The 68,617-nt window shown below is 57.1% G+C and overlaps 3 protein-coding genes across 5 annotated transcripts; all 3 read right to left on the bottom strand.

Moving 5' to 3' along the window:
• Positions 1-11,296: 11,296 nt before the first annotated feature.
• On the bottom strand, positions 11,297-17,014 carry LOC140902096 (CD5 antigen-like). Its single transcript, XM_073321792.1, has 6 exons — positions 16,949-17,014; positions 16,500-16,529; positions 15,539-15,847; positions 12,827-13,156; positions 12,175-12,500; positions 11,297-11,814 (listed from the first exon to the last, which is right to left on the bottom strand). The coding sequence occupies exons 1-6, from the start codon at positions 16,980-16,982 to the stop codon at positions 11,806-11,808; spliced, it is 1,038 nt and encodes a 345-aa protein (XP_073177893.1). The 5' UTR covers positions 16,983-17,014; the 3' UTR covers positions 11,297-11,805.
• Positions 17,015-35,897: 18,883 nt separating this feature from the next.
• Positions 35,898-61,614, bottom strand: LOC140901841 (uncharacterized). Its single transcript, XM_078850357.1, has 11 exons — positions 61,540-61,614; positions 60,444-60,522; positions 59,099-59,413; positions 58,480-58,593; positions 49,947-50,261; positions 48,537-48,851; positions 45,108-45,311; positions 43,657-43,779; positions 39,695-39,883; positions 37,427-38,956; positions 35,898-36,487 (listed from the first exon to the last, which is right to left on the bottom strand). Exons 1-11 carry the CDS (start codon positions 61,612-61,614, stop codon positions 35,898-35,900), a joined length of 3,849 nt encoding a protein of 1,282 aa, XP_078706483.1.
• Positions 61,615-62,410: 796 nt separating this feature from the next.
• On the bottom strand, positions 62,411-67,956 carry NAT14 (N-acetyltransferase 14 (putative)). Of its 3 annotated transcripts, none has more exons than XM_073321803.1 (3): positions 67,878-67,956; positions 66,757-66,861; positions 62,411-63,942 (listed from the first exon to the last, which is right to left on the bottom strand). In XM_073321803.1, the coding sequence occupies exons 2-3, from the start codon at positions 66,838-66,840 to the stop codon at positions 63,397-63,399; spliced, it is 630 nt and encodes a 209-aa protein (XP_073177904.1). In that variant the 5' UTR covers positions 66,841-66,861; positions 67,878-67,956; the 3' UTR covers positions 62,411-63,396. The 3 variants fall into 3 exon arrangements, with proteins under 3 accessions (XP_073177904.1, XP_073177905.1, XP_073177903.1); XM_073321804.1 differs by having other exon boundaries at positions 67,851-67,910; XM_073321802.1 differs by lacking the exon at positions 67,878-67,956 and adding an exon at positions 67,478-67,579.
• Positions 67,957-68,617: the final 661 nt, after the last annotated feature.

The raw sequence follows: 68,617 nt of genomic DNA, 5'->3' as shown, positions 1-68,617 counted from the left end.
GGATCCTGGATGACCTGTGCACACAGGATAGAACTCTCGTCCATCCCTCCCCCTCTTCTTACATTACACCCAGGCCTGGCCAGCCTTGGGTAGCGTGAGTATGAGTTTGAAAGTGGGTTAACACTTTCTTCATTTCTTTGAGTAACATGGGGAATGCCCCCACCCAGCACTCTCCACTATTATTTTATCAATAAAACTTTTAAAATTCCGTCATCTCCTCCCAAATGATCCTGCGGCCTCAGCCTAATCACCTGACGCCTCAGGCAGATTGGTAACGTAAATCTGTCACACTGTGGACACATCCTCCTGCCCCACTCTGTCCGCAGCCTGGTTTGTCCCATGAACACATCCCCCTGCACCACTACATTCACAGCCCCATCTCTCTGTCTGTCCCATGCATGGGCGGCAGGTGAACCCCCACTTTAGGGAGGCTAGCCTGCTGGCCCTGCCCCTTCTGCCCGAGGCCCCACCCCCTCAGGCTGGAGCCCTGAAACCTGCCCCCCCATAACTGGAGGAGCCCAGAGCCCTCCCTCACATGACCAGAGAAATCTTGGCTCACCCACCCCAGCCACCCCGGGCCAGCTCCCCGAGCCCCAGGCTGAGTGCCAGGCCAGGCCACTCCCAGTACCAGGCCTGGCCGAGCCGCTCCCTCCCGAGTGCCAGGCCGGGCCGGGTGAGTCCCCTGCCCAGAGCGGCAGGCCGAGCCACTGCCCCCCACCTCCTGCCAGAGTACCAAGCCACTCCTCCCTGCCCCACACCTGAGCACCAGGCCGAGCCGTCCCTGCCCTAGTGCTGGGCAGCGCCAGCCCTAGGGTGACCAGGTGTCTGGCTTTCGACCAGAACACCTGGTAGAAAAGGGACCCGGCGGCTCCAGTCAGCACCATCGACTGGGCCATTAAAGGTCCGATGGGTGGTGCTGGGGAGCTAAGGCAGGCTAGTCTCTACCTGCCCTGGCTGGCACTGCACTGTGCCCTGGAAGTGGCCAGCAGGTCTTCCACAGGGCTTCATGCGCTACCCCTGCCCCGGGCATTGGCTCTGCACTCCCATTGGCTGGGAACAGGACAGGCAGGAAGCCTGCCTTAGCCCCCCAGCTGTGCCACAGACCAGGAACCACCTGAGGTAGGCCTGCACCCCAACCCCAAGCCCCTACCCCAACCCTGAGCCCTCTCCCACACCCTGAACTCCTCTGTCTCACTGCCCAGCCTGGAGCCCCCTCTTACACCCCAAACCCATCATAGACTCATAGAATATCAGGGTTGGAAGGGACCTCAGGAGGTATCTAGTCCAACTCCCTGCAGGACCAATCCCCAGTTTTTACCCAGATCCCTAAATGGCCCCCTCAAGGATTGAACTCACAACCCTGGGTTTAGCAGGCCAATGGTCAAACCACTGAGCTATCCCTCCCCCCACAGGAATTTGTTTCAGCCACGGAGATGGCCCCTTTTGCGTGTGGTGAATCATTTCTGACCCCACCCCAGAGACCACTCCCCCAGCTAGAGCCCTCACCCTCTCCCGCACCCCAGCCCAGTGCAAGTGAGAGAGCGTGGGGGAAAGCGAGCCACCGAGGGAGGGGGAATGTAGTGAGCAGGGGGCAGGGCCTGTGGGAAGGGGGCATGACCTCGGGGAAGGAGCGGGGCTGGGGTGTTCGGTTTTGTGCGATTAGAAAGTTGGCAACCCTATCCGCCCTCCCCGAGTTGGCGGCCCCAGTGCCCGGCTGAGCTGCCTCACTTCCCCGCCAGACCCACGCACCCGCCGCTGGCTCGCAGCATCCCTCCTCAGTTCCCTGCCCCCAGGTGTGAGCAGTGGGGACCTGTGTGAGGAGGGGATGTGGGGTGCAGGTAGGCAGGAGGCAGCAGCAGCAGGCGGTGTATGGGGGGGCCTCGGGGAAGGGGAGGGGCCACCTCGGGGTCGGCTGCGCCAGAGAAGACTTGGCCTCCCCAGGCCTATTATACCCGTCGCCCATGGTCCCATGGACGTGTCCTTCTATCCCTCACTGCACATTTGAGCCCTCTGGTCAGCTAACAAACCTGGGCAAGAGTTGATCACCAGAGCAGGGCCAGAATCCACCCCCTCGCCTTGTAGGGTTGCCAATTTTGGTTGGACGTATTCCTGGAGGTTTGATCACATGACATAATCTTTAATTAAAGATTAACCCATAGGCGCGGACTCCATGGGTGCCGCCGGTGATCAACTCGGGGGGAGGGGGAGGAAACCAGTAAATCGGTGCCTCTGGATTAGCCTTTAATTCCTGGAGACCCCAGGACAATCCTGAAGGGTTGGCAACCCTATCGCTGCAGAGCCAGGGCCCAGAGCCCCTGAGAGCTCCCCTCAGAGGGAGGGGGGTGCTGAAAGGGTTAATCTGCCTGGGAACAGTCTAAGTTAGGATGCTGACCCTGCAACTGTTTCCTCCAGTCTTGGGCAGGCAAAGGAAGCTGGGAGCCAGGCGCAGCCTCACCCCCACCTGGCAGATGGGGGGACCCAGGCTCCCTGCAGAGCTGGGCAATCCCCATGTCCCCCTTTCCTGCAGGACATCTCCTGGGGCTGGGAGTGGGGAAAGGATCATATCAAAGGTGAGGGGCAAAAACTGACAGAGTGACGCTGCCAGCCAGAGCTAGCACTGTGCAGAGCGAACCGGCCCCACGTTCCCAGAGCCCCGCCGGTGCCTCTCAATCCCGACCCGCAGCCCCCGGCTGCCTGGGTCCCCACAGGCCCCTGCTACAGCTCACAGCTGAGCCTCTGCACGTGGAATGCTCCGGGGGTCTATTTCAGGAGGCGTCTATCCTGGCAGTGCTCTTGGCAGCACAAGGGTAGCGTGTCCTGCCAACAGAGTATGATTGTATTGACAGCCAGTGTCTAGTTGTTAGAGGAGAAGGGGCTCAGACCCTGCGCTGCAGTGGTCTTCTAAGAGCCTAGAGACAGCCTGATAAACTGGTAGCCAGGACTACTGGGCTGTATCTCTGGCTCTGGCAGGGGAGTGGTATCTAGTGGTTAGAGCAGGGGGCCTGGGAGCCTGGGTTCTATCCCTGGCTTTGGAAAGGAAGTGGGGTTTAAAGTGGGGGCTGGGGGTGGGGGAGAGAGGGTTTCACCTGCAGTAGAGACAGGGCCCACCCCACATCCGCAGAAGGGCCTGAATTCTGTGTAGCCCCAGGATGGGCCTGTGCCTGTCCAGCCAGGGGCTCCTTGTCCCATTCCCATCTGATCTATCACCACCCCTGCCAACTGCTCAGGGCTGTCCTGACCCCAGCTTCAATGGAGAGGAATTAATACTTGACAGCGCATTAGCAGCACCTGGGCTTGGCTGGCGGCTGAAGAGGAAAGGTCAGGCAGCTGTGTCCCAGCAAAGACTTCCGTGGGCTGCCCTTGTTTGCATAGCCAGCTGAAGTGTTTACTCTCTGAGAGGAGATTGATGGTTGGGGATGGAGGGGTGGGAAAGTTACCAGCCCCGTCAGGATGACAGAGCTGGAGAGACTCACTAGAATTACCCACCACCAGCCCCCCCTGCTCTAACCCTCCAGCCCCCACTCCCCCGCAGAGCTAGGATGGAACCCAGGAGTCCTAGTGCCCATATATAACCAGTCCTTTCCTTCCCAGGCCCTGGGTGGGGCAGGAGAACGTAGGTGTCTGTCCCCTGGGGAGGAGGTGGCGGCATTTGCTGACAAGCTTGCCAGGAGATGTTTGAGAGAGTGCAGTGGCCGGGGTATAAATAGCCGCGTGGAGCTGGAAATAGGTCCCGAGTGGCCAGGCTGTGTGACGAGTGTGGCTTGTGCTTCAGCGCACCAGGGCCGTGCAGCTGCTGCTCCTGGGTGACCCTCGCATGGGGTCATGAGGAGCGGCGGGGGGTGGGGCAGTGACCCCAGGGGGTTGGTACAGGCTCCCAGCCCCCCTTCTCTAACCCACCAGACCCCAATCCCATCTGGTGGAGGGGGCACAATCCAAAGAGGACTGGCACAGGAGTTCGTGGGGGTGTGGCAAAATGGGAACTTTCTATAATGTGGCCATTTAGGGATCTGGGGCAAAAATTGGGGTTTGGTCCTGCTTTGAGCAGGGGGTTGGACTAGATGACCTCCTGAGGTCCCTTCCAACCCTATGATTCTATGATCTCTTGGAAGACTTAAACCAGACAGTGCTGTCCCAGAAAGGCCAATTAAAAATCCCAACCACTATGGCCTACATTTTCAAAAGTGACTATGATCTATGTGGTCTATGTGTGCCTCAGTTTCCCCTATGTGTGACAAGGCATGGCTACCCAGTGGGGGGAAGGGGTCTGTGTGTGAGTGTGTGTGTCCCCTCCCTGTCTGGGTGGAACAAAGAGTCTTGTTGGGAACGGGTTGAAACTGACCCAGATGAGCCCGGGGGCCAGAGAGACGACGCCAGCTCCAGTGACTCCTGGCTCAACGCTATCAGCAGGGAAGCTGGGCACAGACCCCAGCAGGAGAACAAAGGACGGGGAGGTGGGGGGATAAGAGTTAGCTTCTGGGAGATCCTTGATCCTTGGAGCTCTGTCCCTTGGGAACTGACTTAGGCCTGATCTACGCTAGGAAATTAGTTCAGTACAACTACGTCTCCCAGGGGTGCGGCAACTCCACCCCTCTCAGCGACACAGGTGACCCGCCTGAACCCCGGTGTGGCCAGCGCTAGGTCGGCAGGAGAATTCTCCTCTCAGGGAGGGAGGCTGACCACACCGAGGGGAGACCTCCGCCTGTCAGCGTAGGCAGCGTCTTCACGACAGCATTACCGCACCAGCGGTTTACGTGCAGACAAACCCTAAGGAAGAAAGACCCAGAGCCTGAAAAAGGCGTTCCCCATAGGTGCCAACTCTGTGGGTGCTCCGGGGCTGGAGCACCCATGGAAAAAGATAGTGGGTCCTCAGCACCCACCAGCCACAGCTGTTTGGTGGCGCCCCCAATTGGCTGCTTGGTGGTTGTGGGAGGGACTGGGGGAGGGCGGAGAGCAGTGAGCAAGCGGGGGCATCAGGGAGGGGGGCGGGGAAGGGGCAGAAAGAAGTGGAGCGAGGGCGGGGCCTTCGGGCAGAGCAGGCATGGGGGAGGGACCTTGGGGGAGGAGTGGGGCCTCGGGCCAGAGCAGGGGTGGAGCATCCCCTGGGGAAAAGAAAAACATGGTGCCTACGGTGTTCCCTACAGCTCAGCTGGGCTCGGGGCTGACCAGAAGGGACTCAGAATCCTCTCTCACTGCCCTAAGGGCTCCACGTGCTGCGTGCCAAGGGCTAACAAACCCGACTGCTTTGAAAACGCTGCACATTGTAATCGGGGCCCGGCCAGCGACTTGGGCGCCGGATCCAGGGCTTGAGACATCTCACTTTACACAATAGACCCACCCAGTGTCCCCAGCTGAGCCCCTGCCCCACTCCCTGCAGCACATGCCCCCTAGCGCCACCCTGGGCATTGGGGCCAGCACAGACTGCTGGGGAGAGCGCCCCCTACTGAGCCCCTTCATAGAATCATAGACTATCAGGGTTGGAAGGGACCTCAGGAGGTCATCTAGTCCAACCCCCTGCGCAAAGCAGGACCAATCTCCAACTAAATCATCCCAGCCAGGGCTTTGTCAAGCCTGACCTTAAAAATATCTAAGGAAGGAGATTCCACCACCTCCCTAGGTAACGCATTCCAGTGTTTCACCACCCTCCTAGTGAAAAAGTTTTTCCTAATATCCAACCTAAACCTCCCCCACTGCAACTTGAGACCATTACTCCTTGTTCTGTCATCAGCTACCACTGAGAACAGTCTAGAGCCATCCTCTTTGGAACCCCCTTTCAGGTAGTTGAAAGCAGCTATCAAATCCCCCCTCATTCTTCTCTTCCGCAGACTAAACAATCCCAGTTCCCTCAGCCTCTCCTCGTAAGTCATGTGTTTCAGTCCCCTAATCATTTTTGTTGCCCTCCGCTGGACTCTTTCCAATTTTTCCACATCCTTCTTGTAGTGTGGGGCCCAAAACTGGACACAGTACTCCAGATGAGGCCTCACCAGTGTCAAATAGAGGGGAACGATCACGTCCCTCCATCTGCTGGCAATGCCCCTACTTATACATCCCAAAATGCCATTGGCCTTCTTGGCAACAAGGACACACTGTTGACTCATATCCAGCTTCTCGTCCACTGTCACCCCTAGGTCCTTTTCTGCAGAACTGCTGCCGAGCCATTCGGTCCCTAGTCTGTAGCGGTGCATGGGATTCTTCCATCCTAAGTGCAGGACTCTGCACTTGTCCTTGTTGAACCTCATCAGATTTCTTTTGGACCCATTCTCTAATTTGTCTAGGTCCCTCTGTATCCTATCCCTACCCTCCAAAGTATCTACCTCTCCTCCCAGTTTAGTGTCATCTGCAAACTTGCTGAGGGTGCAATCCACACCATCCTCCAGATCATTTATGAAGATATTGAACAAAACCGGCCCTAGGACCGACCCTTGGGACACTCTACTTGATACCAGCTGCCAACTAGACATGGAGCCATTGATCACTACTCGTTGAGCCCGACAATCTAGCCAACTCCCTTGCCCCACTCCCTGCAGCAGACGCCCCCTAGCACCGCCCTGGGCATTGGGGCCAGCATGGACTGCCAGGGAGAGCGCCCCCTGCTCATTGCACAGTGGGGTCAGCTGGAGCTGGCTCCCATGGGGCTCCGGGCGGGGACAGGGGGCAATTGTCCAGACCTTGGTTTTACTCCAATTCAGAACAAGCTCAAATTTCTCAATATTTTTTGCTACCCGACAAGCCCCGAAAACGCTGGTTGGTTCTGTTGCGATACAGGCTGAGGGCCACTGAACAGGGCTGTGAACCCAACACTGGTGGGGGGCCCTTTGCACCAGGCTAGTCTAAGCCCCACCAAGAGCTGCTCTGCCTGGTTCCTCCCTCCACAGTGTGACCCCTGGGGACAGTCATGGGCTAGGGGCCAGAGCCAGCGACAGGTGGCAGCTCTGGGGGCTGCGGGGGAGGGGTGGGATTAGCTGCTAACCAGCTTTCATAATAGGGTCAGAGATCAGGATGTGACAGGACTTGAGCAACGTGGGGGTGGGCAGGTTGGGCCCTGCAGCATGGGGTGGGGGAGGTTCCGGATCTGCAGCCAGGGCAGGAAGGGGTCCCTGCAGCTGGGTGGGGGGGTGTCCCTCCACCGAGGAGGGTGAGGGGGGTCCCTTCAGCTGGAGTGGTGTCCTTTCAGCATGGGGCTGGGGGAAGGGAGGGATCCCTGCTGCCAGGTCAGGGAGGGGTCCCTGCAGCTGAAGGCAGAGTGTCGGGCACCTGGCATTGGCCACTCTGAAGACAGGATAGTGGGCTAGATGCACCTTTTGGTCTGACCCAGTGTGGCTGTTCTTATGTTATGTTCTGGGCGTCCATCCTTGTAGCTGGGGGGCGATGGGTACCTGCAGCCAAGTGGGGGGATCTCAGAGTCATCGTAGATAGTTCTCTGAAAACAATATGCAGCACAGTCAAAAAAGCGAACCGAATGTTATGAACCATTAGGTAAGGACTAGATAATAAAACAGAAAATATCATATGGCCTCTGTAAATCCATGGTACACCCACATCTTGTACCCGGTGTGCAGTTCTAGTCACCCCATCTCAGAAAGGATATATTGGAAAAGGTCCAGAGAAGGGCAACAAAAAAGATTAGGGGGAGAGGATAAACAGACTGGAGCTGTTCCACTTGGGAAAGAGATGAGAAAGGGGAGAGATATGGTAGAGGCCTGATAAAATCGTGACTGGCGTGGAGAAAGGGCGTACAGAAATGTTATCTACCCCTTCACATAACACAAAAGCCAAGGGGTCACCCCATGAAGCTAATAGGCAGCAGGTATAAAACAAACAGGAGGAAATATTTCCCCATACAAAGCACAGTCAACCTGTGGAACTCTTTGCTGGGGATGTTGCAAAGGCCAGACGTAAAATGGGGTTAATAAAAGAACTGCTTTTAAGGAGGTGTTAGTACCGTTATACAAGGCACTGGTGAGACCTCATCTGGAACACCGTGTGCAGTTCTGGTCCATGTTTAAGAAGGATGAATTCAAACTGGAACAGGTACAGAGAAGGGCTTCTAGGGTGATCCCAGGAATGGAAAACCTGTCTTACAAAAGGAGACTCAAGGAGCTTGGCTTGTTTAGCCTAACCAAAAGAAGGTTGAGGGGAGATATGATTGGTCTCTATAAATATATTAGAGGGATAAATACCAGAGAGGGAGAGGAATTATTTAAGCTCAGTACCAATGTGGACACAAGAACAAATGGATATAAACTGGCCATCGGGAAGTTTAGACTTGAAATTAGATGAAGGTTTCTAACCATCATTAGAGGAGTGAAGTTCTGGAACAGCCTTCCAAGGGAAGCAGTGGGGGCAAAAGACCTATCTGGCTTCAAGATTAAACTCGATAAGTTTATGGAGGAGATGGTATGATGGGATAACATGATTTTGGCAATTAATTGATCTTCAACTATTCATGGTAAATAGGCCCAATGGCCTGTGATGGGATATTAGATGGGGTGGGATCTGAGTTACTACAGAGAATTCTTTCCTGGGTATCTGGCTGGTGACTCTTGCCCACATGCTCAGGGTTCAGCTGATCGCCATATTTGGGGTCGGGAAGGAATTTTCCTCCAGGGCAGATTGGAAGAGGCCCTGGGGGGGTTTCGCCTTCCTCTGTAACATGGGGCACAGGTCACTTGCTGGAGGATTCTTTGCACCTTGAAGTCTTTAAACCATGATTTGAGGACTCCAATAGCCCAGACATAGGTGAGAGATTTATTGCAGGAGTGGGTGGGTGAGATTCTGTGGCCTGCATTGTGCAGGAGGTCAGGCTAGATGATCATAATGGTCCCTTCTGATCTTAATATCTATGAATCTTTGAAACTAGATAAGTTCATGGAGGATAGGTCTATTAGTGGCTACTGGCCAAGATGGTTTGGGATGCAACCCCATGCTCTTGGTGTCCCTAAACCTCTGGCTGCCAGAAGCTGGGACTTGGCAACAAGGGGTGGATCACTTGATAAATTGCCCTGTTCTGTTCACTCCCTCTCAAGCACCTGGCATTGGCCACTGTCGGAAGACAGGATACTGGGCTAGATGGACCATGGGGCTGACCCAGTGTGGCCGTTCTCACGTGTCCCTGCAGCTGGAGGAGGGGTCCCTGCAGCTGGGGGAGGGGTCCCTGCAGCCGGGGGAGGGGTCCCTGCAGCTGGGGGAGGGGTCCCTGCAGCCGAAGGGGGGTCAGTGCTAGTTGGACAGAGTGTAGGTGCCAGGGAGGATGCTGCTCCAGGCCTAGTCCCGCTGCGCCTAGGCTCAGCTCTCAGGCATGCCCCCCCCAACAGTGGCCGCTTGAGGTGCACTGTCCCTTAATCAACCCACCCTAAACATAACCCCAGTTGTGTCCTGAGTGCCCGGCATGCACAATTCCCTGCCAGCATGACCCACAGCACAGACCCCTCACCTCCCCAGACCCGTGACATCGAGAACCCCCAAACCCATCCGAGAACCCACGGCAAGGAGACAAACAGCCCCACGCACCCACAGGATAGACCCCCCCCATACACATCTGGGACCCACAGCACAGAGCCTATGCACCCCAGGATCCAGAGCACAGTAATCGCCCCAGTGGAACCTCTAGCTGCATGCGACCCTGCCATTCCACAGCACCCTTCCCCACCTCGGGACACAGGGTCAGCTCCCTCCCCAGCACCCCTCCGCTCATTGGGACATAGGGACAGCTCCTTCCCCAGGGCCCCACCCCTCCACAAGGCACAGGGTCCTCTCCCTCCCCAGCGCCCCTCCGCTCCTCGGGGTGCAGGGTCCACTTGTGACGAAGTGGGAATGTTCTTAATATTTTCTCTCAATACTGTGTGTGTGCCTCAGTTTCCCCTATGCATTTCTTAAGTATCTAGGTGGTAGGATAAGGGCATATGATTGTTGCAGAGCCCTAGAGGGGAAAGGGTGTGCAGGGGTCTGCACAGAGAATGGCCGACACCCTGTCTCCTGGCAACTGATGGCCGGGGCCTCTCCCCCACAAGGTGCCAACTGAAGGTGTTGGAGAACAAAGAGATCAGGTGGCCTCCTGGCTTCGGAAAGAGACAAAGGCCAGAGGAGCAGCTGGAGGGGTTTTCAGTTTGGAGCTGGCTGGGGAAACGGAGGGAGGCCCAGCATCGGGGTCTGGGTTCTCTGCCCCCAAGATGGACCTGACTGAGGGGTTCTGTTGTCTGTACCTACAAGCTCTGTTTTGGACTGTGTTCCTGTCGCCTAATAAACCTTCTGTTTTACTGGCTGGCTGAGAGTCATGGTGAATTGCAGGAAGTACGGGGTGCAGGGCCCTGACTCCCCTACATTCCGTGACACTGCTCTCTCCCCAGCCCCCTCCCCTCCTCAGGACACAGGGTCAGCTCCCACCCCAGCCCCTCTCCCCTCCATGGGGCACAGGGTCGGTTCCCTCCCGGGTGCCTCTCCCCTACACAGGACACAGGGTCCTGTCCTTCCCCAGCTCCCCTCCTCGGGGCTCAGTGTCAGCTCCATTCCCAGCACCCCCCCTAGACATGTGGAGGTTGGGAGCTGCAGTGGGTGCCTTGAAGGGGAGGAAAGGGTTTCCAGACACATTGTCCACCCCTTCCCTGACTGTAGGGCCCCAAACACTCCCTGAGGTTGGGCAGGGGAGCTGTGCACAGGGGGCGTCTGCATGAATGGGGAACCCTCAGGAGGAGGAGCTGCCCCAACTGCACCAGACCAAAAAGAGGATGCCCCTCCAGCCCCCAACTCCAGGACAGACAGTCACAGCCCAGAGATGCTGGGAGAGGTTACACTGGCCCAGTGTCGGCAGGGACACCAGCCAGTCGTGAGGGAACGGGTGCAGCTGCTGAGAGCAGGGGTCTGGGAGCCAGGACTCCTGGGTTCTGGCTCTGGGAGTGGTGTATAGTAGTTAGAGCGGGGGGGGGGGGACTGGGAGCCAGGACTCCTGGGTTCTATCCCCAGCTCTGGGAGGGACTGACTTTGATGACAGCTGTGTGCACTGTCATGCAGACTGTTGCCATCTACTGGCCGAAGCCGGGACTCCCAAAGCCTGCAGGAGCTCGCTGTCTCTGGGCCAGTTCTGGAGGCAGCACCTTCCTTCCCTTGCAGGCACTGCTGTGCCTGGCCCCTCCGGACCCCTCTGCCCACTGCTCTCAGGAATTGGGCTGCTCCCAGTGCCTCAAGCTCTGAACCTGCTGGGGTAAGGCCCGGGCCTGCCTGTGCAGCGCCGAGCGCTTGGCAGACGCAGGCAGACACAGGGCAGTCGGTCATCCAGTGGATTCAGCTCTTTATTCGCATCTGCTCAGCCTGGGATGGCGTGCGGCACCCGGGGCTCTCCCCCTCCCGGCTCCTGCCTGTCCATGCAGCACGGACCCCTCCGGGGGAGACAGTCATGTATCCCGGCCCCCAAGGCGATGGCAGGGTTTATCAGGGACGGCTCCCTTGGCTGGAGTTGGAGTGACGGCCCTGGAGACCCGTGCTCCGAGCGGGGCCTGCCAGGGCGAGCTGCCCCATTGTTAGCGAGACACGAGCCCCAGTCTGTGCCAGCGTTGTGCGGCAGCCCACAGAGTGTGGCTCACAGTGGGAGGGGAATGCCCTGGGCGCCTGTGGTTCATCCCTGAAATGGGAATCCCCCCGGGCACTAACCAAGCCATGCCCCTGCACAGCCAACAGCCATCCCTGGGCTGGGCGGGCAGGGCCAGGGAGCCTGGCAGCAGAGAAGAAGGGCCTGGCAGCAGGGGGGATGCACTGAAAGCTCGGGGACGGGGTGGGGGGGAATCAATGGAAGGCCATGGAGGAGCTGTGGCCGGCTCAGCTGTCCTGCAGGATGAAGAGAACATGGGAGGTTAGGGAGCACTGCCCATGGCCTCGGGCGAGGGCTGCAGGGAGCGCCAGGCACCTCACCCAACTGTGTGCTTCTGTCAGCCCCATTCTCACCCCTTCACTGACACAGCCAGTGCCTACGGCCACTCCCTGCCTGGACCCAGGAGTCCTGGCTCCCAGCCCCCCTGCTAGCCACCTGGATCCCACTCCCCTCCCAGAGCTGGGATAGAACCCAAGAATCCTGGCTCCCAGCCCCCCTGCTAACCACCTGGACCCCACTCTCCTCCCAGAGCTGGGAGAGAACCCAGAAGTTGTGGGGCTCCCTGTATCTCCCTCTCCCTGGCTGTGGGCATGCACCTGGCAGACCACACTGACGTCCTCCCAGTGGGTGCAGTCGTTGTAGCTCCAGAAGCGGTGGGCACATTTCTGCAAGGTCTCCTCGGTGCCTTTGCAGCGGATGTCGTCCAGCCAGATTTTCCCCGTACCCTGGCCAAAGCGGGGCCAGTCCTGCGGCTTTGGGGCCAGTGGCTCAGCTGGGCCACAGCCCAGCTCCTGGCATACCACTTGGGCGATGGTCACTGACCAGTTGTCATCGCAAACGGTGCCCCACACCCCATCATACCGCACCTCCAGCCGCCCGGAGCACTTGCTTGGGCCGTCCACCAGCCGCAGTGCGAAGGGCTCTGCGAGGAAGCGGGGGGGTCAGCTGTGTCGGTGCCCCAATGCATGCTGGGAAGGCATGGCCTGGCTGGTGCAGGGGGCTTGCCCGGCACTGACCCCCACATCGCAGGGGCGCCAGTGCTGTGCTCTCTGTGCCCAACTAGGAGGGGCAGCTGTTGCCAGGCTCAGCTGGGGCCATGGCACACGCTGCCCCAGTGGGCAAGGAGGCCGGGGATGGCCGTGCTCCAAGGGGACCAGCTTGGCACTCAGGGGGAAAAGTGCAGCCATCCCTGTCTGACCTGGGCCTCTGGCAGGTGGTGAGGGCCTGGTACCAGCGCTGCTTTCTCACCTTGGCACATGACTCCGGTGTCCCGGTGGTGGGGGCAGTGCCGCCCCTCCCAGGCTTGGACTCGGCAGTGGGTCAGGGAGGCCTCCTGCCCGGTGCACTCCAGCTGGCCCAGCAGGATGGGTGCTGAGCTCTGACCAAACTTGCTGCAGTGGTGGGTGACGTACCGCGGGCTCCCGCAGCCCAGCTCCCGGCAGAGCACCTTGGCGTCAGTCAGGTCCCAGCCCAACCCACACACAGCACCCCAGCGGCCGTCATGGTAAATCTCCACCTGCCCACTGCAGCGCGTGCTGTTGCCCACCAACCGGACAGGTGGCTCTGGGAGCTCTGCAGCTAGAGACAGGGGGAGAGATATGAATGAGGATCAGGGAGAGATCAGGGGCTGTGGAGAGCAACTTACAGAGCTGGGAAAGACCCAGGAGTGCTGGCTCCCAGCCCCCTGCTCTAACCACTAGGCTCCACTCCCCATGTAAGGTCTGAAGCCTTTTTTCTGCAGCCATATTAGGAGAGCAGCAGCCATGAGCCAAGAAGCAGAAAGTCCCGTCCTCACATTCCATCTAAGTTACATTAAAACAATATAGTAGCGGGCTGTTAAGAAGGCTCCTGTCCTAATAGTACCCACATCACCAGATAAAGAAACAGATCTTAAGATGTTTAAATAAAATGTTGTTTGATGCATTCTGTCTGGCAAGGTACCACTTATCAACACTTGTGGGTGTGAAATCTCTATAGCTTTGCCCACTTCTCTCTTGTTTATCTGTATGGTCTCTGTCTGGTTCTTTGATTGTTTCTGTCTATTGCAGTTTCTGTCTGTTGCATAATTAATTTTACAAGATTTAAATCAGCTATGGTGGTGGGGGCTGATTGGTTAAAGAATTGTTTCATAATGGGCTAGGGTTGTGAAAAATACTGTTTTGTAGTTTCTTAGTTTAATATAATCGGTTAAGGTATAGCTAGGCAGGACTCAAGTTTCTTTATATAAACTTGCATTCATCTCCATGCAGCTGAAGAAGTGGGGTTTTTACCCACAAAAGCTTACACCCAAATAAATCTGTTAGTCTTTAAGGTGCCACCGGACTCCTGGTTGTTTTTGTGAATACAGACTATCACGGCTACCCCTCTGATACTATATAAACTGGTGTCCAAAAGGAAGTTTTTTGAAATCAACTCCAGGACACAGCCCCAAGACCAAAGCTGCCAGACCTCAACACCCTGCCAACGACACTGTGCAGAAGTTGGAGTCCCCAGATGATCTGATTTTGACTGGCCAGCAGGAAAATTTCATCTGCCTTATTGGGAGTGCTGAGCATTGTATGCTTAGCCTGTGTATTCTGTGTTGGTAACTGTTAATAAATATAGGTTAAGGGTGTGATGAAGTGGGACTGTTCTTAATGTTTCCTCTGAATACTGTAGGTGTGCCTCAGTTTCCCCATGCATTTCTTAAGTTTCTAGGTGGAGGGATAAGGGGGTGTAATTGTTGCAGAGCAAAGGGTCAGTGTACATAAATGGCCAACACGCTGTCTCCTGGCAACTGATGGCCGGGGCCCTTCCCCCCTGCAAGGTGATAGCTAAAGGTGTTGGAGAACAAAGGAATTAGGTGACCTCCTGGCCCGGGAAAGGGACAAAGCCCAGGAGAGGAGGAGGGGCTGGAGAGTGAGTGAGTTGGGGGCTGGCTGGGGAAGTGGAGTGAAGTGCAGACATGGTTGTCTGGCTCACTGTCCCTCAAAATAGACCCGGCTGAGGGGTCCTGTTCTCTGTACCTACAAGCTCTGTTTTAGACCATGTTCCTGTCATCTAATAAACCTCTGTTTTACTGGCTGGCTAAGAGTCACGTCTGACTGCGGAGTTGGGGTGCAGGACCCTCCGGCTTCCCCAGGAGCCTGACTGGGCGGACTCGCTGTGGGAAGCGCACGGAGGGGCAGAGGATGCTGAATGCTCCGAGGTCAGACCCAGGAAGGTGGAAGCTGTGTGAGCTCTTTGCCCTGCAGACAGGCTGCTCACAGAAAGGAGACTTCCCCAGAGTCCTGCCTGGCTTCGTAGGGAGCAGTTCCAGAGCATCGCCCGGGGACTCCGTGACAACTGGTATTACTGTGTAAGGCTCTTTCCCTGGAAGGCCCCACAAACCCACAGAAGGTTACACCCTGAGCCCTAGGAATTGGGTATGGGTAGCCCTGAGCCCTAGGAACTGGGTAAGGGAAGGTGTCTTTCCCCTGGAGTCCTAGGAACTGGAAAGGGTCAAGGTGCCAAAGTCAACCAGGTTACACCTTAAGCTCTAGGAAGTGGGTAAAGGTGGGTGCCCTAGAGTGTGTAGGTAACACCCTCCCAGAGCCAGGAATAGTCCTCAGGAGACCTGACTCCCAGCTCCCCAACCCACGAGAGCCCACTCCCGTCCCAGAGCTGGGGATGGAACCCAGGAGTCCTGGCTCCCAGCCCTGCTGGGAATGTATTAGTAGCAGATGGTGTGTGTGGATGCTGACCCTACTGCATGAGAGTGTTTTCCCTTCATAACCTTGCCCCATGGCACATGACAGGGAGCAGAGCCCAGGCCCTGCTTGTCCCACCCTCTGGGCCTGTCAGGTCCCCTCCCTGCTCCCTGGGCAGACTGTGCAGTGCTCACCCAGCCAGACCGCTCAGTCAGAACTGAGCACCCTACCCTGGGACTCCAGGCATCCTCCCATCCCTCCCTTAGGGCCAGGGCTCTCCAGGCCGGCTCACCTTGGCAACGAGCCCCCGCGTCCTCATCATGCTTGCAGAAGTTCCCTGGATTCGTGTACAGGCAGCTCCCCAGCGTCGCCTCTGTCCCCTCGCACTCCACGTTCAGCATCAGGACAGGGAGTGACTCAGGGCCCGGGCCGAACACTTTACCACTCAGGGCGTCCATGGCCTGCCCGCAGCCCAGCTGCCTGCACACCACGGCCACGTCGCTCAGGTCCCAGCCGTCGTCACACACGGTGCCCCAGCGCCCGTCCAGACGCACCTCCACCCGCCCGGCACAGCGGTGGTGGCCACCTACCAACCTTACCTCTGGCAAAGCAAACAGCTGCTGGGACACCTGCTCCGGGACTGCGCGGGGAGACCCCAGGGGCTGCAGGGACTGAAGGCCCAGCTCAGCGCGAGACATTGCCAGCGAGTGCAGAACAGGGCAGAATGGGCTTTCCTGCAACACTAACCCTGGGCCCTTCTCCCGCACCTCCCTTCCGCCATGTGCTGCACAGACAAGTCACTGAGCCCCAGGAAATGGTGCAGCATCAGTGCCCCTGCTTTACAGAAGGGAAACTGAGGCACAGAGACAGGAAGTGACTCCATTGCAATGAGTAACAGCTCACATAGAGGCAGCTCCTAGTGCCCTGCTCCAGTTTGCTCCCGTTGTGTGCTTGAACCCAGGCAGCTCCCTTGCTCCCATTGCATGCTGGGATCTGCACTCAGGCAGCCACCTCACTTCCATTGCATGCTGGGATCTGCGTTCGGGCAGCCTCCTCACTCCTGTTGCATTCTGTGACCTAACTTCAGGCAGCTGCCTAATGCCTTTGCACTCTGGGACCTGTGCTTGGGCAGCTGACTCTCCAAAGGGTGGCCGTGGTCACCTCTGCTCAGGCCCCAGCCGTGGTGCCGGGGGGTTGGGATCCTGGCCTGGGTTCTGGCAAAGGGCAGCCCCCTGGGGGCCAGACATACTTACCTGAGGAGGAGGAGACTCCCACGTCGGCAGCTGGGGAGAGACAAGGGGGAAACTGTCAGGAGCAGAGAGGGGCCCGTGCACCCCAAAGCTTCCCAGTCCCAAGGCACCTGAAGGAAAGTGGGGCTGGGCGGGACAGAGTCCGGAGCAGTTAGAGCCAGACACAGCAATGACACATGCTGGGACCCAGGGGAACGGGGGAGCCCCAGGCCGGCTGCCCATCGGCTGCTCTGCTCTGCTCCTCTCCATGGTGCACAGACCAGCCCCATGAGGGCACTGTCTGGCCCCACTAGCACTCAGACTCAGGCCCTTTCCCTGTGGGGGGACTCGGCAGGGCAGGGCTCAACCACATCCCCTGGTCGGGGAAGAACAGGTGAGCTCGTTGTATCCCCACCGAGCTGGCACCTCCCCGTGATGGGGCGGGTGCCTTCCACACCCGGAGGGGCCCTCACCGAAGCAGAGCAAGAGGCACAGCAGCAGATCCATGGCTCCCCCGGGGCGAGCAGCTCCGTCCTGCCGCAATCCAGTGCTCGTCTCACCCCACACCACCCAGGAAGCCCTTTTTAAGGTCTGGCACAGGACTGCCAGGTCAGCATGGGAGGAACCGGAGTGAGGGGCCGGCCCATGAACCCATCACAAGATCATTTCCGGGCACCATGGCACTGGGCTCAGCACGTGTCCCAGGGCTGGGGGAAGGAGGGCAGGGGAGTGACACTGAGGTCAATAGTGTTGCCTGCAAATAAACCTGCTGATGTGGCAATGGATGGCCAGTGCTGCAGGAAGCAGGGCAGGAACTCAGTGGGAGGCAGTCTCCCCGTACAGTCAGTGCTGGCCCCAGTGCTATCCCTGGCTCTGGCAGGGGAGTGGGGTCTGGTGGCTAGAGCAGGGGGCTGGGAGCCAGGACTCCTGGGTTCTATCCCTGGCTCTGGCAGGGGAGTGAGATCTGGTGGTTAGAGCAGGGGGGCTGGGAGTGGGGACCTCAGAGGCACCTCCCCACTCCATGACTGTCCTGAGTCCCATGGCTCTGGCCCAACTTTCTGGGAGCCAGCAGCTGGCTGAGTTCAGACAAACTGGTCTCCAGCTGTAACTCAAGGCTGATGTTGTGCTTATGCCTAGTGAAGGAGGTGTGATGAATGCAGGGATGCTATGGCCGCCCCTTCATAACCTGAGATCCAGGAGTGGGATGCAACCAGGTGACTCTTGGCCTGGAAAGCAAGACAAAGGCCGGAGGAGGAGCAACGGGCAGGGCAGGGGCCAGGCAGCTGGAAGCGAGTCAGTCTCCACTGGCTTGGGGCACAGGAGGAGGGCCAGAGCCCTGGCTCTGGGCTCCCTTCCTCCCAGGGCCAGCCCACAACATTTTGGCACATGAGGCGGGGAGCTCAAATGATGCCCCCATGCCCCCTCGTTTGGGCCAAAACTTTGAAAGATCTCAATTCTGCCTTCTTCCTGTTCTACTCCTCTCATGGTACTGCTCTGCTACCTACCTTAATAAAGGAGAACTAACAATTTAAAATGCCTTGTTCAAAAATTTTAAGTGTAACCCGTCTGCCCGTCAGAGTTGGCAGCAACAAGGGCCGGGTTCAGTATCTAGGGGTTCCGTTTCAATAATACAATGCAAAACCGGCTCGAGCCCCCACCCAGTGACCGGGGACAAATATATACCACCCCCGCTGGGTGCCTCTAAAAGGCAATACTTCCCCTCTCGCAAGCATAGAGTCTGAGTGTAGCAAAAACCTTTTAATAAAGGAGGGAAACAATGCGGGATTATATTGGGGAAACACCACAAACAGGATTCATAACACCAACCACGAGTAAAAGACCCACCCCCAATTAAGTTTGGCAGTGTCCTTTCCCCCTCAGGGTCTTAAGTCCAGCAACCCAATAGTCACCTTCCCCCCACCACAGTTGCTGTCCTTGGTCAGTGCAGCCCCCAGAGTTCATCTGCAGAGTTTACCTCCCAGCCTGGGTGGAAATGAAGGGAGGTATGGGGGGGGGGCATCTTACATGCTACGCTGCTGCTCCTCGATGGCCAAGTGCCATGCCTCCCCATGGGGTTCGCCTCCCCATGGGGTTCTGCTGTAGTCTTTACCACCACCCGCACCTCTCCGTCAGCTTCCCAGCTATTTGCTCTACTCTGCTATCCACGCCTCTTCAGCCACCCAGCTATCCACTCTGCTCGCCAGCCATCTACTCACTAACTTGTCTTCAGGCCCCCCCCCGCTACTTAACACAGCTCTCAACAGCTTCAACTCTTCAGTGATTGCAGCTCTCAGTGATTTTTAGCTGGTAGCAGGGGGAGCCTCAGGGCTGGTGCACCACTACCCCAAAAAGAAAAGGAGTACTTGTGGCACCTTAGAGACTAACCAATTTATTTAGTCTCTAAGTTGCCACAAGTACTTCTTTTCTTTTTGCGAATACAGACTAGGCTGTTACTCTGAAATCTGTCACTACCCCCAAAGTAAATCTAATGCTTAGATCTAGGCATCAGTGATTTCAACTCTACAGCACATAACAAACAAGGCTCCTAATGGAACCCATACATAGCAAGAGAAGAGATTAAAGTACTGTTAAAGACCCACACTACTAAGTACACATACCTATCCCCAACCTCTCTCAATTCCCTGGAGTTTGGAACCCATGTCCCTTTCCTGGCAAGTGCTACTTAGTTGGGGGCGACTCCCTTTGTCATAAAATGCCAAGTACAGTTCTACTGTCCTTGATTCACATAACCAAGATAACAACGCTTTATTACTCTGCCCCAATAACAGAGAGACTGGGGATCCCACAGCAGCCTAAATTACCATTTGGTCAAGCAGCCCATCATACTAGGCAGGGTGGGTGTGCCCATGCAAACGAGAGTGCCCATGCAAATGAGATCAGCCCCTGAAGTCCTTTTCCACAGCTCACCACCGGATGTCAGGGCAGAGCTCATTCTGACTCTGCTTACATAAGTAACACTTAACTTTCAAAAAAAAGAAAAGGAGGACTTGTGGCACCTTAGAGACTAACCAATTTATTTGAGCATAAGCTTTCGTGAGCTACAGCTCACTTCATCGGATGCATACCGTGGAAACTGCAGCAGACTTTATATATACACAGAGAATATGAAACAATACCTCCTCCCACCCCACTGTCCTGCTGGTAATAGCTTATCTAAAGTGATCATCATGTGGGCCATTTCCAGCACAAATCCAGGTTTTCTCACCCTCCACCCCCCCACACAAATTCACTCTCCTGCTGGTGATAGCCCATCCAAAGTGACAACTCTTTACACAATGTGCATGATAATCAAGTCTGGCTATTTCCTGCACAAATCCAGGTTTTCTCACATCCCCCCACCCCCATACACACACAAACTCACTCTCCTGCTGGTAATAGCTCATCCAAACAAGCTTGTGCCACACGCTCTCAAAGAAACTGCGGAACCACCTGATCAACATCCTCTACAGCAAACAGGGAAAGATTAAGAATGAGCTCTCAAAAATGCATACTCTCATAAAAAACCAACCTTCCACACAAACTTCCTAGTGGCTGGACTTTACTAAAACTAGACAAGCCATTTACATCACACACTTTGCTTCTCTACAAAAGAAAAAGGACACTAAACTTTCTAAACTACTACATGCCACAAGGGGCCACAGCAATGGTTCCCTCAACCCACCCAGCAACATTGTTAACCTATCCAACTATACTCTCAGCCCAGCAGAAGCAGCTGTCCTATCTCGGGGCCTCTCCTTCTGCCCCTCCACCCCCACGAACATGATACAGTTCTGTGGTGACCTAGAATCCTATTTTCGACGTCTCCGACTCAAGGAATATTTCCAAAATACCTCTGAACAGCATACTAATCCACAGAGGTCTCCCTACCAACACTACAGAAAGAGGGATTCTAGGTGGACTCCTCCTGAAGGTCGAAACAGCAGACTGGACTTCTACATAGAGTGCTTCCGCCGACGTGCACGGGCTGAAATTGTGGAAAAGCAGCATCACTTGCCCCATAACCTCAGCCATGCGGAACGCAATGCCATCTACAGCCTCAGAAACAACTCTGACATCATAATCAAAAAGGCTGACAAAGGAGGTGCTGTTGTCATCATGAATAGGTCGGAATATGAACAAGAGGCTGCTCGGCAGCTCTCCAACACAAGTTTCTACAAGCCATTACCCTATGATCCCACTGAGAGTTACCAAAAGCAACTACAGCATTTGCTCAAGAAACTTCCTGAAAAAGCACAAGATCAAATCCGCACAGACACACCTCTGGAACCCCGACCTGGGATATTCTATCTACTACCCAAGATCCATAAACCTGGAAATCCTGGGCGCCCCATCATCTCAGGCACTGGCACCCTGACAGCAGGATTGTCTGGCTATGTAGACTCCCTCCTCAGGCCTCTACCAGCACTCCCAGCACTCTACCAGCACTCTACCAGCACTCCCAGCTACCTTCGAGACACCACTGACTTCCTGAGGAAACTACAATCCATCGGTGATCTTCCTGATAACACCATCCTGGCCACTATGGATGTAGAAGCCCTCTACACCAACATTCCACACAAAGATGGACTACAAGCCGTCAAGAACACTATCCCCGATAATGTCACAGCTAACCTGGTGGCTGAACTTTGTGACTTTGTCCTTACCCATAACTATTTTACATTTGGGGACAATGTATACCTTCAGATCAGCGGCACTGCTATGGGTACCCGCATGGCCCCACAGTATGCCAACATTTTTATGGCTGATTTAGAACAACGCTTCCTCAGCTCTCGTCCCCTAAAGCCCCTACTCTACTTGCGCTATATTGATGACATCTTCATCATCTGGACCCATGGAAAAGAAGCCCTTGAGGAATTCCACCATGATTTCAACAATTTCCATCCCACCACCAACCTCAGCCTGGTCCAGTCCACACAAGAGATCCACTTCCTGGACACTACAGTGCTAATAAACAATGGTCACATAAACACCACCCTATACCGGAAACCTACTGACCGCTATTCCTACCTGCATGCCTCCAGCTTTCACCCTGACCACACCACACGATCCATCGTCTACAGCCAAGCTCTGCGATACAACCACATTTGCTCCAACCCCTCAGACAGAGACAAACACCTACAAGATCTCTGTCAAGCTTTCTTACAACTACAATACCCACCTGCAGAAGTAAAGAAACAGATTGATAGAGCCAGAAGAGTTCCCAGAAGTTATCTACTACAGGACAGGCCTAACAAAGAAAATAACAGAACGCCACTAGCCGTCACCTTCAGCCCCCAACTAAAACCCCTCCAACGCATTATTAAGGATCTACAACCTATCCTGAAGGATGACCCAACACTCTCACAAATCTTGGGAGACAGGCCAGTCCTTGCCTACAGACAGCCCTGCAACCTGAAGCAAATACTCACCAACAACCACATACCACACAACAGAACCACTAACCCAGGAACTTATCCTTGCAACAAAGCCCGTTGCCAATTGTGCCCACATATCTATTCAGGGGACACCATCACAGGGCCTAATAACATCAGCCACACTATCAGAGGCTCGTTCACCTGCACATCCACCAATGTGATATATGCCATCATGTGCCAGCAATGCCCCTCTGCCATGTACATTGGTCAAACTGGACAGTCTCTACGTAAAAGAATAAATGGACACAAATCAGATGTCAAGAATTATAACATTCATAAACCACAGTCTGGGCCAGCTCATGCTCTATTGAGATGGTTTCAAAGCTGACCAGCCTCTCCTGCGTCCTTGTGGAGCATAGATGTGTTTTTATTAACTTCAGCTTGGAAAAGCTGCGATCTCCACTGGCAACTGTTACAGGAAGTGTTAGAAGTATGCACAGAGCAACAAAAGCATTTGGAAAGAGGGTGGCAATCTTATTTGTGCACATATATTCCAGAACAGCCTATGGAGTTGATCCTGCTGAAATGTATCTTGAAAGGGCTTTCAGTTCATCACCTAAATCAGTCACATCAATATGGCGCATGTTATCATGTGTCAACACTGTCTCTAGTGCCCTGCATTGCTGGTATAGGTCTTCTTCAGGTATAGTGAGGAGTTTTGGAATATCATACAACATCCCAAATATACTGCTGTGTTCCTTGAGCTGCATGAAACGTTCTTCAACTGACTGTATTGCACAATCTAGCACCTGGTTAAAGAATTCAACTTTGAATTGTTGTTAGGGGTCTCTTATGGGATTATCCCGTGCCTCCTAATCAAAATGTCGTCTTCTTCGGTGACTCTTGTATTCTTGAATGGGTGGGAAAATCGCTTCAGTGTGAAATTCTTCTGCCAACTTCTGTGCACTCTTCAGAACGTTTTGAAATCCCTCATCTGACTGGTAAGACTGTAAGTATGACTATGCTTTGTCCAGTTGTTCCATTGCTCCAGATATATCAAGGTCAACACCTTGGAGTCTCTTGCTTACAACATTTATTTCAAACACTATGTCATGCCACAACACTAAGCCACACAGAAATTTGAAGTTATGTATGTTTCTGGTGATTCCATTTCCCTCTACCACTGTTCTCCCATGAACAGTTCCTGTCACAGCATTATCCTCCATAATGGCAACTATGGCATCATCTATCTTCCCAATTTGGTGTTTGATAGGCTTTATCGCCTCCACTCGACTTTCCCATCGTGTGGCACTCAGTGGTCTCAGTGTCAGAGAGGATGTTCCCAGATGTTGCTTCAAAATTTGCCATCGATGAGTTGATGCAGAGAAAAATACAGAGATGCTTTGAATTACATTAAAAATTCGGCAGCCTCACTAGAAGCTGATGCTGCATCGCTGACCACCAAGGTCAATGAATGAGAACTGAACGGGACAAAAAAAGCTTGAGGGGTTTAACTCTTGGATCCATGTCTGCACTGCTCTGTTCTGTCCTCTCATGTTGGCACCATTACCATAGACCTGACCTCTCCTGTCAGCTATCGCAATTGCCGTCTCTTCCAGCTTGTAAGAAGTACATTTGTCATACCAGCTCCTGTAGTATCATCAATGTCAATAAATTCTAGAAAATGCTCTGACAGTCACCATTGCAGGGACATTTTCACTAGGTTCTGTTGTTATTACAAAACGCACCATTGAAGTCATTTGTTTCATATGGCTGATGTCAGGTGTGCAGTCCAGAATAACAGGGGAATATCTTGCTGACTTCAGATCTGCCCCAATCTTCTGTTTGACTTTTGTTGCCAGTGACTGTATGATCTCATTTTGAATTGTTTTCCAAGGTAGTGGTGTGTGTACATTTCTTGGGTGGTGACTCTTCTTAGATGCTCCTGGAGTACAGCATCAAACTCAGCCATCAGCTCCACAGTGTTAAGGAAGTTTCCATTGTCTGGCACATACAGCGGATCTGAAGTGCCAAGCAGTGCTTGGTTTTGGGTAGCAAGCATTCTCACAATGTCAATAAGCCTTTTCAGAACATTTTGTCAGTAAAGAGACTCTGATGCAATCTTCTCTTGATGCTGATCATCTATGGTGGCCTTTAACCTTAGTCTCATCTCAAGCTCTTTCCACCTATGGAATGAATGCACTCTGGTGATTTGCTGCCTTCTCATGGCATGCCAGATTTCTAGCCAGATTTTTCCAGTCCTTTGTTCCTGTAGAACCCAAGGTGGCTGGAACATTAGACTGGAAGAGTTTGCAACAAAAACAGTATGCAACATTCTGGGTTTTTGAGTACAAAAGGCATGGCCTCTCCACTTTGTCACCATTGGGGATTTCACGCCAGTAATGTGTTGGATGGAAACTTCTATTTTCATTGTCTTTGGGGAACATGAAGTATTTCACTTGCTGTGGCCCATGCAGTACAAGGAACTCCCTCGGGCTACTGCTCAAGTGGGTCCACAGTCCTGGATCATCTAGACCAGGGGTCAGCAACCTATGGCACTCATGCCAAAGACGGCACGCGAGCCAGTTTTTAATGGCACGCTGCTGCCTGCTGGGTCCCAGCCACCGGCCCCGCTCAGTCCGCAGCCGAACCCAGGGGGAGGGGGAGAAGCGGAGGCAGAGCACGCTCACTGCTCGGGGAGGAGGCGAAGAAGAGGTGGAGATAGGGCCTTGGGGAAGGAAGGTGGAATCAGGGCATATCCCCTCCAGTCCCCTGCCGTGAGCCGCTCTGGGCAGGAGGCTGGGAGCACCTCCAGGACCCAAGCCCACACCCCCAGCCCTGACCCCTGCACCTCCCTCACACACCCCCAGCCCCTGGCCCTGATCCCTGCACCCCCCTCACACACACCCAGCCCCCAGCTCTGATCCCTGCACCCCCCTCACACACCCCAGCCTCCTGCCCTGACCCCTGCACCTCTCCCATGACCCCAACTCTGACTCCAGCACCCCACACACACACCCAGGCCCCCCACACCTCATGCCCTGACTCCTGCACCCCCCACATTCCCACCCTCACCCTGAGCACCAAACGGGAGCTCCTGCACACCCCCCCCCACATTCCCACCTGCACCCCTTGCACCAAATAGGAGCTGCCCTTGTAAGCACTCCACACCCAAACCTCCTGCCCCAACCCTGAGCCCCCTCCCTCATTTTAGCTCCTGGCCAGATCCTACACCCCAACCCCCACCCTGATCCTTCACCCCCAGCTCTGTGCTCAGTGCACTCCCACCCTCAACTCAGTGCAGAGAGAGAGGAAGAGAATGGGCTAGAACCAGGGAGAAGGTAGGTACCCACTCTATGTGGGCAGGGACGGGATCCCAGCCCAGCAGCAGGCTGACTGGGGCTGGAGCAGCACCTGGGCCTAGTCAGTGAGCAGAGAACCGAGGGGCTGGGCACTTCCACCCACCACCCGCTTGCAGGCACCTTAGAAGGCAACTTTGGGGGAGAGATCCAGCTGGGAGATGGGTTGCTCAGAAGGAGGTCGCTCCCCCAGCCTGGCTGTCCCCCAGCACCTGGGACCCCGAGACCCACTGGGACACACTTGGCCCGTCGTTGTCCTGAGCTTGAGAGAGACGTCCTGACAGACTAGGCCTGGGGAGGGACCCTCCAGCAGCCCCCACGTGGGAGGTGAGTCGGGTTCCTGCTGACACCCCGCTCCCTCATCATGGGTCCTATCCCTGCCTGCCGTGTTGTGTCTTTCTCCTGGCCTTCCCCGGCTGCCTTGGGTCTGTGAGTGTCTGGCTGGGCCAGCCCGGGCTGCCCCTTCTGGTGTGTGGCTCTCTCCTTGTGCAGCTCCCAGGTGCCCTGCCTAGCTCTCCAGCCCTCTCCTGCTGGCAGTTCCCGGGGCCTTTGCGCTCAGGGAAGCTGGTGTTAATGCCCAGGAGTAACGAGCTTTTGAGCAGATGGTGACCTGCTGGGGTCGCCGGCTGCTTCCCAAGCTCTGTCACGGAGGACGTGCCGTGAACCGATCTCCCCGGCGTAGCGCTGGCCAGTCCAGGGCAGAGATGCTGGAGCCCCCTGCTGCCCGGGTTGCTGGCATGGTCAGGCCGTTAGGGTGTCTGCCAGGTGGTGCAGTGCCACCCCCTGCTCGGCCCTTGGGGCCCCAGCTGCATCCAAACCAGGCCATATGGAACCTAGGCATCTCCCACCCAGCAGGGGAGCTGTTCCCCGGGAAGGGCCGCAGGGGCAGGGAGCTCCCCACCCCCACCTCCCCTGTCGGTGCTGCCCCACCCAGCTGCAGGGCGGGGCTCCTGTTCATTTATCCCTGGGGACAGCATCCCGCTGGGGCTTCTGCATGTCCTTGTCCTTGGCCAGAGCCCAGGGGTTGGGGTGGGGGGAGAGGGTGCAGTGCCCAGGGGTTGGTGGGTGTGTGTGCAGAACTCATGGGATGGGAGGCAAAAGCGCAGGAGTAATGGGGGTATGGTGCAGAGCCCAGGAGACGGGGTGGAGCGCGGAGGCCAGGGGATGGGGTCGGGTGCAGTGCCCAGGGGATGGGGCACAGAGCCCGGGGGTGGGGTGCAGAGACCAGGGGATAGGGTGGGGTGCAGAGCCCAGGGGATGGGGTACAGAGTCCAGGGGGGTGGAGCGCAGAACCCAGGGCATGGGGTGGGAGGAGCCAGGTCAGCGGTTCACCCTTCATATTGCACCCCATCACTCAACGCCTCACCCGGCCCCGGGGGAAGGGGGGTGACGAAGTGGAAATTTTCTGTATAATTTTTATGACTCCTGTGTGTGCCTCAGGGTCCCTCTGTGGTTTGTATCACTACCCAGCGGGGGCACAGGGGTTAACGCTGCTCTTGGAGCCAAGCAGAAGCGAGGCCCCTTGCTGGCGGGTGGCGTGACTGGGTCACTAAAGAACTGAAACCAACCCAACTCAGCAGAGGGTCCAGAGAGCCAAGGGAAGCCCCAGTGCTGATCACGGGACACTCGTGTCTCCCTGGCCTGCTGTGAACTCAGCACGGCCCTGCCCGGCGCCAAGGGGGTGAGTGTGGCAGGCAGTGGCTAAGAGCTGCCTTTGGGGAGAGGCTCAGGGCTCACCTGGGACTGAAAAGGACACTGAGAGCTCAAGCCTGGCCAATGGCTTAGCCCCTGCCTCTCTGTGCTAGTCCCCAGGCTGCGGGATGTGGCAGCCAGGTGACTAATTAGTCCTGCTCTCTGTGCAAAGGCTGCTAGTGTGGCTGGGAAGGCTCCCTTGGCCAGGTGCCCTGGAGGAGCCCAGTACAAGCCTCCTGCAGGTTGGCCTGGGCTCACTGCAGGGAGCCACAGGGAGAGACGGGGTTGCTGGTACCGAGGGCATGGCCCTGCCCCTGGGAACGGGCGGGGGGCCTCAGGGCCCAGCATATTAAAGGGGTCACTCGCAGGAGACTGGTGACCTAAACCAGACCCTGTGGATCTACAATGGGAAGATGGGCAAACTGGGCAGCCAGGCCGAGAGGGCCAGCCAGCTACCCAGAGCACAGACCCCGGGGGCCCTGCATTGCAGAGCACCCTGTGCTGGGGCTACCAGGGGTTACAGGCCACTGCCCTCTGCAAACAGGGCTCCCCAGAACAGACAGACAAGCAGATGCAGCAGATCCAGCTCCTTCCTCTTTACTGGGGGCCGGGCTCAGACTGACGCCTGCAGCCCGGAGCTCGGTGCCAATGAGGGGGGCAGACGGGCGTGATCTCAGGATGGATCCCACAGAGCTCTGCACTGGAGGTTGGGGGGCAGTGCAGGCAGCAGAGGTCAGTCTCTCAGCAGGGGACAGTGCAGGCTGGAGGTGAGTTCAGCCTGGGGGGAAGTCTGTCTCTCACCAAGGGGCAGTGCAGGCCAGGGGCCCAAGGGATCTATCTTTCAGCAGGGGGACAGCAGTGCAGGTTGGGGGGGTCTGTCTCTCAGCAGAGGGCAGTACAGGCAGCAGGGGTCTGTCTTTCACCGGGGGGCAGTGTGGGCTGGGGTGAGTTCAGGATAGGGGATGTCTGTCTCTCAGCGAGGGGGGGGTAGCAGTGCAGGCTAGGAGGGGGCTCTCTCTCAACAGTGGGGGGGAGTGCAAGCTGGGGGGGGGTCTGTCTCTCAGAATGGGGGCAGTGCAGGCTGGGGGGTTGTGACGCTGTGTACCTTGGGGGAACACCCAGCACCCCCATGTTCAGCCTTGTAAAATGCTCGTGTGGTATCTAATGCAAGTTTGTCACATCAGGTGTCTTCGGAAGGCTCATGAAATGATGCTGAAATGAGGCTCAAAGAAGAGGAGGCGGCCCACCGAAGGGCTATAGAAGAAAAAGAGAGCGAGACGAAAGAGAGAGAAAAAGAGAGAGAGCGAAAACACCAACTGGGCATGCTAGAGAAGCAGAATGAGAACCCCCTGACCCCAAGGACCCCCATCACTCCTAAAATCCACAAATGGGAACACTTATGCCCCGCATAGAGTGAGGACGATGATATTGCTGAAGCTCTGACTGCCTTCGAGAGGCTGTGTGTAATACAGGAAATCCCTGATGACAAGAGAGTTCCTGCCCTGATTGCGAAAGTAACTGGTAACGCTGGAAACGTCGTCAATGGAATGCCGAGTGAAGATGCTTTAGACTATTGTAAATTTAAAGATACTGTTTTGCAAAGGTTTCAGATTACCCCTGAATCAGATAGAGTGAAATTTCAGAATCTCAAGAGGGATATTGGGATAAGTAATGGGGAAGATGTGAACAAAATGAAAGATTTGTGGGGAAAATGGGTGAGGGGCAAAGAGGGGGCGAGTTTTGAGGGGATGTTGGATCTTGTTGCTCAAGAGCGTTTCCTAGGCATGTGTCAGCCTGAAGTGAAGCAGCGCCTGTGAGACAAGGATGTAAAGTCTGTGGATGGGATGGCTTTTTTGGCTGATGCCTTCAAACAGACTCAGGCGTCTATTGAGGGCAGGCCACAGAAAGTGCGGTTTAAAACTGGTGAGAAGGGAGGATCCCATTTTGCCCCTGGGAAAAGAGAAGGGGGCTGGGAGCCTAAACATTCTCTTACCCAAAACCATTCCTTTAACCCTCATCCCAAATCTCCTGTAAAAGCAGAAAGAAGAGGAGTACTGGTGGCACCTTAGAGACTAACCAATTTATTTGAGCATAAGCTTTCGTGAGCTACAGCTCACTTCATTGGATGCATTTCCTGGAAAATACAGTGAGGAGATTTATATACACACAGAACGTGAAGGGGAAAAAAAACAAACAAAAAAACCTGTAAGGAGAGCAATCACTTAAGATGAGCTATTACCAGCAGGAGAGCAGGGCGGAGGGCGGGGGGGAGGGACTTTTTGTAGTGATAATCAAGGTGGGCCATTTCCAGCAGTTAACAAGAAAGTCTGAGGAACAGTGGAGGGGGGGGGAAATAAACATGGGGAAATAGTTTTACTTTGTGTAATGACCCATCCATTCCCAGTCTCTATTCAAGCCTAAATTAACTGTATCCAGTTTGCAAATTAATTCCAATTCAGCAGTCTCTCCTTGGAGTCTGTTTTTGAAGAGAGGGTGTGGTATCATAAAGACACTTGTAAAAACACATCTGTGATAAAAATTTTGGTATTAATGTTAAGTTTTGGGGATAAGAATTTTGACAAGGATGTTAAACCTTATGATAATGCTACTTTCCAGTTAATACCTGTAAACAGGTTTAAAGCTTATCACAGCAGAGAAACCATAAAAAACCTGTGTGTGAATGGGGAAACTGAGGCATGGTGCCTCAAGGCCTTAATGGCTGGATGCCAAGAGAACTATAACACAAACTGCCTTTGAGCTAGCCAGGGACTAACCCTCTTGCAGTAAACTAAGAGGGGAGGTGTGATGCTCTGTACCTCGAGGGAGCACCCAGCACCCCCATGCTCATTCTTGTAAAATGATTGTGTGGTATCCAATGCAAAGTTTGTCGTGTCGGGTATCTTCGGAAGGCTCATGATGTACTGAGCATTGTTATTATAATGATATTATAGTAATTGTCGTTACAGTAATTTTATAGTAATGTTATAGGTTATAATTTCATGTATATAGTTATGAGGCTGAAATTGTGTCCCAGGCAAAAACTCTCTAAGAGCAGAGGCGCAGTTCACACCTCATCAAGGCATGTATGGGACAAACTCAACCCAGCCTCACAGGAACAAAGGACACTGGCCTAGAGAGCAACATAGGCTCTGTTGGACTCTCTCTTCCTTTGGTCAGTTTGGGAGTGCGATGAGGTAATGCTCACCTGAATCTGAAGTGGGGGGGAGGGCAAAGCCAAGAGGGAAGAAAGGACATGCTAAAAGGGAGAGACATTTGCCATGATCTCTCTCTTCCACCTACATCTACAGACACCACTACCAAGCAGCTGAAGCGCTGATCAAAGGGGAGAGCCTGGCTGAAGGGCAACCAGCTAGGCTGTGGTGAGACACATCTAAGTTTGTAAGGGCATTGAAAGTGTTAAGATCAGCTTAGAATGTGTTTTGCTTTTATTTCATTTGACCAAACCGACTTGTTATGCTTTGACTTATAATCAGTTAAAAATCTATCTTTTTAGTTAATAAATTTGTATGTTTATTCTACCTGAAGCAGTGTGTTTGGTTTGAAGTGTGTCAGAGACTCCACTTGGGATAACAAGCCTGGTACATATCAATTTCTTTGTTAAACTGACAAACTCATATAAGCTTGCAGCGTCCAGAGGGCATAACTGGACACTGCAAGATGGAAGTTCCTAGGGTTGTGTCTGGGATCGGCGCTATTGTCTAGTTTTGTTCAGTTGCACAATCCAAGGAGCAGCTTACATGCCAGAGGCTCTGCGTGAACAGCCCAGGAGTGCGGGTTCTCATAGCAGAGCAGGGTAAGGCTGGCTCCCAGAGTCGAGGATTGGAGTGACCTAGCAGATAACTGGTCCAGATAATACCAGAAGGGAATGTCACAGGGGTCTGTCTTTCAGTAGTGGGGCAGTGCATCTCAGTGGCAGGGTCTGTCTGTCATGGGGGGCAATGCAGGCTAGGGGATGGGGGGGTCTACTCTCAGCAGGGGGGCAGTGCAGGCGGGTGGGGTCTGTCTCTTAGCAAGGGGGGCAGTACAGGCAGTGGGGGTCTGTCTTTCACCAGGGAGGCAGTGCAGGTTGAGGGTGAGTTCAGGCTGGGGATGTCTGTCTCTCAGCAAGGGGGCAGTGCAGGCTGGGGGCCCGGAGGTCTGTCTGTCAGCGTGGGGGGGGGGGCAGTGCAGCCCGTGGCATCTGTCTTTCAGCGGCGGGGGGGGGCAGTGCAGGCCGGAGGGTCTGTCTCTCAGTGTGTGTGTAATGCAGGGGGGGGGGTCTGTCTCTCAGCAGGGGGGCAGGGGGGCAAGGGACAGTGCAGGCTGTGGGATCTGTCTCTCAGCAGAGTGGGGGGCGGGGGGGAGTGCAGGCCGTGGGATCTGCCTCTCAGCAGAGGGGGGGGCAGCAGTGCAGGACAGGGGGGGTTGTCTCTCAGTGCGGGGTTAGTTCAGGCCGGGGAGGGGGTCTGTCTCTCAGTGGGGGGTTAGTTCAGGCCGGGGAGGGGGTCTGTCTCTCAGTGGAGGGTTAGTTCAGGCCGGGGAGGGGGGTCTGTCTCTCAGTGGGGGGTTAGTTCGGGATGCGGAGGGGGTCTGTCTCTCAGTGGGGGGTTAGTTCAGGCCGGGGAGGGGGTCTGTCTCTCAGTGGGGGGTTAGTTCAGGCCAGGGAGGGGGGTCTGTCTCTCAGTGGGGGGTTAGTTCAGACCGGGGAGGGGGTCTGTCTCTCAGTGGAGGGTTAGTTCAGGCTGGGGAAGGGGTCTGTCTCTCAGTGGGGGGTTAGTTCAGACCGGAGGGGGGTCTGTCTCTCAGTGGGGGGTTAGTTCAGGCCGGGGAGGGGGGTCTGTCTCTCAGTGGGGGGTTAGTTCTGGCTGGGGAGGGGGGTCTGTCTCTCAGTGGGGGGTTAGTTCAGGCCGGGGAGGGGTCTGTCTCTCAGTGGGGGGTTAGTTCAGGCCGGGGAGGGGGGTCTGTCTCTCAGTGGGGGGTTAGTTCAGGCCGGGGAGGGGGGTCTGTCTCTCAGTGGGGGGTTAGTTCAGGCCGGGGAGGGGGGTCTGTCTCTCAGTGGGGGGTTAGTTCAGGCCGGGGAGGGGGGTCTGTCTCTCAGTGGGGGGTTAGTTCAGGCTGGGGAGGGGGGTCTGTCATTCAGTGGGGGGTTAGTTCAGGCTGGGGAGGGGGTCTGTCTCTCAGTGGGGGGTTAGTTCGGGCCGGGGAGAGGGGTCTGTCTCTCAGTGGGGATTAGTTCAGGCTGGGGAGGGGGTCTGTCTCTCAGTGGGGGGTTAGTTCAGGCTGGGGAGGGGGTCTATCTCTCAGTGGGGGGTTAGTTCAGGCTGGGGAGGGGGGTCTGTCTCTCAGTGGGGGGTTAGTTCAGACCGGAGGGGGTTCTGTCTCTCAGTGGGGGGTTAGTTCGGGCTGGGGAGGGGGTCTGTCTCTCAGTGGGGGGTTAGTTCAGGCTGGGGAGGGGGTCTGTCTCTCAGTGGGGGTTAGTTCAGGCTGGGGAGGGGGTCTGTCTCTCAGTGGGGGGTTAGTTCAGGCTGGGGAGGGGGTCTGTCTCTCAGTGGGGGTTAGTTCAGGCTGGGGAGGGGGTCTGTCTCTCAGTGGGGGGTTAGTTCAGACCGGAGGGGGGTCTGTCTCTCAGTGGGGGGTTAGTTCGGGCTGGGGAGGGGGTCTGTCTCTCAGTGGGGGGTTAGTTCAGGCTGGGGAGGGGGTCTGTCTCTCAGTGGGGGGTTAGTTCAGACCGGAGGGGGGTCTGTCTCTCAGTGGGGGGTTAGTTCAGACCGGAGGGGGGTCTGTCTCTCAGTGGGGGGTTAGTTCAGACCGGAGGGGGGTCTGTCTCTCAGTGGGGGGTTAGTTCAGGCTGGGGAGGGGTCTGTCTCTCAGTGGGGGGTTAGTTCAGGCTGGGGAGGGGGTCTGTCTCTCAGTGGGGGGTTAGTTCAGACCAGAGGGGGGTCTGTCTCTCAGTGGGGGGTTAGTTCAGGCTGGGGGGGGGTCTGTCTCTCAGTGGGGGGTTAGTTCGGGCCGGGGAGGGGGGTCTGTCTCTCAGTGGGGGTTAGTTCAGACCGGGGAGGGGGTCTGTCTCTCAGTGGGGGGTTAGTTCAGGCCGGGGAGGGGGGTCTGTCTCTCATTGGGGGTTTAGTTCAGGCTGGGGAGGGGGTCTGTCTCTCAGTGGGGGGTTAGTTCAGGCTGGGGAGGGGGTCTGTCTCTCAGTGGGGGGTTAGTTCAGACCGGAGGGGGGTCTGTCTCTCAGTGGGGGGTTAGTTCGGGCCGGGGAGGGGGGTCTGTCTCTCAGTGGGGGTTAGTTCAGACCGGAGGGGGGTCTGTCTCTCAGTGGGGGGTTAGTTCGGGCTGGGGAGGGGGGTCTGTCTCTCAGTGGGGGGTTAGTTCGGGCTGGGGAGGGGGGTCTGTCTCTCAGTGGAGGGTTAGTTCAGACCGGAGGGGGGTCTGTCTCTCAGTGGGGGTTAGTTCAGACCTGAGGGGGGTCTGTCTCTCAGTGGGGGGTTAGTTCGGGCTGGGGAGGGGGGTCTGTCTCTCAGTGGGGGGTTAGTTCGGGCTGGGAGGGGGTCTGTCTCTCAGTGGGGGGTTAGTTCAGACCGGAGGGGGGTCTGTCTCTCAGTGGGGGGTTAGTTCAGGCTGGGGAGGGGGTATGTCTCTCAGTGGGGGGTTAGTTCAGACCGGAGGGGGGTCTGTCTCTCAGTGGGGGGTTAGTTCGGGCCGGGGAGGGGGGGTCTGTCTCTCAGTGGGGGGTTAGTTCAGACCGGAGGGGGGTCTGTCTCTCAGTGGGGGGTTAGTTCAGGCTGGGGAGGGGGGTCTGTCTCTCAGTGGGGGGTTAGTTCGGGCTGGGGAGGGGGGTCTGTCTCTCAGTGGGGGGTTAGTTCGGGCTGGGAGGGGTCTGTCTCTCAGTGGGGGTTATTTCAGACCGGAGGGGGGTCTATCTCTCAGTGGGGGGTTAGTTCGGGCTGGGAGGGGTCTGTCTCTCAGTGGGGGGTTAGTTCAGACCGGAGGGGGGTCTGTCTCTCAGTGGGGGGTTAGTTCGGGCTGGGGAGGGAGGTCTGTCTCTCAGTGGGGGGTTAGTTCGGGCTGGGAGGGGTCTGTCTCTCAGTGGGGGTTAGTTCAGACCGGAGGGGGGTCTGTCTCTCAGTGGGGGGTTAGTTCAGACCGGAGGGGGGTCTGTCTCTCAGTGGGGGGTTAGTTCAGGCTGGGGAGGGGGTGTCTGTCTCTTAGTGGGGGGTTAGTTCAGACCGGAGGGGGGTCTGTCTCTCAGTGGGGGGTTAGTTCGGGCCGGGGAGGGGGGGTCTGTCTCTCAGTGGGGGGTTAGTTCAGACCGGAGGGGGGTCTGTCTCTCAGTGGGGGGTTAGTTCGGGCTGGGGAGGGGGGTCTGTCTCTCAGTGGGGGGTTAGTTCGGGCTGGGAGGGGTCTGTCTCTCAGTGGGGGTTAGTTCAGACCGGAGGGGGGTCTGTCTCTCAGTGGGGGGTTAGTTCGTGCTGGGAGGGGTCTGTCTCTCAGTGGGGGGTTAGTTCAGACCGGAGGGGGGTCTGTCTCTCAGTGGGGGGTTAGTTCGGGCTGGGGAGGGAGGTCTGTCTCTCAGTGGGGGGTTAGTTCGGGCTGGGAGGGGTCTGTCTCTCAGTGGGGGTTAGTTCAGACCGGAGGGGGGTCTGTCTCTCAGTGGGGGTTAGTTCAGACCGGAGGGGGGTCTGTCTCTCAGTGGGGGGTTAGTTCAGACCGGAGGGGGGTCTGTCTCTCAGTGGGGGGTTAGTTCAGGCTGGGGAGGGGGTGTCTGTCTCTTAGTGGGGGTTAGTTCAGACCGGAGGGGGGTCTGTCTCTCAGTGGGGGGTTAGTTCAGGCTGGGGAGAGGGGTCTGTCTCTCAGTGGGGGTTAGTTCAGACCGGAGGGGGGTCTGTCTCTCAGTGGGGGGTTAGTTCGGGCTGGGAGGGGTCTGTCTCTCAGTGGGGGGTTAGTTCAGGCTGGGGAGGGGGGTCTGTCTCTCAGTGGGGGGTTAGTTCAGGCTGGGGAGGGGGTCTGTCTCTCAGTGGGGGTTAGTTCAGACCGGAGGGGGGTCTGTCTCTCAGTGGGGGGTTAGTTCAGGCTGGGGAGAGGGGTCTGTCTCTCAGTGGGGGTTAGTTCAGACCGGAGGGGGGTCTGTCTCTCAGTGGGGGGTTAGTTTGGGCTGGGAGGGGTCTGTCTCTCAGTGGGGGGTTAGTTCAGACCGGAGGGTGGTCTGTCTCTCAGTGGGGGTTAGTTCAGGCTGTGGAGGGGTCTGTCTCTCAGTGGGGGGTTAGTTCAGACCGGGGAGGGGGGTCTGTCTCTCAGTGGGGGGTTAGTTCGGGATGGGGAGGGGGTCTGTCTCTCAGTGGGGGGTTATTTCGGGCCGGGGAGGGGGGTCTGTCTCTCAGTGGGGGGTTAGTTCAGGCTGGGGAGGGGGGGTCTGTCTCTCAGTGGGGGGTTAGTTCAGGCTGGGGAGGGGTCTGTCTCTCAGTGGGGGGTTAGTTCAGGCTGGGGAGGGGGTCTGTCTCTCAGTGGGGGTTAGTTCAGACCGGAGGGGGGTCTGTCTCTCAGTGGGGGGTTAGTTCGGGCTGGGAGGGGTCTGTCTCTCAGTGGGGGGTTAGTTCAGACCGGAGGGGGGTCTGTCTCTCAGTGGGGGTTAGTTCAGGCTGGGGAGGGGGTCTGTCTCTCAGTGGGGGTTAGTTCAGACCGGAGGGGGGTCTGTCTCTCAGTGGGGGTTAGTTCAGGCTGGGGAGGGGGTCTGTCTCTCAGTGGGGGTTAGTTCAGACCGGAGGGGGGTCTGTCTCTCAGTGGGGGTTAGTTCAGGCTGGGGAGGGGGTCTGTCTCTCAGTGGGGGGTTAGTTCGGGATGGGGAGGGGGTCTGTCTCTCAGTGGGGGGTTAGTTCGGGCCGGGGAGGGGGGTCTGTCTCTCAGTGGGGGTTAGTTCAGGCTGGGGAGGAGGGGTCTGTCTCTCAGTGGGGGGTTAGTTCGGGCCGGGGAGGGGGGGTCTGTCTCTCAGTGGGGAGTTAGTTCGGGCTGGGAGGGGTCTGTCTCTCAGTGGGGCTCTTTGGTAGGTAGGTACCAGGCGAGGCTGTCAGTGTGGGGTGCAGGGCCCTGCCTGCGCCACGCTGGAGGGGGAGCTGGCTCTGCCCCCTAAGCACCTGGCTGGGCAGCTCCCCTACCAGCTGCCCTACAGCCCCCACGAGCTCAGCCAGGCTGCCAGCGATGGCTCCCAGCTGGCGACGCTCCTGCCGCTGGGTATGGACGAGGGCCTGCAAGTCCCCCCGCAGCTCCCGCACCACCTGGATCAGCTCCTGCAGCTGGGGAGATTTGTAGCCTGGCTCCTGGCAATCCCCCTTCCCCCTGACTGCCCCCAGCCCTGCAGCCGGTAAGGGGGCTCTTGTCTCCCACACCATAGTCACTGCCCCCTGGGCAGGGGGTGGAGCAGGGGTGGTGGTGGCCTGAGGGGTGGTGGTGTGGAGAGCAGTGGCCAGGGATGGGAGGGCCAGGGTTGAGGGCATGGTTGGGGGGAAGGCCGTGGGTGGGAGGGCGCGGGTGGCAGGGTGTGGCATCTCCAGGACAGGTCCCTGAGGCTGGCCTGGCGTGGTGGCAGCATCTGTGGGATGGGACACAAGAAGCCACCTGTAAAGCTCCATGCTGGACAGACACGCCCCCCCCCCCCACGCCACTATGTGGTCTGGCCACCAGCCACTCACCCACTGACAACAGCCTTGTCTGCTACTGCACAGGCCAAGGCAGCTCTGGGAGGGGAGTGGGATTTAATGGTTAGAGCTGGGGGAGGGCGAGCTGGGAGCCAGGACTCCTGGGTTCTATCCCAGCTTTGCGAGGGGAGTGGGGTCTAGTGGGTTAAAGCAGAAGGGCTGGGAGCCAGGAGTCCTGGGTTCTATCCCAGCTCTGGGAAGGGGCATGAGGCACAGTGGGTTAGGGTGAGAGGGGACATGCTGGCCAGGACTTCAGGGTTTTCTCCCCAGCTTAGGCACTGTCTCACTTCAGAGTCCATGCCTCAGTTTATCCACCTACAAAGGTGGATAATGGTATTTTCCCCTGTGTAAAGGCCTGGGGATCCCAGAACTGGGACGATATTGGGTGGAAAGAAAAGGAGTACTTGTGGCACCTTAGAGACTAACCAATTTTGGCACCTTAGAGACTAACACGGCTGTTACTCTGAAACCTGTCATTATGCAAGGCACTGCATTTAGCCGTATGGAGTGGAATATTTTTATAAATTGGTTAGTCTCTAAGGTGCCACAAGTACTCCTTTTCTTTTTGTGAATACAGACTAACACAGCTGTTACTCTGAAACCTGATATTGGGTGGGTGTCATGGCGGAGAAGGATGGGTTATTGGAGGGCCGGGTCTGGCCCGGCCAGTCTAGGGAGGATGCTATCGCCCCAGGAGGACCTAGTAGAATCCCCCTGACACACATACATGGTGACATTTCCAGTCAGCCTTGGTGTCTAGATGCTGTCCACACACCCTCTGGCCCAGGCCTTTGGACCCCCCCTTCCTGGGACCAGTGCCCCCAGACCCCTACCTGTCTGTGCAGCTGGGGTGCCTGGAAGCCAGGGCGCTCCAGGTGTCTTGGCACAACCTGTCCCATTAATTGCTGGGCTGGCATACTGCGTCCGAGTACCAGGAGGCTCACCCTGGGGCTTGGAGGGAAAGGCCAGGCCCATCCGGGAGCTGTGGGTCTCGTCCCGAGGCTGGGTGGTTGTGGGGTCGGAGGGAGCCAGGCCCATCTGGGCGCTGTGGGTCTTGTCCTGAGGCTGGGTGGTTGTGGGGTTGGAGGGAGCTGGGCCCATCCGGGCGATGTGGGTCTCATCCTGAGGCTGGGTGGTTGTGGGGTTGGAGGGAGCTGGGCCCATCTGGGTACTGTGGTTCTGGCTAGGAAGCTGGGTGATTGTGGGGTTGGAGGGAGCCGGGTCCATCTGGACACTGTGGGTTTCATCCCGAGGCTGGGTGGTTGTGGGGTTGGAGGGAGCCGGGCCCATCCAGCTGCTGTGGGTCTCGCTAGGAAGCTGAGTGGTTGTGGGGTCGGAGAGAGCTGGACCCATCCAGGCACTGTGGGTCTCGTCCTGAGGCTGGGTGGTTGTGGGGTCGGAGGGAGCTGGGCCCATCCGGGCGCTGTGGGTCTCGTCCTGAGGCTGGGTGGTTGTGGGGTCGGAGGGAGCTGGGCCCATCTGGGCGCTGTGGGTCTGGCTAGGAAGCTGAGTGGTTGTGGAGTCAGAGGGAGCTGGGCCCATCCAGGCATTGTGGGTCTCGTCCCGAGGCTGGGTGGTTGTGGGGTTGGAGGGAGCCGGGCCCATCCAGGTGCTGTGGGTCTGGCTAGGAAGCTGGGTGATTGTGGGGTCGGAGGGAGCCGGGCCCATCTGGGCACTGTGGGTCTCGTCCCGAGGCTGGGTGGTTGTGGGGTCGGAGGGAGCTGGGCCCATCCGGGCGCTGTGGGTCTCGTCCCGAGGCTGGGTGGTTGTGGGGTCGGAGGGAGCTGGGGCCATCTGGGTGCTGTGGGTCTCGTCCCGAGGCTGGGTGGTTGTGGGGTCCGAGGGAGCTGGTCTCATCCGGGAGCTGTGGGTCTCATCCTGAGGCTGGGTGGTTGTGGGGTCGGAGGGAGCTGGGCTCATCCAGGTGCTGTGGGTCTGGCTAGGAAGCTGAGTGGTTGTAGGGTCGGAGGGAGCTGGGCCCATCCAGGTGCTGAGGGTCTGGCTAGGAAGCTGGGTGGTTGTGTCGGAGGGGGAGGTGGGGGCCAGGCCTGGCCAGGTGCTGTGGGCCATGTTCAGAGACTGGGTGGTTGCCAGGATGGGGATGCTTGGGTCTGTTTGGGCTCTGTGGGTCATTGTGAGGATACGGGTGGTAGTAGGGGAGGCCAGGCCCATCTGGGTGCTGTGGAGGTGGCTGGAAAGGGGGGTGGTTGTGGGGATGGGGGAGGCTAGGCTGATCCAGGTGCTGTGGGGCTGGCTGGGAGAGTGCATGGTTTTGGGGATGGGGGTAGGGGAGGCCAGGTACATCCGGGTGCTGTGGGGCTGGCCAGGAGGGTGGGTGGTTGTGGAGGTGGGGGTAGAGGAGGCTGGGCCGGTCCAGGTGCTGTGAGGCTGGCTGGGAGGAGGGGTGGGGTTAGGGTAGGCTGGGCTGGTCCAGGCACTCTGGGGCTGGCCGGGTGTGGGGGTGGGGGTGGCTGGGTGGGTCCAGGCGCTGTGGGGCTGGCCGGGAGTCGGGGTGGCTGGGTGGGTCCAGGCGCTGTGGGGCTGGCCGGGAGTGGGGGAGGGGGTGGCTGGGTGGGTCCAGGTGCTCTGCGGCTTGCCGGGAGTGGGGGTGGGGGTGGCTGGGTGGGTCCAGGTGCTGTGGGGCTGGCCGGGAGTGGGTGTGGGGGTGGCTGGGAGGGTCCAGGCGCTGTGGGGCTGGCCGGGAGTGCGGGTGGGGGTGGCTGGGCGGGTCCAGGCGCTGTGGGGCTGGCCGGGAGTGCGGGTGGGGGTGGCTGGGCGGGTCCAGGCGCTGTGGGGCTGGCCGGGAGTGCGGGTGGGGGTGGCTGGGCGGGTCCAGGCGCTGTGGGGCTGGCCGGGAGTGCGGGTGGGGGTGGCTGGGCGGGTCCAGGCGCTGTGGGGCTGGCCGGGAGTGCGGGTGGGGGTGGCTGGGCGGGTCCAGGCGCTGTGGGGCTGGCCGGGAGTGCGGGTGGGGGTGGCTGGGCGGGTCCAGGCGCTGTGGGGCTGGCCGGGAGTGCGGGTGGGGGTGGCTGGGCGGGTCCAGGTGCTGTGGGGCTGGCCGGGAGTGGGGGTGGTTGGGCGGGTCCAGGCGCTGTGGGGCTGGCCGGGAGTGGGGGTGGCTGGGCTGGTCCAGGCGCTCTGGGGCTGGCTGGAAGGGTGGGCTGCGGAGGCCACAGTCGTCAGAGTGCTATCCCCAGGCCGGCGTGGGGGACGAGGCACGTTGGGGTCAGTCTGGGCCCCAGCGTGGGTCCCGAGGGTGGGGGTGGCAGCAGGAGCTCGGTGCCGGATGGCGTCTATGTAAGGAAGGGGACAGACACATGGACGCAGGTTTCCAGAGCGCTCTGGGGATGGCTGGGTCTTTCCAGCCCTGCCCCGCCCCAGTGCCCAACGGGCTCCATCCCACGACACCTTCCAGCCCGGCCCACTGTGTCCTGCACCGCCTGGCAGGGGCAGAACGCACTGACCCTCCCTGGCATTTTGCCAGGATGCCAGGGTTCATACCCTGCCCCACTGACTGTCACAACCAACAGGCCCCCTTCAACACCTCCCCCGATGACCACTGTCCTACACCACGGCCCAACTGGCACCCCCTGGGCATCGGGGCCAGCACAGACAGCTGGGGACAGTGCCCCCTACGGAGCCCCCCGCTCCCGGCAGCACAGAACCCCTAGCGCTACCTTGGGCATCGGGGCCAGCACAGACACCCTCTCCCATAGACCCCGAGGGCAGGCCCTGGCCACAGCACGCCGCACAGTGACACTGGTACCTGTGCGTGTCTCCAATGTTTTGGGGTGGGGCCGCCGGTTCTTCGGGACGGGGTGCTGCACCCCCGGGGCTCCATGCCGTTCAGGATGGAGCCCATCCCTGGGGCTGCTCACCCCCATGGCAGCATGTGTCACAGCCTGGCTGTGGGGACAAAGCCGCAGAGCTGGAAGGCGGGTAATGTTCCCCATGCAGAACCCCCCCACCCTGATTGCCCTTCCAGCTGCAGCTCCAGGGGCTGGGTCCGGATGGTGGGTTTCCCCAGAGATGTGCATAGACACCAGGCCGGCACCGGCGCAGCGAGCCACTCGCTGGGCCCTGCCAGCTCCACAGGGTGGGAGACAGAGAACAGGGCCCTGCTGCTCCAGCCAATGGAGACTCCCCTCCTCTGCCTGCAGTGCAGGGCCTCTGAGCTGTGCTGCCAATTGCCTCCTGCTCCCCACACCGTACAGCCCAGCCCCAGCTCAGTCTGCTCAGCCTTACCCGACACTGCCCAGCCTACCCGGATGCTTCCCCAGCTCAGTCTGCCCACCCCGGCGCTGCCCCAGCTCAGTGTGCCCAGCCCTACTCCCACACCACCCACCCAAACCCATCCCTGCCCCAGCTCAATCTGCCCAGCCAGGCCCCACACCACCCATCCCACCCCGGCGCTGACCCAGCTCAGTCTGCCCAGCCAGGCCCCACACTACCCACCCAAACCCATCCCTGCCCCAGCTCAGTCTGCCCAGCCAGGCCCCACACCACCCACCCAAACCCAGCCCTGCCCCAGCTCAGTCTGCCCAGCCAGGCCCCACACCACCCACCCAAACCCAGCCCTGCCCCAGCTCAGTCTGCCCAGCCCGGCCCCACACCACCCAGCCCACCCTGGCGCTGCCCCAGCTCAGTGTGCCCAGCCCTACCCCCCACCACCCACCCAAACCTAGCCCTGCCCCAGCTCAGTCTGCCCAGCCCTACCCCCACACCACCCACCCAAACCCAGCCCTATCTCAGCTCAGTCTGCCCAGCCAGGCCCCACACCACCCACCCAAACCCAGCCCTGCCCCAGCTCAGTCTGCCCAGCCCAGCCCCACACCACCCAGCCCAGCCCGGCGCTGACCCAGCTCAGTCTGCCCAGCCCAGCCCCGCACCGCCCACCCAAACCCAGCCCTGCCCCAGCTCAGTCTGCCCAGCCCAGCCCCGCACCGCCCACCCAAACCCAGCCCTGCCCCAGCTCAGTCTGCCCAGCCCAGCCCCGCACCGCCCACCCAAACCCAGCCCTGCCCCAGCTCAGTCTGCCCAGCCCAGCCCCGCACCGCCCACCCAAACCCAGCCCTGCCCCAGCTCAGTCTGCCCAGCCCGGCCCCACACTGCCCAGAGCAGCACTTAAGATCCATGGCCCTGTATTTGAAAGGCTGAAATAAACTGAGCTATAGAAAGTTAAAGTCACTTGTAAATCCCCTGTTAACAAGAACATAAGAATGGCCACTGGGTCAACTCAACGGTCCATCTAACACACCCATTGCACAACACACTGCCCCACACCACCCAGCGCAGCACTAACACTATCTGTCTATCCCCATACACCCCCCTTCTATCCTTCCCCATACACCCCCTCTATCTCTCTATCTACCCCATACACCCCCCTATCTGTCTATCCACATACACCCCCCATCTATCCATCCCCGTACACCCCCTCTATCTCTCTATCCATCCCCATACACCCCCTCTATCTCTCTATCCACATACACCCCCCATCTATCCATCCCCGTACACCCCCTCTATCTACCCCATACACCCCCTCTGTCTATCCACATACACCCCCCATCTATCCATCCCCGTACACCCCCTCTATCTCTCTATCTACCCCCTCTATCTGTCTATCCCCATACACCCCCCCATCTATCCATCCCCGCACACCCCCTCTATCTCTCTATCTACCCCATACACCCCCTCTATCTGTCTATCCCCATACACCCCCCCATCTACCCATCCCTGTACACCCCCTCTATCTCTCTATCTACCGCATTCACCTCCTCTATCTCTCTATCCCCATCCACCCCCTCTATCTATCTATCTATCTGTCTGTCTATCTATCCCCTTTGTAGCCTATGTTAATTACAAATTAGGGTTTGGCCTAACCCTTTCCCCAAGCTCCTACTCCTATCCTGCCTCTTCCCGCCCCCACTCCACCCCTGCCCCGTCTCTTCCAACCCAGTTCCCCCCCTTCCTCCCCACCCAGCATTTCCTGTCCCGCTCCTCCCCCTTCCTCCCAGTGCCTCCTGCACACCTGGAACAGCTGAGTGCAGGAGGGAGGGGGAGGAGTTGATCCGTGGGGCCGGCAGCAGACGGGAAGCACCGGGGGGAAGGGCGGGAGCTGGCTGTGGTGGGTGCTAAGCACCCACTAACATTTTTTCATGGGTTCTCCAGCTCTGGAGCACCCATGGAGCTGGTGCCTATGAAAGAAACAGTTTTGCTGAATAGCAGTTAACATCCAAAGGGCACTGCTCGGTTCACTTCACTCTGCTGTCCGTGGTACACCCGTCCATCTTTGGTGCGAGTATAACCGCTGTGCTGCCTACGTGGCAATCATTGAAAAGGAAAATGATTAGTTAAGCGAAGCTTGGTTTTATCCCTCCAAGTGCTGCCCTGTGGCCTTTCACTGACCACGGCTTGTCAGCGCTCCAGAGGCTCAACCCTGAAAGCTAAGCTGGGTTTCATCGCACCTTTATCCTTCACAACTTCATATTAATAGCAACTGGGAACATTTCAATGTAAAGGTTGCAGAAGGTTGCATCTGACACACTAACCCTCAGTCCCCATACACCCCATCTGTCCAGCCGTCCGTCCCCATGTGCACACCCCGATAAAACCACCGCTCCCCCACTCTGCCCTCTCCACCCCTCATCTCACAGCACTTTACAAGGGAGGTGGGTAGCCACTGCCTAGCCCCAGCCCATGGGGAAGGGGGCTGGGAGATAGGACAGGCAGAGGACTGGGGGGCAGAGGGGCAGAGCAAGGATTAGGGCCTAACCCAGCCTGGTTCTTTGCCCTGGGGGCTCAGGCCCAGCCCAAGAGGGCGTCACCCACAGCACTAGCTGGCCCCTGGCTCATCGCTTTGACAGTGAGGCCAGCGCCGTTTGAGCTGCAGGCGTCCCCTACGGGGGGAGGGGGGCAGGGAGGGTCTCCCAGGCAGAAGTGCTGGGGAGATCTGGACAGACAGCAGTGGAAAAAACAGGTGCTCTGCTGGGCGGAGCGCTCGGAGCCAGGGCAGGATGGGTACAGCGAGGATGGCTGGGCAGCTCGAGCTGCAGGTTCCCAGACTGACCTGCGGGTCCAGCAGTGGGCAGCTCTGGCTCTCCTGAGGGCGGGGGGCCCCGTGTGGTCCCCTCTGGCTGGGCGGCCTCCCGGGGGCTGGTGACCTCCAGCAAAGACAACGGCTTCCACTTCCCTGGAATACAGAGCAGCTGGCTTAGCACCCCCCACCAGCCAGGACCCCCCTCACCCACCGCCAGCCAGGACCTCCTGCCAGCCGGACCCCCCTCATCCCCCGCCAGCCAGACCCCCTCACCCTCCACCAGCTAGGACCCCCTGCCACCGGACCCCCCTTACCCTCCACCAGCCAGACCCCCTCACCCCCCGCCAGCCAGGACCCCCCTCACCCCACGCCAGCCAGGACCTCCCTCACCCCACGCCAGCCGGACCTGCCCCAGGCACACGGGAAACAGGAGCCCAGCCAGCAGCAGAGGGACAGCCTGGCAGCGGGGAGTACAGGGCTGGTTGGACTGCAGGGGTAGAATGAGGGGCATATGGGGGGCTGAGGGCTGGCTGGGCGGGTGGGGCGGGATGGGGGGCAGATGGGGAGCTGTGGGCTGGCTGGACTGCAGGGGTGGAATGAGGGGCATATGGGGGGCTGAGAGCTGGCTGGGCAGGTGGGGCAGGATGGGGAGCAGATGGGGAGCTGTGGGCTGGCTGGACTGGAGGGGGGACTGGAGGGGCTGATGGGGGGCTGAGGGCTGGCTGGGCGGGTGGGGCGGGATGGGGGGCAGATGGGGAGCTGAGGGCTGGCTGGGCAGGTGAAGTTTGGGGCAAATGAGGGGCTGGGGGCTGGCTGGGCGGGTGAGGGCAGGATGGGGCCGGACTAAGGGCTAGTGTGCCAAGGCAGGAGTTGCCAGTACTATGTTTCTGATGGGCAGGCGTGGCAGTGCCTTACTGGGCTAGGGAGGGCTGCCAGGGGCAGGGAGGGAAGCTGCTCTGGGGCAGAGCAGGTTGAGAGGACACCACGGTGGCACGGTTCCTTCAAGAGAGTCCTGGCTTGGCCACTCTGGACAACGTCCTGCTACCCTAAGGCCTGCCCCACGCCAGGTGTCACTGTCAATCCCGGCTGAGGTGCAGGAATCCCTGTAGGGCGGCCCAGGAATCCCTGCAGGGCGGCCCAGGCTCTCCCAGGAGTCTCTCAGCTGGACGCGCTGGGCAGAGCTCGCCGGGTGGAGCAGAAGGGCTGGACCCCAGAGGTTCAGTCTCGGAGGCAGTGAGGCTGGTGTGGCTGATCCTGGAGGAAGATTGGGACCCCTTGGGGGTCTAGCACACTGATGGGTTCCTTCAAGGGACTGTCTAATGCAGGATCCTGAGGATCAGGGACAGATGGGTTGGGAGCTAGCAGGGGGATGGCTTTGGGTTGGGATGGGGCAGGTTGGAGGCTGGACTAGGGAGTGGTTGGTGACTGGCTGGCCCGGAACAGGGGGCTGGCTGGGGAGGGTAGTCCCACTGCTCACTCACCTGGTAGCACTGCCTGTGGGGATACCTGGGCTGGTGCCTGTGTCTCCTCCCGTGCCGCTGAAGGGGGCCGGGGCCGGGGCTTCTGCGTCCGTGACTTCTGCGTCCGTGGCTTCTGCATTCGTGGCTTCTGCATTCGTGGCTTCTGCATTCGTGGCTGTGGGGCCATGGGCTTGGCAAAGCGCTGCCTCACATGGGCCAATTCGTCTGTGAAAGAGATGGAGGAGTGTGACAAAGCGGGACTGTTCTTAATGTTTCCTCTGAATATTGTGGGGGTGCCTCAGTTTCCCCTAGGCAGTTCTTAAGTATCTAGATGGTGGGGTAAGGGTGTATGATCATTGCAGAGCCCTAGAGGGCAGGTGTGTGCAGGGGTCTGGACACAGAGAATGGCCGACACCCTGTTTCCTGGATGCTGATGGCCTGGGCCCTATCCCCCCTGCAAGGTGAGAGCTAAAGGGTTGGAGAACAAAGGAATCCGGTGACCTCCTGGCCCGGGAAAGGGACAAAGCCCAGAGGAGGAGGGGCTGGAGAGAGTTTCAGTTTGGGGCTGGCTGGGGATGAGGAGTGAAGTGCAGACGGGGTTGTCTGGCTCACTGCCCCCCAAAATGGACTCAGCTGAGCGGTCCTGTTCTCTGCACCTACAAGCTCTGTGTTAGATCATGTTCCTGTCGTCAAATAAACCTTCTGTTTTACTGGCTGGCTGAGAGTCACGTCTGACTGCGGAGCTGGGGTGCAGGACCCTCTGGCTTCCCCACGACCCTGCCTGGGCGGACTCGCTGTGGGAAGCTCATGGAGGGGCAGAGGATGCTGAATGCTCCAAGGTCAGACCCAGGAAGGTGGAAGCTGTGTGAGCTGTTTGCCCTGCAGACAGGCTGCTCCCAGAGAGGAGACTTCCCCAGAGTCCTGACTGACTTCATGGGGAGCAGTTCCAGAGCGTCGCCCGGGGACTCCGTGACAAGGAGATCCTAGCAACCTGAGGGGGTTGGCACAAACACACTCCCAGAGATATACACACACTGTGCACGCTATACACAGACACACTGCACGGACACTGCACACACTGCAAATACACACTGCCCATGCACAATTCACACTGCACACACTGCACACACAGACAGCACTGCGCCCATGCACAATGCACACACACACTGCTGCACACACAGATTGTACACTGCAAGCACACACATACACTGCACACACAAACCGCTGCACACACAATGTACCCACACACTCCCCACTGCACATATGCACTGTATGCACACACACTGCATTGCACAAAAATGCACACTGCACACACACGCTGCATGCACATACACGTGCACACACAGCGCACACAGCAAGCTGTACGGAGGTTAAACGTGCCTGGAATAGCTTGGTAAGAGCTATATGCTCCCCCGCGCCTTTGATCAGGTGCTCTCCCTCTGTTCCCCTAGCGAGGGTACTGAAGAAGGTTGCGAGATGGCCCTGGCTCATCCCATCACTTGCCCACAATCCGTGGGCAAGCAGGATCTGACTGAGCTCTGCCCTATCCTCTAGTGACGCAAGATGCGAGGAACAGGCTGTATTTGCATAGACACCGCCTCCTTTGCCTAGGCACTCAGCAGACAGCTGCCTGGCCAAAGTGATCCATTTGGGCTGTTAAGGGTTAATAGTCTTGGATGCAGGGCACCTTATTGTTATCCTTATTGCAGGAGTAAAGGGCAGCAGACCTGTACTTAGCCTGCCCTGACTGAGAGGGTCTCCCTAATCTCCTCACTAAGCAGGCACAGAGATGCCAAACCCCAGGGAAAAGCAACAAGGGCCGGAATAGGGGTTTCTAGCTGGGGGTTAAAGCGTTTTAGCTACTGTGTGATGCTTCTCCAGGGTGTAAAGAGAGCCCTGAGTGGACACCATGGAGCGGCCTGGCTTCTGCTCAGCGCTCACTAGAGCAGGACCTGGGGATGAGCCTTGGCGCGGGTGTCGGGACAGTGGGGTGGTGAAAGCACGGCAGAGGCTGCAGCAGTTAGGCTCCTCGCTGTCCCGTGAAATCCCTGCGGACGGGGCGTCAGACCACGGCATTGCAGCAAGCAGCAGTGACAGAGGTATTGCCCAACCCCCCTTCAGGAGCGGGAGCTGAACCCTGTGAATGCCCCCCGAATTCTGGGAGTTCGCCCACCTCAGACAACCAAGTGGGGTGCAGCGCAGGGGGAGGGGAGTGGCATACTAAAGGGACACTTGTCCATTGGACTTTCACACTGCAATGTGGGAAACTGAGGCAAAGGACACTGCCGGGCGGGTGTTTTACTTACTGATTGCTTATTTGGGAGTCACTGTTATGGTGTCTTCTCAAATTAATGCTGGGTTCCTTTTGCCTTTTCTTAGAAGTTTTCTCTTCTATACTGTACGCAGACTCAGAGTTTGTGAGGGGGAAGCATTGCCTCTTGGAGGCACGTGGGGAGGTGGTAACTTTTCCCAGATTTCTGGGTGGGGGCTTGAACCAGTTCTGTTTTGTGGTGTTAAGAGGAACCCCTAGAAATTGAACCTGGCTCTTGTCGCTGCGACCACTAGCTGGCAGCGGGGTTACATACCTTTTAGACACATTGGCCAAGGAATTTCCATGAGCCCAGGAGTAAGAGATGCGATGGTTAAAGCAAATCTACATCCTGCTCAGTGACCAAGCAAGTCTGACAGCCACCTAGGAGCAGAGCTTCTCTCCCTCTGTCCAACTACAGAGACCCTCCAAGGTTCAACACACAGGGGGAGCCCCGGCTGCCAGGGGTAAGTCAAGCATTAGAGAGGAGTGTAAAAAAAACCCATCTAGGAAGAGCTCACTGTGCGCCCAGACAGCTGAACGGCCTCGCGAGCAAACTAGCTGAACTCCAGCGTACAGACACATATCTCACGCCCAACTAGCCACTGTTCCTTTGTGTGCCTTACGAACCCCATCGACAGCTCTCCTTGAGCAAACCCTTGGTTGTGTTCCTTCACACATTCTCAGGCCAGAGAACTGCCCCGAATGGATTTCTGTTTGCACTGCAGCGAAGTGCCTCTTGCTCTCCATTCAGTACAGGGACATCCAGGCTGGGCCCTGCATTCAGAGGCCCAATCCAGGGTTTTGTTTCTAGCTGAGCGTCCTGCTCTAGAAGTGCGATGGGGGTCCAGCCCAGGGAGGGGAAGGGAAGAATGCCAGATCTTGGCTCCTACCCAGGGTATAACTTTGGAATATTAAAAGAAACTGCTTAACGGAGGGATCCCAATGAACCGTCAGGCTAATTCTGATTTACATGAGAATGAACCAAACCCTCTGGCTCAGCGCAGCATGGAGAAAATGTGCCACAAACCAGCGCCATCTGCTGATGGAAGCAGCAGAGAAACGGAGAGAGTTAAAATCTGGGTGCCGGCAGGCGAGAGCCCAGTGCAAGAGACGAGAGATTCCGCCCGCACACACGTTACCTGTACACACCACACCAGCGTCCTCCGCATGCTGGCAGTCATGCACGCCCCATGGTGCAGCCCGACACCGGCTCAGCGCCGACTCATTGCCCTGGCATCGCACGTTGTCCAGCCAGATGGGACCGCTGCCCTCACCAAAAAAGGCCCCCCTGGGAGCAGAGAGTGGGTTTCCGCAGCCGAGCTCCCGGCACACCACAGCCGCACCTGGCAGCGCCCACATGTCATCACACACTGTGCCCCAGCGGCCCTGGTGGAAAACCTCCAGCCGCCCAGAGCAGGAACCAGCGCCACCCACCAGCCGCAGCACAGCACCCCCTGGGGAGAGAGCAGAGATCAGCCCCCTTGGGAAGAGAGCAGGGATCTGAGGGGGCAGTTTGTCTGGGGGTAGATAGCTCTGGGGAGAAGACTGCTCTGGGAGGTAGTTGGTCCTAGAAGGCTAGGTAGCTTTGGGAGGTAGGTAGTTTGGGGGGTGGGGAGGTAGTTCTTGGGGGGCTAGTTCTGGGAGGGGAAGAGCTCTGAAAGATAGTTGTTCCCAGGGAGGTAAATAGCTCTAAGGTAGGTAGTTTTTTTTGGGGGGGGGGAGGTAGCTCTGGGGGGTAGTTGGTCGAGGGGGTCAGTAGCTCTGGGTAGGAGGTAGGTTGGTGAGGTAAGTAGTTCGGGGTGGAGGTAGCTTTGGGGGGAAAATAGCTCAGTGGGATAGTTCGTCCTGGGGGAGAGGTAGCTCTGGGAAGTAGGTAGTTCTGGGTGGGGAGGTAGCTCTGGGGGAGGGGTAGCTCTGTGGGGTAGTAGGTCAGGGGTAGGTAGTTCTGGGAGGTAGTAGGTCAGGGAGAGGTAGCTCTGGGGAGGGGTAGCTCTGTGGGGTAGTAGGTCAGGGGTAGGTAGTTCTGGGGGGTAGTAGGTCAGGGAGAGGTAGCTCTGAGGAGGTAGGTAGTTCTGGAGAGTAGTTTGTCAGGGGGTAGGTAGTTCTCGGGGGGTAGCTCTGGGGGAGGGGTAGCTCTGGGGTGTAGTAGGTCAGGGGGAGGTAGCTCTGGGGTAGAGGTAGTTTTGGTGAATAGTTTATTTGGGGGTAGGTAGCTCTGGGGAGTAGTTTGTCAGGGTGGTAGGTAGTTCTGGGGGGAGGTAACTCTGGGGAAGTAGATAGTTCTGGGTGGGGGGTAGCTCTGTAGGGGAGGTAGTTCCAGGGAATACTTCATCGGGTTGTAGGGAAGGTAGCTCTGGGGGAGGTGTAGCAAGTCGCTGGGGAGGTAGCTCTGTGGGGGAGGCAGTTCTGGGGAATAGTTTGTCGGGGGAGAGATAGCTCTGGGGGGGAAGGTAGTTCTGGGGGAGGTAGCTCTGGGGGAGGGGTAGCTCTGGGGGGTAGTTGGTCCTAGGCGGGTAGGCAGCTCCTGCGGGGATAGCTCGGAGGGGTACCTGTGCAGATGACGCTGGCATCCTCATCGTGCTGGCAGTTGGTTCGCCCCCAGGGCTGTGCCCGACACTGCTGCAGGGACATCTCCTTCCCACTGCAGCCCACATCATCCAGCCAGATGGGGCCAGTGCCAGTCCCAAAATGCGCCCCCCCGGGGGCAGCCTGTACTGCGCCACAGCCCAGCTCCCGGCACACCACGGCGCCCTCCAGCAGCCCCCAGCCGTCATCACACACCGAGCCCCACTGGCTCCCGTGAAGCACCTCCAGACGCCCCGCGCAGCTGTGGGGGCCCCCCACGAGCCGCAGGGGGGCGCCGCCTGCAGGGCAGATAATAGGTCACCAGGGGATGGGGATCACAGAGGGGCCCATAGGCCAGACTAAGAGGCTGGGGGCTCTCTGTAGAGGAAGGGGCGCCACAGGCCAGGCTGGGGCATGGGGGGGTCTTTCCAAGGGAAGGGAGCCCCACTGCCCAGGCTGATGGGTGGGGGCAAGTCTCTGACAGGGTCATGGCTCTGGCATGCTTGGTGACATCACAGCGGACAGAAAGGGAAGCTTGTAGATTCATAGATCCCAAGGCCAGAAGGGACCCCTTTCATCATCTAGTCTGACCTCCTGAATAGCACAGGCCAGAGAACGTCCCCAGAATAATTCCTCGAGCATATTGTTTACAAAAACACCCAATCTTGAGTCAAAAATTGTCCATGATGGAGAATCCACAACAACTCACGGTAAATTGTTCCAACGCTTCATTACTCTCACTGTTAAAAATGTATATCTTAGTTCCAGTCTGAATTTGTCCAGCTTCAACTTCCAGCCACTGGATAGTGTTAGACCTTCCTCTCTAGACTGAAGAGCCCATTATTAAATATTTATTCCCCATGTAGATATCTATAGTCTGTGATCATCCTCCCTTAACCTTCTCTTTGTGAAGCTAAATAGATCGAGCTCCTTGAGTCTGTCACTCTGAGGCAGGTTTCCTAACCCTTTAATCATTGTTGTGGCTCTTCTTTGACCCCACTCCAATTTATCACTATCCTTCTTGAATTGTGGGCACCAGAACTGGTTGATCACATAAGTGGTTACATCAGTGCCAAGTATAGAGGTAAAAATGCCTTTCTACTTCAACCTGAGATTCCCCTCCATCCCAGCATCTCATTAGCCCTTTTGGTTACAGCTTCACACTGGAAGCTCATGTTCAGCCAATTATGCACCATGATCCCCAAATCTTTTTCAGAGTCACTGCTTCCCAGGAGACAGTTCACCATGTAAGCATGGCCTGCATTTTTTGTTCCTAGATGAATACATTTACATTCAGCCATATTAAAACACATATTGTTGCTTGCACCCACTTTATCAACTGATCCAGATCGCTCTGTGTCCATGACCTGTCCCCTTCATTATTTACCACTCCCCCAATATATGTGTCATTTGCAAACTTTATCAGTGACGATTTTATGTTTTCTTCCAAGTCATTGATAAAAATGTTAAGGAGCATAGGGTCAAGACCTGACCCTAGTGGGATCCCGCTAGTAACACTGCTGCTCGTTGATGATTCCCTCTTTACAGTTACATTTTGAGACCTATCAGCTAGCCAGTTTTTAATCAATTTAATGTGTGCCGTGTTAATTTTATATTGTTTTGTTTCATTCTAGTTGGTCATAGAATCATAGATTAGGATTGGAAGAGACCTCAGGAGGTCATCTAGTCCAACCCCCTGCTCAAAGCAGGACCAAGTCCAACTAAATAATCCCAGCCAGGGCTTTGTCAAGACAGGCCTTAAAAACCTGTAAGGATGGAGATTCCACCACCTCCCTAGGTAACCCATTCCAGTGCTTCACCACCCTCCTAGTGCAATAGTGTTTGCTAATATCCAACCTAGACTTCCCCCATTGCAACTTGAGACCATTGCTCCTTGTTCTGTCATCTGCCACCACTGAGAAAAGCTGCGCTCCATCCTCTTTGGAAACCGCTTTCAGGTAGTTGAAGGCTGCTATGAAATCCCCCCTCACTCTTCTCTTCTGCAGACTAAACAAGCCCAGTTCCCTCAGCCTCTCCTCATAAGTCATGTGCCCCAGCCCCCTAATCATTTTCGCTGCCTTCCACTGGACTCTCTCCAATTTGTCCACATCCTTTCTGTAGTGGGGGGCCCAAAACTGGATGCAGTACTCCAGATGTGGCCTCATCAGTGCCGAATAGAGGGGAATAATTACTTCCCTCGATCTGCTGGCAATGCTCCTACTAATACAGCCCAATATGCCTTTATCCTTCTTGGCAACAAGGGCACACTGTTGACTCATATCCAGCTTCTAATCCACTGTAATCCCCAGGTCCTTTTCTGCAGAAGTGCTGCTTAGCCAGTCGGTCCTCAGCCTGTAGCAGTGCATGGGATTCTTCTAAGTGCAGGACTTTGCACTTGTCCTTGTTGAACCTCATCAGATTTCTTTTGGCCCAGTCCTCCAATTTGTCTAGGTCACTCTGGACCCTATCCCTACCCTCCAGCATATCTACCTCTCTCCACAGTTTAGTGTCATCTGCAACTTGCTGAGGGTGCAATCCATCCCACCCTCCAGATCATTAATAAAGATGTTGAACAAAACTGGCCTCAGGACCGACCCCTGGGGCACTCTGCTTAATACCGGCTGCCAACTAGACATCGAGCCATTGATCACTACCCATTGAGCCCGAAAATCTAGCCAGCTTTCTATCCACCTTATAGTCCATTCATCCAGTCCATACTTTTCTAACTTGCTGGCAAGATAATGTGGGAGACCGTATCAAAAGCTTCGCTAAAGTCCAGATATATCATGTCCACTGCTTTCTCCATATCCACAGAGCCAGTTAACTCATCATAGAAGGCAATCAGGTTGGTCAGACATGACTTGCCCTTTGTGAATCCATGTTGACTGTTCCTGATCACCTTTCTCTCCTCCAAGTACTTCAAAATGGTTTCCTTGAGGACCTGCTCCATGATTTTTCCAGGGACTAAGGTGAGACTGACCGGTCTGTAGTTCCCCGGGTTCTCCTCTTTCCCTTTTTTAAAGATGGGCACTATATTTGCCTTTTTCCAATTGTACGGCACCTCCCCTGATCACCATGAGTTTTCAAAGATAATGGCCAATGGCTCTGCAATCACATCAGCCAAGTCCCTCAGCACCCTTAGATACATTAGATCTGGACCCATGGGCTTGTGCATGTCCAGCTTTTCTAAATAGTCCTTAACCTGTTCTTTCACCACTCACAGCTGCTCACCTCCTCCCCATACCATGCTGCCCAGGACAGCAGTCTGGGAGCTGACCTTGTCTGTGAAGATGGAGGCAAAAATAGCATTGAGTACTTCAGCTTTTTCCACACCCTCTGTCACTAGGTTGCCTCCCCCATTCATTAAGGATCCGACACTTTCCCTGACCTTTTTCTTGTTTCTAACATACAGGTAGAAACCCTTCTTGTTACCCTTCACATCCCTTGCTAGCTGCAACTCCAGTTGTGCTTTGGCCTTCCTGATTACACCCCTGCATGCTCGAGCAACATTTTTATACTCCTCCCTAGTCATCTGTCCAAGTTTCCACTTCTTGTAAGCTTCCTTTTTGTGTTTAAGCTCACCAAAGAGTTCACTGTTAAGCCAAGCTGGTCGCCTGCCATATTTGCTATTCTTTCTGCACATCAGGATGGTTTGTTCCTGCACCCTAAATAAGGCTTCTTTAAAATACAGCCAGCTTTCCTGGGCTCCTTTCCTCATCATATTAGCCTCCCAGGGGATCCTGCCCATCAGTTCCCTGAGGGAGTCAAAGTCTGCTTTTCTGAAGTCCAGGGTCCGTATTTTATTACTGTCCTTTCTTCCTTTTGTGAGGATCCTAAAATTCACCATCTCATGGTCACCGCTGCCCAGGTTGCCACCCACTTCTACTTCCCCTACCAATTCTTCCCTGTTTGTGAGCAGCAGGTCAAGAGGAGCACGGCCCCTAGTTGGTTCCTCCAGCACTTGCACCAGGAAGTTGTCCCCAACACTCTCCAAAAACTTCCTGGATTGTCTGTGCACCGCTGTATTGCTCTCCCAGCAGATGTCAGGGTGATTGAAGTCCCCCATGAGAACCAGGGCCTGTGTTCTGGAAACTTCAATTAATTGTCCAAAGAAAGCCTCGTCCACCTTATCCTCCTGGTCCGGTGGTCTATAGCACACACCCACCACGACATCATCCTTGTTGCTCTTGGTTTTAAACTTAACCCAAAGACTCTCAACAGGCTTTTCTCCAGTTTCATGCTGGAGCTCTGAACAATCATACTGCTCTCTTATATATAGTGCAATGTTTCCACCTTTTCTCCCTGCCTGTCCTTCCTGAACAGTTTATACCCATCCATGACAGTGCTCCAGTCACGTGAGCTACCCCACCAAGTCTCTATTATTCCAATCACATCATAGTTCTTTGACTGTGCCAGGACTTCCAATTCTTTCTGCTTGTTTCCCAGGCTTCTTGCGTTTGTGTACAGGCACCTAAGATAACTAGCCGCTTGCCCTATTTTCTCAGTATGAATCAGGAGGCTGCCCCTGTTGCACCCTCCTCCTTGTGTTTTCTCCCGATATCCCACTTCCCCACTTACCTCAGGGCATAGGTCACCGTCCCCTGGCGAACCTAGTTGAAAGTCTGCAGTGACCCCCTCAAGGTCATTCTTGGCAGTATCATTGGTGCCCACGTGGGGAAGTAGGAAGGGGTAGCGGTCCGAGGGCTGAGTCTCGGCAGACACTCCATCACATCCTGAATTCTAGCTCCTGGCAAGCAGCACACTTCTCGAGTCTCTCAGTCTGGTTGGCAAATGGATGACTCTGCCCCCCTTAGGAGGGAGTCCCCGATCACCACCACCCGTCTCCTCCTCTTGGGAGTGGTGGTCATGCAGTGCTAAGTCAAATGCCTCAGAGAAGACTAAGTATATTACATTAACACTATTACCTTTATCAACCAAACTTGTCATCCCATCAAAAAAGATATCAAGTTAATTTGACAGGATCTATTTTACATAAACCCATGTTGATCTGCAATATTTACATTACTCTACTTTAATACCTTATTAGTCAAGTCCCATGTCATCTGCTCCATGATCTTGCCTAGGATTGATGTCAGACTGACAGGCCTATAATTACCTGGGTGATCCTGTTTACCCTTTTTAAATATTAGCACAATGTTAGCTTTCTTCTAGTCCTCTGGAACTACTGCAATGCTCCAAGACTGAATGAAAATCAACAGTAATGGTCCAGTGAGTCCCTCAGGCAGCTCTTTTAAAACTCTTTGATGGAAGTCATCTGGACCTGCTGATTTAAAAACATTTCTAACTTTAGTAGCTTCTATTTCATATCCTCCAGATATTAGTGGAATAAGAAGAGTGTTATCATCATTCTATGATGAGACTGCATCATCTGTTTTCTTCCCATATACAGAACAGAAATAATTATTGAACACATCTGCCTTTTCTGCATTATTATTAATAATTCTACCATTTTCATCTAGTAATGCATCAATACCATGGTCAGGATTCTTTTCGTTACTACTTCACTTAAAAGTCTTCCCTAATCAATTTTATACAATTTCTAGCTTCTGATTTATATTCATTACTGCCAACTTCCTTTTTTCTTCCATTTGTTATATATATTTGTTTTTATTTTTATCACTGCTTTCGCTCCTCCTTTCAAGCAGGTCAGTTTTTTTAACCAGCAAGGCCTTCTTCCTCAGTTGTGGAATTGTGGCTTTTGGAACATCTAATTCTCAAACTATTCCCAATTATCATACACATTTTTCTGATTAAATTCTTCCTCCCAGATGATTTGGCTCATAATTATTTTCAGCTTTGTGAAATTGTCCCTTCTAAAGCATCAAGTATACAGATTGCTGGACTGGAGTTTCTCCTTTTTGAACATTATAAATGTGATCAGGTCATGCTCACTTGTGACAAAGTGGGAATTTTTGGTAATATTTTTATGAATCCTATGTGCACCTCAGTTTCCCTCTGTAGTTTGCATTGCTACCCAGTGGGATAGCACTACTGCTGGAATAGTGCAGGACACACAGGAGTGTGTGTCATCTCATTGTCTGGGTGGAACAAATGGTTCATTACGGAACTGGTTGAAACAGACCTAGAGCAACAAGGGGTCCAGAGGAACAATGGAAGCTCCAAGGAGTGACCAATGGATACTCCACCATGGGTCGCGCTAGCACAGGGGAGGGAAAACTATGGCCCGCGAGCCAGATCCGGCCCGTCAGGATTGCCAGCCCCATGGCGCAGCAGGGCTAAGGCAGGCTCCCTGCCTGCCCTGGCCTCGCGCCGCTCCCAGAAGCAGCTGGCACCACATCCCTGCAGCCCCTGGGGGTGAGGGGGCAGAGGGTTCAGTGCGCTGCCCTCACCTGCAGGCACTGCCCTCCACAGCTCCCATTGGCTGGGAATGGGGAACCATGCCAATGGGAGCTTCGGGGGTGGTACAGGCAGGCAAGGGCAGCACACGGCGGAGCCGCCTGCCCCACCCCACCCACCCCCAGGAGCCACTGCCAGACATGCTGGCCACTTCTGGGAGGAAAGTGATCAGGAACAGCCAGCATGGATTCACCAAGGGAAGGTCATGCCTGACTAATCTAATCGCCTTTTATGATGAGATTACTGGTTCTGTGGATGAAGGGAAAGCAGTGGATGTATTGTTTCTTGACTTTAGCAAAGCTTTTGACACGGTCTCCCATAGTATTCTTGTCAGCAAGTTAAGGAAGTATGGGCTGGATGAATGCACTATAAGGTGGGTAGAAAGCTGGCTAAATTGTCGGGCTCAACGGGTAGTGATCAATGGCTCCATGTCTAGTTGGCAGCCGGTATCAAGTGGAGTGCCCCAAGGGTCGGTCCTGGGGCCGGTTTTATTCAATATCTTCATAAATGATCTGGAGGATGGTGTGGATTGCACTCTCAGCAAATTTGCGGATGATACTAAACTGGGAGGAGTGGTAGATCTACTTCTTTATTGTTTTGCCTTTTTGGTCCCCACTTCTCTCATGGTCATCTGTATGGTCTCTGTCTGGTTCTTTGATTGTTTCTGTCTGTTGCATAACTCATTTTGCAAGATTTAAATCAATTAAGGTGGTGGGGAATGATTGGTTAAAGAATTGTTTTGTAATGGGCTAGGATTGTGAAAAATACTGTTTTGTAGTACTTTAGTTTAAAACAATTGATTAAGGTATAGCTAAGCAGGACTCAAGTTTAACTATATAAATTGGGGTCCCAACTCCAAAAGGAAGTTCTTTAGAACCTAACTCCAGGACAAAGCTCAAGATCAGAGTTGCCAAACCTCAACACCCTGCCAACCACACCGTGCTGGAAGCTAGAGCCCCGGATGACCTGATCCTGACTGGACATCAGGAAAATTTCGTCTGCCTTATTGGGAGTGGTCAGCATTGTATGCTTAGCCTGTGTATTCTGTGTTGGTAAGTGTTAATAAATAGAAGTTAAGGATATTACTGTATAAGGCTCTTTCACTGGTAAACAGGCCCCGCAAACCCGCTGATTACTTCCTGAGCCCTAAGAATGGGGGTGGGGGCCCTGAGCCCTAAGAACTGGGTAAGGGTAGGTGCCTTTTGCCCATTGCCCTAGGAACTAAATCAACCGGGTTATGTCTTGAGCCCATGGTAGGGTAAAGGTGGGGTGTCCTAGAGCGTGCGGGTAACAGTTTATAGACAAGCTCAAGTGTAAAATTCCCGTGTTGGCTGCAGCACTCTCTGGGTTAGGAAACTGTCATCTACAATATTCTCAAAAAGAAAAGGAGTATTTGTGGCACCTTAGAGACGAACAAATTTATTTGAGCATAAGCTTTCGTGAGCTACAGCTCACTTCATCGGAATGCATCCGATGAAGTGAGCTGTAGCTCACGAAAGCTTATGCTCAAATAAATTTGTTCGTCTCTAAGGTGCCACAAATACTCCTTTCCTTTTTACAAATACAGACTAACACGGCTGCTACTCTGAAACCTACAATATTCTGAAATTCCTATGACAGTTTGATCCTGGCAGTGTGAGATCTCCAGGGTAGGTCACTCCAATTGGAGGGTTTTCTCAAAGCTCTGCTCTAGGAATTACTTGGGGGATGTTCTCGGGCCTGTGTTATGCAGGAGGTCAGACTAGACATTACCACAATGGCCCCTTCTCCCTTGGAATTGAAAAGAATTGAAGTCCCCCAGGATACAGCTGTTCTTCCACACATGGTAGAGAAGTGACTCAGAAACAAGCAATGCCACTTTTAAGGTCGGGTACCCTCCCTCCCCGTTTGCCCACTTGAGGCTTCCTACCTAGGCTCTAATCCTTGATTTTAACATTCCAGTTCTGCGGCTTATCCCATCAGGGGTCAGTAATAGCAGCTAGCTCCAATCAATGCTCATAAATGAGCAATTCCACTTCCCCTGGGATGAAGCCCCAGGAAGCTGGGGAGATGGAATGGAGGGAGGCATGTGCCAAGGAGTGGGAGGGTCATTGGGGGTGGGGGTCTGCTAGGGGGGGAATTGGTTTGTCTCATACTCACTGTGCTCTGGCGTGGTGGAAGCTGGCCTGGCAGTGCTCTGTGCTGGGGGGCTGTGGTCCCCAAGGGCCGGCTGCACCGAGGGCTCAGTGGTGATGATGGGCAGGAAGCGGTGAGCTGTGGGCACAGCAGGGTCAGACAGGGACACATAGACACGGCCACAGGGAGAGTGTGGCCTTTGGGCCCTGGAAGGATCGGTGCCAGCCACAATGGGCACTGAAATGGAACAGGCCATATCACCTGCGCCATACCCAGAGCCCCAGCCACACCATGCTGTAGTGGGACACAGGGCCTTCTAGGGGCATCCGCTCCGCTCCGGCCCAAGGCGGGGACTGGCTGGCTCAGGGGGTGGTGAATGGGACACGGGGCCTGTCCCCTCTATGGGGCGCCGGCTTCCATCCGGCCCCAGGCAGGCACTGGCTGGCTCCGGGGGCGGGGAACGGGACATGGGGACCTCTAGGGGGGTCCGCTCCATTCTGGCCCCAGGCGGGGACCAGCTGGCTCAGGGGGTGGGGAATGGCTCATGGGACCTGATCCCAATAGTTGTCCCAGAGCTCGGTGCGGCCTGGCACAGCTGTGTGGTTTTCCCAGCTGCCACCTCACATGCTCCGGCTGGCCCCACCTGAGCACACAGCGCTGGCGTCCTCCTCGTGGCTGCAGACGTGCTGGCGCCAGCCCCGGTGACGGCAGTGGCGCAGATGTTGCTCTGAGCCCTGGCACCGCACCTCATTGAGCCAGATGGGGCCCGTGCCCTCCCCAAACCAGGCGCCCACCGGGGCGGAGAGCGCGGTGCCGCAGCCCAGCTGCCTGCACACCACGGCTGCGTCGGCCAGGTCCCACTCGTCGTCACACACCGAGCCCCAGCGGCCCTTGTAGTTGATCTCCACACGCCCCACGCACTCACTGGGGCCCCCAGCCAGACGCACCAGGAATGGGCCTGCAGGGATGGCACAGCCTGTCAGACCCACAGCCCCTCTCTCATGGCCCCTCTGACCCATAGGGCCCTCCCCTCTCCACACAGCCCCGCGGGGCCTTATCCCCACCCCCAGGGCCCCATTGCACCACTCCTTCCTCCCAGGACCCCATCCCCCCACAGTCCTATCTGCTCCACAAGACTGCTCTCCTCTAGCCCCACCCCAATAGGCCCCTTCCCTCGAGGGCCCCTCCACCCTGAGGGCCCCTCCCCACAGGAAACTCCTACCCCATATAGTCCTTCCCTCCCAGGCTCCCACCCCATAATGGGGCTGTTCCTCCCTGTGCCCATCACCCCTTGGGCCACTCCGCCCCACTGAGCCCACCCCCATGATCCTTCACTCACCTGTGAACCTTCAACCCCTTTGAGCCTCCACCCCACTGCAACACTTCACACCCCCTGCAACCTTTCACCCCACTGCAACCCTTTCACTGCACTGCGATCCTTCATACCCCTGCCTCACATGGGCTGGAGTTGTGGTTGCCCGGTCCCATCCCCATCACATCAGAAACCCTAGAGCCAGCAAGAGCTGGAGGCAGAGAGGGGACCCCCACAGACAGTGCCAGGCCCAGACAGTGCTAGGGTGAGACAGGCAGGGGTGAACACACACAAGGCTAGGGATACACTGGCCAGGCCTACGCGCAGAGTTTGCTGGCATGGCTGTTGGGCAGGGTGTGAAGAGGTGTCACCCCTGCCCAACATGGCTCTGTCAGCAGAGCCCTGAGTGGTACCTGCAGGACAGAGCTTGCATCATCAAGGTGGCTCAGCTGGGCTGGCCAAGCACTGCTCCATGAGCTGCGTCCACACCAGGCTCACGCAGGTCCTAGGTAGTCCTGTGCCCCGCCTCCCCCCGACACACACAGGGATAGGGACACCCATACCTAGGGCCACACACAGGGACAACAGATACACGCATACACACACACAGAGCCAACAGGGACACATACACAGGGACACACACAGGTGCGCGCACACACCCACAATACGCAGTTACCTGTGCAGTGAAATTCCAGGAACCCAACTGAAAAACAAGAGCGCAATGGGTGAGCAGAGCCCAGCAGATGGCTAATCTCCTGCCCAGTGGGTCAGGACTGTCCTGTAGTGGGGGCTGGCTGGGTGTGGGGGAGCAGCCAGTCTGAGCCCCCAACCCGGGAATGACCAGAATGAGCAGCACTTAGATATACACTGCAAATGCCTGTGAAAGGAGCGAGCCCTGGAGTGCCAGGCACCTTGATCTCCCTGCCTGCGGTTTTGAAACTGAGTATCCCCTGCCCAGAGCTCAGCACCCACTGCCCAGTGCCCCCTGCTTGCTGCCCCCTGCCCAGCATTCAGCACCAGCTTCCCAATGCTCAGTGGCCTCTGCCCAGCACTGTGTCCCCTGCAGCCCTCAGCATCCGGGAGTTCTGACAGTGCCTGAGGTGGGACCCTGGGGCTAGGAAGGGGCTGGGCTTCCCCAGTGCCTGAGCCTCACCCCCAAAGCAGCTGGTACTCACCAAGGAGGAGCAGGGGCAGCCGCATGGTGGCTGGTGGGGAGCAAGCCCTGGGGCCAGGTCTGCACAGTGTCAGGAAGGGGTGTTTCATGGAGCAGGACTGGCCAGGCCAGGGGATGACTCAGCCTGGCCACAATTTCTAAGGAGGGAGCCTTGCAACGCCCACAGCTCAGGGTGTGACCTCGAAGCCTGGGAAGCCAGGGGTGGCAGGGAACCCTGTGTACAGGAGTAGGCAAGCATGACACCAGGGATGCTGGATTGGGCGAGCCCTGCCAGCCACATGTCCCAGGACAGAGAGCAGCATCCTTCAGCCAGACCACTGGCAGGCAATGGGTTAATGAGCTGCAACAGAAACAGCTGCAACAGCTGGGCTCATGCCTGTGTCTGCAGCACAAACCAACACCCAGGGCCACACACACACACCCAGCCATCCCTACATGCCCGCCCATGCGTGTGCAACTATTCATGCAAAGGGATGCACACGCACAGACACACACAGGTGCTGACATACACGTGCACACACTGACACATGCACTGTCAATTCATACACATGCCAACGCACACACACAGTCAGTCACACATATACACACACCGACATACTTGTGCGCGCACACTGACACGTCCTCCTGTGATTCCAGCTGCCAGGCTGGCCTCACGCCCTGTGTGCTGTGCCATGTCCGGACCAAGGGGTGTGAGGGGACAGGGGGAGGGGTCCTGTCCTGCCATGGGGGCCCTGGCCTGGCTGGCGCTCATCTCCCCCCACAGCCCTGGGGATGTCCGGGCCTCACAGTCCCAGCCAGGGGCGAGTCATAGAAAGACTGAGTCAGTGCTGTGCGAGCCAGGCTGGCCTGCAGCCAGCAGTGCCACGGGCAGAGGCACAGCGCAGCCCAGGCCTCTGGGACCCTGCCCGTAAACAGGGGACCCTGGCCACCTGGCACCCCATGCCAGGCACTGCCCCTGCCCAGCCAGCTGCACCGCAGGGCAGTCGCTGCTGAGGGCTGTGTTTCCAGGGTACTGGCAACCATAGCAACCTGTGTTGTCATACAACCAAACATCCCGCTAAACAGCAGCTGCCTGACCCGCCATGGATGGGAGACTGCCAAGGAACAGGCAAGCGGCTGCAAGGAGCAGGCAGGGGCTCTCTCCCCACGCAGTCAGTGCTAGCCCCAATGCCCCAGGGCAGCGCTAGGGGGCTTGTGCTGCAGAAAATGGGGTGCTCAGTAGGGGGCGTTCTCCCCTGGCCATCAGCGCTGGCCCACCATGCACACTAAGATGGGAGGAGGGATATTTGCTGTTGTAAGAACATGTCTGGAGATCGAGAGACAGCTCCCATTGGCCTTTCCTGGCAGTGACTCTCCTGACGACCCCCCTGGGCCGAGTGGATCCCCTTGCTGTGTGTTCCTGCTGGCTGGCCTCTGCCTGGGGAGCTGCCTCAGGCCCATCGGGGTAGGAGATAGATGGAGCTGCTGTATCTACAAAGGCAAGATTTATTCACACACATGCTCGAACATACATGTACCCAGTGACAGCTGGCAGCCTGCGTGACTGCAGCAAGGTCCCATGGCCCCGGGTGGGGCAGTGTGAACTCTGGGTGCTTGGACAGCAGCTGCCAGACTGTGGGGGCAACTGACAGCTCCAGAGTCCCCATTCTCCTGGCTGCAGCAATGCGATCCTCAGCCAGGCCAAACCATGGCCAAATGACTCCATCACACAGCCAAGCTGGTGCTGGGGAGAGCCCACTCTGGGGCAGAAGAGAGACACTCCTCCACAGCCCTGCTCTAATGTTGGGGTCCCACCCTCCCCTGAGGCAATGCCTGCACCTCCACCCCAAGGGCAGGACATCCCCAGTCTCCAAGCTCAAGTTCCCTTTTGCTCCGCTCCATGTCAGGGTCGCCCACCCTATATTTCTTTCCCCAGAGCAGTCACCATAGAGCCTGTGATCCCCACCCACCACAGTCACAATCGGGGCTGTGATCTCCTATCGTAGAATATCAGGGTTGGAAGGGACCTCAGGAGGTCATCTAGTCCAACCCCCTGCTCAAAGCAGGGCCAATCCCCAATTTTCCCCCCGATCCCTAAAAGGCCCCCTCAAGGATTGAACTCAAAACCCTGGGTTTAGCAGGCCAATGCGCAAACCACTGAGCTAACCCTCCTCCCTCCCAGTCACAATCAGGTCCGGCGGGTCTTGTCCTGCTGAAGCTCCAGCAAGGGACTCATCCAGAACAGGTGGTTTCCAGTCCAGGACAAGGTGGCACTGTTGTCCTGGGAGTGAAGTCCGGCGTTGTCACACCCTAAATCCCACATCCCGGCCATCGCCGCCCTGTGTCCCTCGGTGGCATCCATGGAGCAGAGGGACTCCTGGGCATGAGGACAGATACGGCCCGCCAGCCCTTGGCCAGAATTGCTCTCTGCAAGCCGCTCCCCCGACCCAGCAGGGCAGGGGGCAGGGAGGGGCTGCTAGAGCTCCTTGCTGAACTCCTGCAGGATGGTGTAGCCCAGCCAGCGGCGCCCGCCGGTGGGGCGGTAGCCGCTGCTCTCAAAGAGGCCGATGGCAGCCTTGGTGACCACGGCAGCGTAGAGCACCATGCGTTCGTAGCCCTGCGCCCGGGCCTGGGCCTCCAGGAAGGCCAGCAGGCGGCGCCCCACGCCGGAGCGACGGTACCAGCGGCTGACGGCCAAGCGCCTCAGCTCGGCTGTGCGGGTCGCCCCCTGCGGGTGGGGCTGCAGCGCCACGCAGCCGCACACGTCGTCGCCGCCGTACACCGCCACCCAGAGCCCACGCTGCCCCGAGCGGTAGTACGCGCCCAGGCCACCAAGGTCCGGTGAGCGCCGCAGCAGCAGCTTGAGGGCCAGGATGGTGAGGAGCACGGGCCCCAGCAGCGCTGCTACAAAGGAGTTGAGCAGGAAGCGGAGGCCGCTGCTCACCACGGCCAGGAGCAGCAGCACCACGGGCCGTGTCAGGACATACAGGATCAGCCGGTTCTCCGTGTCCTTGAACCCATCCTGGGGGGAAAGGGCATGTCAGCAGGGCCTGGCACAAGGACAGCATAGGCAGGAGAAGCAGGGAGGTTGGGGGGAGGGAGAGAGTGCAACGTAGGGTCAGGCTGTGATGTCGGGTTCGCCCCGGGCAGCAGCTTTCCCTGAGGGATGTGACCCCAACTGAAAGGGCACCACAGCCACAGGGGATGGTATCGAGGGCAGTGCAGAGTGCGACACAGGGCCTCAATCCCATGCATTTCTCACAGGTACTGCACACAGAGCACAAAGGCCAGGGGTAGAGGGAAAGGAGCAGGGTTCTAGCTCTGTATCTTGCAGGCCAGCAGGGTTTAGTGCTCACAGCAGGAAATGGCAGGTCAAGAGCAGGTCTTGCACTGACCCTGTGTGACTTCAAGGGTCAGTTGCCTCAGCTCTCTGCGCCTCAGGTCTGGTCTACACTAGGGAGGGATCGATCTAAGTTACGTAACTTCAGCGATGTGAATGACATAGCTGAAGTCGACGAACTTAGATCGACTTACCGTGGTGTCTTCACCGCAGTGAGCCGACTGCTGCTGCTCCCCCGTCGACTCTGCCTGCGCCTCTCGCGGAGCTGGAGTACAGGAGTCGAGGGGAGAGCGCTCGGGGGTCGATTTATCGCGTCTAGACTAGACACAATAAATCGACCCCCGCTGGATCGATCGCTGCCCGCCAACCCTGCGGGTAGCGTAGACATACGCTTAGTTTCCTCCATGAATAATGGTATTCTCACTGACCTGCTGCAACAAGCTAGGTCGGGGTGGGCAAACTACGGCCCACGGGCCAGAACCGGCCCCTCAGGGCTGTCAATCCAGCCTGCGGGATTGCCAGCCCTGTGGCGCTTTGGGCCCTGTGCCACTCCGGGAAGCGGCCGGCACCACGTCCCTGCGGCCCCTAGGGGAATGATAGAATCATAGAATATCAGGGTTGGAAGGGACCTCAGGAGGTCATCTAGTCCAACCCCCTGCTCAAAGCAGGACCAATCCCCAATTAAATCATCCCAGCCAGGGCTTTGTCAAGCCTGACCTTAAAAACCTCTAAGGAAGGAGATTCTACCACCTCCCTAGGTAACGCATTCCAGTGTTTCACCACCCTCCTAGTGAAAAAGCTTTTCCTAATATCCAACCTAAACCTCCCCCACTGCAACTTGAGACCATTACTCCTTGTCCTGTCCTCTTCTACCACTGAGAATAGTCTAGAACCATCCTCTCTGGAACCACCTCTCAGGTAGTTGAAAGCAGCTATCAAATCCCCCCTCATTCTTCTCTTCTGCAGACTAAACAATCCCAGTTCCCTCAGCCTCTCCTCATAAGTCATGTGTTCCAGACCCCTAATCATTTTTGTTGCCCTTTGCTGGATTCTCTCCAATTTATCCACATCCTTCTTGTAGTGTGGGGCCCAAAACTGGACACAGTACTCCAGATGAGGCCTCACCAATGTCGAATAGAGGGGAACGATCATGTCCCTTGATCTGCTCGCTATGCCCCTACTTATACATCCCAAAATGCCATTGGCCTTCTTGGCAACAAGGGCATACTGCTGACTCATATCCAGCTTCTCATCCACTGTCACCCCTAGGTCCTTTTCCGCAGAACTGCTGCCTAGCCATTCGGTCCCTAGTCTGTAGCTGTGCATTGGGTTCTTCCATCCTAAGTGCAGAACCCTGCACTTATACTTATTGAACCTCATCAGATTTCTTTTGGCCCAATCCTCCAATTTGTCTAGGTCCTTCTGTATCCTATCCCTCCCCTCCAGCGTATCTACCACTCCTCCCAGTTTAGTATCGTCCGCAAATTTGCTGAGAGTGCAGTCCACACCATCCTCCAGATCATTTTTGAAGATATTGAACAAAACCGGCCCCAGGACCGACCCCTGGAGCACTCCACTTGACGCCGGCTGCCAACTAGACATGGAGCCATTGATCACTACCCGTTGAGCCCGACAATCTAGCCAACTTTCTACCCACCTTATAGTGCCAGGAATGGGGAACCGCAGCCAATGGGAGCTTCGAGGGAGGTACCCACAGGCAAGGGCAGCACGTGGAGCCCTCTGCCCCCGCTCCCCCAGGGGCCGCAGGGACGTGGTGCTGGCCACTTCCCGGAGCGGCGCAGGGGCCGGGGCAGCAGTCAGGGAGCCTACCCTGGCCCTGGTGCGTGCCGCTGCCACCCTGGAGCTGCTCCAGGTAAGAGGCACCGGGACAGAGCCTGCAGCCCGAACTCCTCCTGCACTCCACACCCCAAATCCCTGCCCTGAGCCCCCTGCCTGCACCCCAACCCCCTGCCATACCGTGCACCCCAAGCTCCTACCCCGAGCCCCCTGCCACACCCTGAACCCCTCCTGCACCCCAACCCCCTACCCTGAACCCCCTCCCGCACTCCACACCCCTCCCTGCACCACTGCCCTGAGCCCCCTCCTGCACTGTGCACCCCCTCCTGCACCCCAACCCCCTTCCCTGAGCCCCCTCGTACACCCTGCACCGCTCCTCTGCCCCAACCCCTTGCCCTGAGCCCCTTCCTTAACACCACACCCCCCTCCCACACTCAGCACTCCTTCCTGCACCCTAACCTCAACCCCAGCCCTACATTCATGGCCCTGCATGCAATTTCCCTACCCAGACGTGGCCCTCAGGCCAAAATGTTTGCCCACCCCGAGCTAGGGGCGGGGGGACATGCAGGATCATTAACTAGCTTTGAGATCCCCACAGGGCAGGTGCTAAAGGCAGGCAAAGCATTAGAGCTTGAACGGTCGGACAGACAGACAGCTCCAAGCCTGGACAGACTGGCACTGACTGGCCCCTCCCCAGACCTTTAGCAGCTCCAGGACCATCTGCTCCTCATCTTCCTGCATCTCACGGATGGCGAGCTGGCTAGGGTCCAGCATGGGCATCATGTCTGGCAGGAGTGAGAGCACCTGCAAGGCAGGAGACAAGGCTGAGTGCTGGGGCTTTCTCTTTCCCCTTGCAGACCTGGTGAGGCTCCGAATGGCTCACTCCCCCAGCACTGAGAGCAGGCCCTGCTGAGCCAGCTCTGCCACCAGGCCAGTGCCACCCATCACTGCCTTAGAGTCATTCAGCGACTGCAGCACAGAGAAGAGCTGGGCAGGTCCAGGAGGCTGAATCCACAGGGTGTTCCCAGGCAGGAGCAGAGAGAGCACCCCCTAGAGTGGAAAGGCCCCACGTCCCATTCTCCACCCCCTAAGCCAGCCATTCCCCACCCTGAGGCCGGGTGGGAGCTGGAGCCCCCTACAGGGGGAAGGCCCCACGTCCCATTCCCCACCCGGGGGCCCGGGGGCAGCTGGAGCCCCCTACAGGGGGAAGGCCCCATGTCCCATTCCCCGCCCTGGGGCTGGGTGGGAGCTGGAGCTCCCTAGAGGGGGAAGGCCCCACGTCCCATTCCCTGCCCCTCTGAGCCAGCCATTCCCCACCCTGGGGCCAGGTGGGAGCCAGCACCCCCTAGAAAGGAAAGGGCCCCATGGCCCAGGTGGCAGAGGGGTCAGAGAGACAAGGTGGGGCAGAAGCAGCTCTCACCACTGATGAGATCTTTGCTCTCCTGTTCCTGCCCCGCCAGAGCAGAGTAGCCCCCTCACAGGGAGAGCTCCCGCCCCCACTGCCCTAGAGATAATGGAGATATGTCCCTCCCCCCATGAAAGAGAAAGGGACTGCCCACCCCTGCCCCCACGGCCCCTCCCCCCATTAAAGGGAATGGGACTGCCCCCCTCCCCCATTAAAGAAATGGGACTGCCCGCCCCTGCAACCACCTCCTCCCCCCAAGAACAGAATGGTACAGTCCTCCTCCCCAGAAAATGCGACCCCTGCAGCACATGCGATGGAGCTCCCCGGCAGCCCGCAAGAATGGAACCTCCCACAACCCGTCATCCCCCCGCCGCTGTGAGCAATGGACCTGCTCCACGGTCTCAGAGCCTCTCACCCCAGCCCAGTGCGCAGGCACCGGCGGCCTCGCTCCTCCTGCCCAGTACGCATGCGCCGTAGCTCACGCCTCCGACTCTTCCCCCACCCGCCCTGGCACTACCTAGCAACCGTTGCTAAGGCAGCAAGTGCGGCCCAGCGGGCCGCATAGGGCCTGCCTCGCAGTGAGGGGGCGCGAGGAGGCCGAGGCCGGGTCCTGCAGGAGGACAGTGGGGTGTGTGCAAGGATGGGGGCTCCTCCTGGGGCACTCACCAAACGGGCACCAATCCCTGGGGGGGGGGGGGCATGGCCCCTACCCATGGCACTGCTATGAGGGCTCTTGCAATGGCCCCCCCAAAGCCAAGCTCCTGCCATGCTGGCCTACATGTTGGGACAAGACGCCAGGACTGCCCCTACCTCTTGCCTGATCTGCAGCCATGACCAGGCCAGCGGCCCTGCCCAGCCTGCTCCAGAGGCCTCCCCACAAACTGCCGCCAGCCAGCCAGAGGCCAGCCTGGGTCTCTGTGGATGGATGCGCCGTGGGGCAGGCTCAGCCAGACTGTGACCCAGGAGGGAAGGGAGCAAACTGAGCTGTATTCAGTGACCCAGCAGGTGGCCCGACCCCAATCCACTGACCAGTGAGTGAGGGGGTGGGCCGAGCCAGACCCCGTGATCGGGCTGGCAAGCCAAGCCGGACCTGGTGGCTATTGAGTGAGGGGGTGAGCCAAGCTGGACCCAGGGGGACCTGGTGACCAATGAGTT

Source organism: Lepidochelys kempii, chromosome 23 (genome assembly GCF_965140285.1).
Source record: "Lepidochelys kempii isolate rLepKem1 chromosome 23, rLepKem1.hap1, whole genome shotgun sequence".
Classification (NCBI taxonomy): Eukaryota; Metazoa; Chordata; order Testudines; family Cheloniidae; genus Lepidochelys; species Lepidochelys kempii.
Note: the sequence above shows the minus strand (reverse complement) of the source record. Positions and strands in the feature narration are given on the sequence as shown.

Excerpts from the sequence above, each read along its gene's own strand:
- LOC140902096 (XM_073321792.1), bottom strand. The coding sequence starts at position 16,982 with ATGGATCTGCTGCTGTGCCTCTTGCTCTGCTTCG. Across the intron at positions 16,530-16,948 it reads GTGCCTCTTGCTCTGCTTCG|CTGCCGACGTGGGAGTCTCC; the intron begins GTGAGGGCCCCT and ends GTCTCTCCCCAG. Across the intron at positions 12,501-12,826 it reads CACCGGAGTCATGTGCCAAG|AGCCCTTCGCACTGCGGCTG; the intron begins GTGAGAAAGCAG and ends GCTTCCTCGCAG.
- LOC140901841 (XM_078850357.1), bottom strand. The coding sequence starts at position 61,614 with ATGGCACAGCACACAGGGCGTGAGGCCAGCCTGGCAGCTGGAATCACA. Across the intron at positions 60,523-61,539 it reads GTGTCAGTGTGCGCGCACAA|GAGATTAGCCATCTGCTGGG; the intron begins GTATGTCGGTGT and ends CCCACTGGGCAG. Across the intron at positions 59,414-60,443 it reads CCTGGAATTTCACTGCACAG|GCCCATTCCTGGTGCGTCTG; the intron begins GTAACTGCGTAT and ends CCATCCCTGCAG.
- NAT14 (XM_073321803.1), bottom strand. The coding sequence starts at position 66,840 with ATGATGCCCATGCTGGACCCTAGCCAGCTCGCCATCCGTGAGATGCAG. Across the intron at positions 63,943-66,756 it reads TGGTCCTGGAGCTGCTAAAG|GATGGGTTCAAGGACACGGA; the intron begins GTCTGGGGAGGG and ends CTTTCCCCCCAG.